The 72,089-nt window shown below is 44.2% G+C and overlaps 1 protein-coding gene across 1 annotated transcript; it reads left to right on the top strand.

Moving 5' to 3' along the window:
* The first annotated feature begins 45,853 nt into the window (after positions 1 to 45,853).
* PKDCC (protein kinase domain containing, cytoplasmic) lies at positions 45,854 to 59,953 on the top strand. The gene is given in 9 exon segments (XM_043989873.1): positions 45,854 to 46,176; positions 46,178 to 46,679; positions 52,441 to 52,563; positions 53,284 to 53,555; positions 54,717 to 54,796; positions 55,154 to 55,222; positions 55,225 to 55,260; positions 58,030 to 58,203; positions 59,039 to 59,953. Coding segments are annotated over 9 exon segments (1,470 nt in total). The 5' UTR covers positions 45,854 to 46,048; the 3' UTR covers positions 59,125 to 59,953.
* The last annotated feature ends 12,136 nt before the right edge of the window (positions 59,954 to 72,089 follow it).

The raw sequence follows: 72,089 nt of genomic DNA, 5'->3' as shown, positions 1-72,089 counted from the left end.
TTGAAGACATGATTCCAACTAGTAGACCAATAATACCATAATAGAGTAATCTTTAAAAGCACTTATTGGCTATGGCCATCAGGAAGAAACACATTATTCCATAGTACTTAAAAAAAATACAAAAACACATCAGGACATGCATACAGCATTATAGGCAACCACCATTGCCCTATTAGGAAGAAAAGTGGAACTATTAAATATTCCCCTATGGCAGATGTTAAACATCATCAAAGGCTTGACAAGAAAGAGGAACAAGGAGTCAAGATAGAAGTGCTTTCCCTCTAATAGTAGCTTCAATTTACTCTGTATATATCTTGTTTGTACATAATTTCCTCTATTTGTATAGTTTTCCTATGTCTCCCCCATTAGTATGTGAACATCTTGAGGTCAGGGACTCTTTTTTTCCTCTTTATCCTTAGCACTTAGCACAGTGTCTGCTTAATAAATGCATATTGACTGAAGGACTGGCAGAACCCCTAAAGAAGGAGGATGTTGAAAATTTCTGTTCATCTATATTGTTACAAGATGTCCAACACAATGGAAACACAAGTTGGGTCAAAAAAGAAAGAGAAATCTTGTGCACAGTGAGTATAATGAAAAACAGAACAGTTATATCAAGGAAGATCATTGAAACAATAGCCTTTCTCCAAAACTCGAAAGTGGCATGAATGAATAAGGTATAGGTTTACTCAAGTGGTTCACAGAGATATGTGAATTACAGGATAGGCACTTTACCAACTTTCTGTCAGAATAAAGTCTGATCCTGCCTTTCTTTATATCAGTTACTGAAGGATAAAAAGTAGTGACCACACCAAATATATAGTTTATACAAAGTATTTAAAGCTCATATCATTAATAAACTCTCTCACACACACACAATACAGAGACTAAGCAGAAAAAAATGAGGGGGAGGACACATGTCAAAAAATCACGGGGATATAAAAAGCAAATTATTACCTATTTAGTAATTACTGAACAAGCTACTCCAAATGCCATAACACATATACTACTTTTGTTACTACAAATTCTTTGCCTCAGTTCCATATTCACATCTTATTTATGTATTTCAAATATACAAAATAAACCCAAGAATAGTTTTTTAAAACTATTGTATTTAGGGGCAGCTAGATGGCACAGTGGGTAGAGCACCAGCCCTGGAGTCAGGAGTATCTGAGTTCAAATCCGGCCTCAGATACTTAACACTTACTAGCTGTGTGACCCTGGGCAAGTCACTTAGCCCCTATTGCATCACTAAACAAACAAACAAACAAACAAACAACAGTTAATAGAAAAATGACTATAAAAGAAAAATAGCAGACTAGCAACTTGTCATAGGATGATTCTATCTGAACCTCATCAAAAAAGATGCAAAGAATGAAAAAAACAACTACATTGGAAAAAATAAAAATACAAATACAAACAAAAAAAACTATTGTATTTGATGTCCATATGGAACATACTTCTCTATCTAAAACAATCTAACAGCACAATAATGTCCATTGAAAGACACATTTAACAGCTCCTTCATCTCATGAAATCTTTCTCCAATAATATCCAAATTCCATTTAGACATACTAAGTGTAAAATGTTTAATGTACACCAAGGAAAGATAGAGATGAAGGGCTTTGAGCTTTAATCTGAAGGTCACATCGAACCAATAAAAGTGATACTTATAAATACCTTGGCAATACAAATCAAGCATAAAGTCTTCAAGGATAAGACTGTGGCTGAATATGTTAAGAGACTTAGTAGCATCCTGAAATCAAAGCTAGAAGATCACATTTAAATCAATTAACATATATGTACTACTCAATGTATATTCTTGGAATTATAAAATGGATCAGAATAGATATGGAATGCACTCTAACAAAAATTCATATAATATTAACAAAATAGAAGCCCCAACACCCTAAAGAAACTATAGAATGTTATTCACACTTCCATGACAAAAAGAAGGAAGAATATTCTTAGACATTCTTTGAGCTTATGGCAAACAGGTCAAAAACTAACAGAAATATTTTTGGAATAAGTAGATATCATTTAATGAGCAATGGTAAAAGTTCATAACAGGTACACATTACTGAATTTGTTTAGAATTAACAAAAGTCACTTGCCTCTAAATGAAGTCTATGAAATAACTAAGACCTAAAAGTAGAAACAAAATGCTCTCCCATGGACATCCACATGAACTTAGCCAACAATGTGTCAACAGAAGTGTCAAACAAATGGCTCAGTCATGAAGATTTTTAATGGAAATGAAAGAATTTAACATTGGCAATTCAGACACAGGTCACTACCACCAAAAATTACATTGTACTTTTATCCTCAAGTTGCCTGGATTCTATGATCAATGTAGATTATGAAAGGAAATAGTGAAGAGTGTAATATATAACTGGAGCCCACAAAAATTTAGCAACAACCAAATATCTAGCAGCTCATAATTTGGTAGCTGGAGTTATACATCAAAAGTTTGTTATCTTTCATGGACAGACAGACAACAAATCCCCAGAACAACAAATAGAGGCCTTGAAATACCCTAGAGAATTCAACCAACAAACCAGAACATTATTGCAAATTCAACTATTTCCCACAATCACTTTGCCCTATAATTGTTTCATAAAAATTTATAAACATTTTAATAGATGTCACCACACCAAATACCAATAACTTCTAAGTCATATGGAATACACTTTTAAAGTATATAGACCTAGCTAAGGAGATCAAAATCATGCAGAAACAGATTAAGAATCAAGTCAGAACTGTTGCTCTGTCTACAACTGGAATCATACTGGAGATGGTTTCAGTGAGCCTACAGAAGATGAGCTTATAGCCTGATACTGTTATTCAATTGCAAAAAGCAGTTATTTTATCCACCTGTTCAATAGTTAATAGAGGGGCAGCTAGGTGGTACAGTGGATAGAGCACTGGCCCTGGAGTTAGGAGTACCTGAGTTCAAATCTGACCTCAGACACTTAACACTTACTAGCTGTGTGACCCTGGCCAAGTCACTTAACCCCAATTGCCTCACTAAAAAAACAAACAAACAATAGTTAATAGAAAAATGACTATAAAAGAAAAATAGCAGACTAGCAACTTGTCATAGGATGATTCTATCTGAACCTCATCAAAAAAGACGCAAAGAATGAAAAAAACAACTACATTGGAACCATAGCATTTTTATAAACACTATATGTCTATAATCACTCAGATATAACATTGATCCACAAAAATTTAAGAATATATTTTAATAGCTGTCACCCTACAAAAACTCACTGGAATGAAATTAATATAGAGAATGCTCTATATTTCAAAATATAGAGACAAGAGAAGAAATGAATGCCATTTTCTCTTATGTCACAGAGAGAGGTTGCAATCTGTGTCTGAGATACTGTGATACCACCGGGTGTAGGTATATTCAAGTAAGTAGATATTAAGAGTGATCTCAGAGCCAGACAGGGTCTGTAATAACTGAGAGTGGACCAAGGAACCCAGAAAAAAAGAACTGGGTTGCCAGAATAGTATTATAAGATCACAGATGTAACTGAATCCAGAAGAGCAGTCAATGCCAACACGAATAACTGGAAGCGGATGTGAGGATACCAAAGCCAGGCAGATCATCAGTAATGGTTGTCATGAACACCAACACTGGGTCAAAGGGTCGAGGGGGCAGTCAGAGATGCAGACCAGAGGAAAGGAAGAACTAGGATCAAAGTGGAAACCAGATACCAGGAAGCAAATAAGCTTTGAACAACCTTCAACAGGATAAGGGGAAAGTAACAGTCAGTGATTAAAGAGAGATTCCTTTAGCTCTTCCCCAAAGGAACATATTCTATTTTCCAGGTTGGTTACAAACATCTAGCACCATGTTTTATACAGACTAGACACTTAATAAATGCTTATTGAATATCTATTCATGAATGCATTGCCGCACAGGACTTTAGAAGCTGCATAGATTTGTTTCTTCTATCCTGTGTGTTCCCTAATAACCCTGGTCTTAGTTTGAGTGTACAGGATCAAGTCAATAAGCATTTATCACATGCTTACTATGTGCCAGGCACCATGCTAAGTGCTGGAGATACATAGAAAGGCAAAAAACATTCCCTGTTCTCAAGAAGTTCAGTCTAATGGAGGAGACAACATGCATGAATAAGATATAGACTGGATCAAGTGGAGATAATCTACAGAGGGAAGGCACTGGACTTAAGGAGAATTGAGAAAGGCTTCCTGAAGAAGATAGAACTTAGGTGGGACTTGAAGGAAGTTAGGGACACTGAAAATAAAGTGGGAGAGAATTACAGGGTCATTGGATCATAGATTCAGAGCTGGTTCTTTGAGGTCTTCCAATTTAACTGAGGCCTGGAGAGATAAAGTGACTTGTCCAGCACCACATCTATAGTGTCTGAGGCAGGATTCCAAGCCAGATCTTCTAGACTTATGTCCACCATTCTGTCCACTACAGCACATCGTATCTTTTAAGAGAAAAACTAATGTATCATCATCTCTCAGCGCCAAACTTCCTAGGAGATTTCTAACAAAAATTCCAAGACAGAAAAGACAAATGACTGGCCATAATGAGCTTCTTAGGGCTATGACCAGAACCCAGCCAAAGACCTGATGAGCAAATTTTATTCCTAGAGCTGCACAAACTAACGGAACAAGCAATTTGAAATGTGTTCTCCACCCAGAACACCATTTCCTAGGATGCCTCAAAGATGTTAAAGAGTATACCCTGAGACAAAGCCCCAGAAGGACAAGTGGGTCATGGAGGGCCTTCCAAGCCTAATTCTCCTTGCCAGGCCAGTACCAAGATCTGCTGTTTCTTCTTCAGAAGGAATCCAAGTGCTTTCAGAACCTTCTTCATTTGGTGCCCTGAGGGAAAGCCCTGATCTCTCACACACACACACACCCACCTAATTATTGCTTTGCACCCAGGCAAAGACATAGTCTTCACCACCCTGAGGCAGTTTCTTGATCCTACTTCCTCAATCATAAGTGGAGCAAGTAAATAGTAAAAGGCTCCAAAGCCAACCAGGCAGCAAATAAAAAGAGAACACAGGTAAATGAAAATTAGTCAAATAAAAAGAAGCAAGTGCTATCTTTCAATGACTGTGTGACTTTAGGCATGTCATTCTTCTTCTCTGGGCCTCAGTTTCCTTATCTGTAAAATAAGGGGGTTGGACTGTCCTCTAAAGTCCCTCTCAGATCCAGATTAATGAGCCAATGATATCCAGGGACTAGGAAACCCCAAAGTTCATTCTGAGTCAGGGTAGCTCAACCCAGCCAGGGGAAGGGCCTGAGCATAATTGAGCTATTATTTCCCCAAAGGCTGAGGAGCTCAAAGGAAGCCCAACTCTGATGAGGAGGTAGGTGGTAGAAAGGATAGGGGGAGAGGAGCCAAGTACCAGAGGAAATTGACATAGAATCCTATCCAGCCCCGTTGGGGAGCTGGGGAAAGATTTGGACCAGAGAGGAGGGGACTAGATTCAGAGGATAGATGGCATCCTTCATGAAAGGTACTGGGGAAAATTAAACTCTGGGTCTTCCCTCTGTCCCCATGATACTGACCTATAGTCTATGAAATAGCACACTCCATACAGGAATACAAAGAGTATTGATTGCCTGGGAGTGGAGGGGTTCAAGATTCATTTAATGGAGGGATCTGTTTTGTAAACCCAGGGTGTGTGTGTGTGTGTGTGTGTGTGTGTGTGTGTGTGTGTGTGTGTGTGTGTGTGTGTGTGTGTGTGGCGTGCGCGCTCTTTCGATCATGCCTAAGCGATTCTTTCCTCCCTCTCCCCCTGCTGGGTTATGTGTTGGTCCTGCCACCTCACACAAAACCTGGGAAGCCTACTCCCTTCTTTATGCTGAAATCAACCCACTTCGCCCACAGAGAAAACCTTCCCTTCCCCAGCAGACTGGCAAAGATTCGATTTTGTTTCTATTTTTAATGGGGAGGGGGTGCTTAGAGAGGGTTTTATAGGGAAGGATAAAAGCATCAGGGCGGTGGGGGAAAGATAGGTGAGGCACTTGGGCAAGACTGGGAGCCCCCTATTTCACACCCATTTCACCTCCTTTCCGCCTCCCCCCAACCCAATGGACTGGAGGCTCCAGAGGGAAACGTGACACCAAGGCTAGGGCTGGGGCCAGGGCGGAGGAGGAGTAAAAACGTCTTCCCGAGGCAGGAAGTGAGAGAGAGAGAGAGAGCGAGAGTGAGAGCAAGTGGGGGGTTGGGGGAGAGCTCTCTGTTTTCTTTGGCCTCTTGCAGCCCCGGGAGGAAAAGGAGAGAGAGGCTGAAGAGAAGGAATGGGGCTGGGCATGGAAGAGCCTGGCTCCCCCCTTTCCCCCAGGAGATGTGGACTAGAAGCATGGGGGATGGGGAGGTCTGGGCGTAGGCACAGTGGATCTAGATTTTGACGTCCGCTGGGAGACATGGGTATTTAGGGCTTGGGATCCCTGTTTGGAGGATTCAGGTGTTCAGATTAAGAAGACCAAAATTCAAGTGGATTAGGGGCTGACAGCTCAGAATCAATTCCTAGGGGTCTACCCCCAAATATTCTCAAGCCCAATCCTTTAGAGTGCCTTCTTTCTCCAGGGTCACATCAATAAAAATTTATTAAGTACCTACTGTATGCCAGGCACTATGTAAAGATGAACTGGAAAGCTTGAAGAGAACTGGATGGCCCCAAAGTGTCACTTGGGGGCATGACTGTTGTGGCTTTGGGTCATCTCCTTACCATCACAGCCAGTCCTTTTATTTTAACCCTAACCTAAACCTTAATTCCAATCCTTCATCCCTAGCCTCCTAAACTCAACCTCCGCTTTAGCCAAAATCCTGTATCTCATCCTTGCCTGAACCCAAAGCCTAGCCCACATCCTAAATCTGGCCCTAAACACCAGGGAGACAAAATGTAGATGTCACAAATGTCACAAATGTTTCCCCATAGACCTCAACACAATAGTTCCTCCCAGCAGGCACAGAACAAAGTGGAGGTTAGGAAAAGGTTTGAGGTGAGGGGAAATCAAAGGATTCCAAACTTGGGCCTCAGGTATCCCTGAATGGCTTCAGCTTTTGTGGACACTAAAATCTTTGCTTAGAGCTAATATGAATTGACCTCACAATCTTTGCCTTTACTACTTTTTAAACCTTCACTGTCAAACAATCAACAAGCATTAATTAAGCACTTTCTATGTACTAGGCACTGTGCTTAAACTCTGATGATACAAGGAAAAAGAAAAAAGAAAAACAGTCCCTGCCATGCTAGAGTGTCAAGTGTCTGAGGCTGGATTTGAACAATTCCCCCCAGGCCAGAGTATCTGGCCCCCACTAAGATCAGTCAGTCAACAAATATGTGTTAAGCACCTACTATGTGCCAGGCATATCGTAGTACTGGGGATACAAATACCAGTTTAAGAGTCCCTTTCCCCAAGAAGCTTACTATCTAATAGAGGAAGCTGAAAAGTGGAGGGAAGACATTAGAGGTACCTTGCTAGGGGGCATGATGGAAGGTCCAAGGAAATCCAAAAGCAGTGTAGCTGGTGGGGAATGGGGAGAAGACTGTGCTGAGTCCCTTTCCTAAATAGAAGCCCTGGAGCTCATGGCCCTACTCTTCAGCTGGAGGGTCCATTCAAAGGTCAGAGGCTGCGAAGTGGAGTTTTTTGTCCTAAAAAAACCTCTCGACTAATTCTGAAGATCTGCTCCCACAGACACTTGAGTTCATTGGCTCACTCTAGAATCAGGTTCTCTCAGCCAATCAGGATGCCTCTGGATTAAGTGGGATAACCACTTACAGAAGCACTTAGCCAATTAAATATTTCCCCCATCCCCCTCAAAGGAAAACAAGGAAATAAAACCAGTGCAGGCCTATGTTCCAGTACCCCCAAACCCAAAATGATTCAACTCAACACAGGCTACCCCTGCAGGTCATAACAGACCACTACTTTCCTTCTGCAAGGTCACCGTCTAGAGTGTGCTGAGGCCTGGGATGGGTTTCTACTACAGTGACAGCTACCATCAACAGCATCACTGAGGGTGAAGTTAGGGCTTGAGCTGAGATGTTTTCTGTCTGCACTGGGATGTCATGGCTGTTAGGGAAGCCAAACCAAACCCCTTCAGATGAGATCCATATGGATTTCTGTGCAGATCTTGGGTGAGAGCTCAGAAGTGGGCTCAAACTTCTCTGAAGTGTGTGGTATGGCTCCCTTCTGAGTGACACTAGGGTCAGAGTTTGAATGGGATGTGCTAGTTCCAGAAATATAAACCCAAGGCTTATTAACTCAGAGCTCCCCTAGACCACCCATGGGCTTATTGCCACCTCTGCCTAAGACCTCCTGACCAGAGGGGTCATGCCCATGTGAACCAATATGCCTACTCTTCCAGGTCAGAACCTGGAGCCCCTTTCTGCAGAGCACGGAAACTTTGGGAGAAATGACTGAGAGGCATCTCTTGAATGCAGAGACATAAGCTAAAATTGTGATTTTGTAGTCTGGTAACATGCAAATGGCAAGAAAATAAATGCGTTAATGGAAAACTTTCAATCAGAAGTCAGTCCTCCAAAGGCATATGAGTCAGACAGGACTCCTCATCAATTCCCTCCCCCCCAAGCCCTCCAAATTACCCAGGGAAATATATTTTTTAAAGCCCTGGAGCCACTGTAGGCAGTGAGATGAGCCAGGTCTGGGAGTGGTTACTGTCATGAAGAAGCTCATTCACTTTCCACAGTAATACAGACTATCATGCAAAGATACAGCAGTTAACCAGTTTTATCCTTCACTGCCCAGTGGGCTTAAAGCATTCAGGGTTTACAAAAACTTGCACACCAATACTTGCCTACACACCACACACACACACACACACACACACACACATTTATAACCTCCTTTGCTCCTTACTCCTAAAGCAGGAGTTCTTAAACCTTCAAGGGGTCCAAGGATAGATATTAAAGGATCCCTGATCATGGATGTGGGGCAGGGGGAAATTACATTTTCCTTTTCACTGGCCTCTAACTGAAATTTAGCCTTCCTTCAACTATTTAAAAACATTATTCTAAGAAGGGATCCAGAGGTTTCAGTTGACTGCTGAAGATATCCCTCACACCAAAATAGATTAAGAATCCCTATCCTAGGGGCAGCTAGATGGCACAGTGGTTAAAGCGCTGGCCCTGGATTCAGGAGGACCTGAGTTCAAATCCAGCCTCAGACACTTAACACTTACTAGCTGTGTGACCCTGGGCAAGTCACTCAACCCCCATTGCCCCGCAAAAAGAAAAAAAAAGAATCCCTATCCTAAAAAGTATGCTGGGACAGCTTCTCAAGGCCACGTTAATGGACTACACCTAAGTTCAGCTGCCATAGCTATATAGCATGCCACAGAACTGAGCCCTATCCTCTCCCCCAAAGAAAGGACATCACATAGAATAACTATCCTGAAACATACTGCCTGTTAGATGCTCCCTTCCCCCTCCCAATCCATTTTGGGTCATAGCCTGCAGCAGGGTCCTTGTGATCAGGACTTCTGCCCAGTCTTTCAATGGACCATAGCAGATGCCAGGAGACCAGAAGTCCTGGCCTTGTAGATCTCTTCTGAGTTTCCCAGTAACTGGAGAAAGAGTCCCCTGCTATGATGGATTGAAGGAGAGAGCCTGGTCAGAGATCAGCAAGAGCCCTTTAAATTCAGCAGTGGATAAAGCACGGGCCCTGGATTCAGGAGGACCTGAGTTCAAATCCAGCCTCAGACACTTGACACTTACTAGCTGAGTGACCCTGGGCAAGTCGCTTAACCCTCATTACTACCCCCCCCCCCCAAAAAAAAACAAAAAAAACCAGCAGACCTGGCCAGGTAGGACAGAATCAAGAAAGCTGGCCTGAGCTTCAGAGTGTTAGAAACAGCCAAAGCCCTTTAGGTTGTGACCTGAACAATGCTGCCAAGGACCTCTCCTTGCTGATAAGACCTGACCAGCAAGTTCCAAGGAGTCCTGCATTAACACTACAAGCCTGGTCCCTAGTGCTACCCAATGGACCTTCTGGTCAAACCATGGATGAGCCTGGAAGATTCTCCCCTACCACCTCAACTGTGCCTCAGCAGGACTGCCCTTCAACAGCCTCCGTCTCACTATCCCAGCCCCAATAGCTAACTGACCCTTTGCTGAACCATTTCAGACTCCAGGTAACAAGCCTACAAATGACTAAAATGCGTGTGGGAGGAGGGAGATGAGGAGCCTTAGGGTATTCCCAGCACAACTTGCGGGGATCCTGTCTTCAGGTCAGAAGTCGCAACCCCAAGCTGCAGAGCCCAGTGAAGTAGAAGGTTGTAGGTGAGAGAAAGAGGAAAGCTTAGAAAAGACCCAGGCACCGTCTCAGGGCTTGGCTTCTCCCTCAGTTCCTTTAGATCATCTGAGCTATTATTCGAAGGGCTCTGAATGCCATTGTCCTCTTACGCACAAGTGATGAGGAGCATCCCTTCTTCTCTGACATCCCCAACTGCCACACATCCTCAGTCCCCACATTGTTGAATAACCCCCAGAGCCAACGCCTACAAGGGAATCAATGGCTCCTGTGGCTGGGAATCTGCCATCCATAGATTCCGCCCCCCTGCCCCCCCCCCCTCCACAGATGCAGATAAAAGTCAGAATGAAAATAACCGGCTTTGGGTGGGGGAGGATGCAGATGTGGCTGTCAGGCCCCCAGATGTGCTGCTGCTGCTGGGATTAGGAATGTGGACACAGATGGGGAGAGAGGGTTTCTGGGTAATGGTTTCCTAGGATCCACCCTCTGATTCGGCTCCTTGTCCCAGCCTCAGCTCAGGGGATCAAGAGCCTGCATTCAGGGAGGCTCTTCCTTGTTGGTGGCCCAAGCAATTTCCAACCTAGGATCACCTCCGCTGGGGGCACCATGGAGATGGAGATGGAGATGGGGTTGTGAGGCTATACTTTTGCTTCAGGAAAACAGATGAAAATGTAATTCACAGCTGGGACCCTGGGCTCTACCCTAAGCCCCGATAATACCTGGCACTCAGGGATGCCGTAAAGATGAATGGGTTCGTGGCTGTGCTCAGGGGAACCCCGCACATAAACACCCCCAATGATAAAACACCAAGTGCCATAGCAAGTCCCACACACTTTTAACTTTGTTTGGAATTTTCGACTTGGGAAAAGTTTGCAAATCACTAACAGCAGGAACTTTCCAGAAGTTGCAGGATATAATCGGCACATTCTCAGCCTTGCCATGCTCAGAGAGGATTCCCCAGGGACCCGCATACCAGTGGGCTGAGGAGGCAGACAGAAAGTACAGTCGGAGGCTCCTGGGGTTGGAGGGAAACATGGAAGACAATCTCATCCATCCCCCTGCCTCCAAGCCAGCCTTCCTCATCACCCAGCCTCTGTTTAGAATAAGTTTTTAAAGACAAGGAGTCAGGAAGCTCTTCCTTAAATATAACCTCAATCCCTCCCACTGGAGCCTTAACCATTTCCTCCTATTTAGGCCTCAAGAGAGATGGAGAACAGCTGTTGGCCTCCTCTGTCCTCGTTCTCTGAGGAGGAACTGAGGACAGGTTTAATGTGACTATCAAGTCTCCAAACACCTCATCATCTCTTCGCTAGGCTAGATACTTCCACTGTGTGTGTGTGTGTGTGTGTGTGTGTGTGTGTGCGCGCACGCGCGCGCGCACATGCGGGTGCAAGGGCAGGGATATTGGAATCAGCAGGCCCTGGGATAAAGATTTCAGACCCATCCAAACCTTTGCATCCAAATCTTTGGGGATCGGCCAGGCTCTCAAAAGGGAATCTCTGAGTTAAGGCAGATTTCATTCCTGGAAGGGAAAAACACCCTCTGCTTTCTTTATTCCTCTTCTTTCTCCCAGGCTCTATTCTCCTCCCCACCCCTCCACTCCCATGGAGAAGCCTGGGCCGCGCTGGGCCAGGGAGTCCTGAGGTTCTCCTCCCTGGGCTGAGTAGAGCCTGTGGACAGACACAGCATGTAACTTCATCTCCCTGTCACTCCACACATCTCCTCATCCCCACTGAGTCTACAATGTTCATGCTCCAACTGCTTCACATCTGTTCGGCAAGGCAAATGCTTCACCATCTAGTGCTGGGAAGAGATACGTAGGGGAATCATGCCATTGGATGTACATGCTGGTACCAGGCAAGGAGGGGTTCCAAGTGGACAAGCAAGGCCACTAAATCCTTACAGATCCCAAGGGAGGAGAGACTAATTATCTCTGATCTCTGCTTCCATCTGGAACCACCTCTCCAGACCTTCTAAGCTATCTTTCTATCCTCTTATCTACTGTTCTCCATTTTTCAACCAACTCCTAAAATGGTACCACTTTTAGGAAGCCTGTCCAGGGAGGGCTTAGCCCTGCCTGAAGTATTTATTCTCATGACTGTTTCTTCAGGAAGGGAGAATGAGAGGATCGGGGGTATCAAGGCTAAATGGGATTAAATAGGGAAGGTTTCCTGAAGGAGGTGAGTCCTGAGCCAGGTTTTGGAAGAGGAAAGAACATGGAGGTAAAGATGATCAAGAAACCAGACAAAAGACCCAAGAGAGTCAAACCCATTGCATGAGGGGAAGAACAAGAGTGAAGCATCTGGGTTAGGATGTGACATTCACATAATGTTACAGACATGTGATACAGAAGTCACTAGCCTATCTGTGGGCCCCCAAACCAGAATCCTGAATCCCTGATGCCCAGGGGGAGCTGATGCAGACCCTGCTCCCAGACTCAGCTCCACATTCCACACATTCTTTACGCTCAATTAAGGAGAAATAATCAGGGGGACTAGGCAGAGTGCAGCAGGGCTGCCATGACCCGTATAACCGGGATCACGTGCTAAGGAAACTGTCTTGGTCAAAATGCACCAGGCCAGAGACTTCAGGGGCTAGGGGGAGCAAACTATAGGGACAAGCGCATTGAGGTACGACTCTGAAATTACAGAAAAGGCAAAGAAGCAGCACTGGTACATTGGGGCAGAGGGGGCCAAGGGCCTGCACACAGTCAGGACAGAGGGAAAGGAGGCGGTGCGGGGTGTGCACACGTGTGCCTGTGTGCATGTGTCTGTCTGTCTGTGTCTCTGTGTATCTGCGTACGTCTGTGTGTCTGTCCTCTTCATCGTCTTCATAAATATTTGCTGAGTCCCCATTACACTGTACATAAGATAGATGTTAGAACTTCCCCATCCTCTGATGTCAAACTAAACCTCAGAGAACTAGAGAAGGGAATCTTCTTTTCCTACCCACTCCACTGTCCAAGGCTGCCCTGCCCAACTGGGTCGGTATTAATTCACAGCCACGCAGTAAGAGGGGAAATGCCACCTACATCAGTGGATAGAACACTGGACATGGGGTCAGGAAGACTTGAGACTTCTAGAAAAGAAAAGGCAGAAGAGCAAGGGTGGGCTTCAAACTAGGCAGCAGGCCGCACTGGTACCTTCTCATTTCATTCTATGCCTAACCCAAATTCGAGCCTCTGTAGATTCTCTACCCAGACCAGGACCAAGAAGAATGGGAAGCCAGAGTAAGGTAAGGAGGGGAGTAGGTGGCCTATCATTAGGGGTGGTATCCCTGTCTATGGGAGCAGCCTGCTCCACCACTGGGGTGGGAAGGAGGAGGCCAAGGAGGTGAATAGCATCTATACAAGAGGCATTGTGGCATAATGGAAAGAAAGACAGTGCTGAGGCAGCTGGGATGGTACAGTCAACAGAATGCTAGACCTGGAGCCAGGAAGACCTGAGTTCAAATCCTACCTTAGACACTTCCATTGCTATGTGACCCATGGCAAGTCACTTGCCACCTAGCTTCTTCAGTTTCCTCAACTGTAAAAGAGGACGAATAATAGCACCTATATCCCAGGGTTGTTGTGAGGATAAAATGAAATAATATTTGTAAAAGCACTTTGCAAATTTTAAAGCTAAATATAAATGTTAGTTATTAGTACTAGTGCAAATAACTAGTGGCAGTAGGAGCAGCAGCAGCAACAGTAGTGATAGTAGTAGCAATAGCAGTAGTTGTAGTTGTTCGCTTTTCATTTTTAAAGGGAAATAATGACATAGGGTGATTTTTGAGTGAATTAGATTTAAGTAAGGCTGTAGTAAGGAGCTGTAGTAGCAGTAATAGTGGTGGTGGTGGTGGTGGTGGGAGAAAGAGGAGTGGTACTTGTGGTAGGAATTGGAGTTAGAATCAGAGGACCTGGATTCAAACCCCAGCTCAGTATCCAACATGTGTGACCTTGGATGAGTCATTTCACTTGTCTGGGCCTTAGTTTCTACTCTGTAAAATGAGGGGTCTTGAGGAGATGACCTTTAAGGTCCTCCCCATCTCCAGATCTAGAGTTCCATGATCCTTGACTAGATGTTGTCTAAGGACCCTCCCCAATTCTGACCCTACAATAACTAGGTATCTGAACATGAGACTTTGGAGTGGACTGTGAATACTTTTGTGGGAGTTTCTTCCAGATGATGCCATCATTTGTAGACCAACATGGCGCCTATCAGTGGGACATGGGTTCTGAGCTGTCACCAGTGGTGAAAATGGAGCCTGCAGAAGCATCCACTCTCTAACAAAGTCCCCATTGGTGAAATTGTTGGTTGGATCACAAATTGGCTTGTGGCCAGACTTAGGGGCTTGGTCAGTGGCAGGATTACAGAGGTCAATGTGCTAAGTTTAGGGGACAAGCTATAGCTTTGATTAGGGGCCCTGTGTGTGACTAGGGAACATGGGGGACTAACTGGCCCACACCGCTTAGCTGAACCAACAGAAGGCAGAACAAAGGATGGGTATTCCCTGCCAGATGGAGGAAATGGAAATGGTGGTGTCTGGGGGACTTGATACAGAGTCCCTGGGAATCTGAGCTTTACAGGGGAATGGGAAGGGAGGAAAGGAAGGGACATGTATTTGGGGTGAAAGGGTGGATAGTATGGCTATGTGTATTGTAGGCAAAGGAGAAGAGGGGGACACGTGGTCTCTGTTGTCTGTGCTGTATAATGCAGATATGTATTGTGTGTACAATGTATGCATGCACATTGTGTATATGGGTATGTGGCATGTATGGTATGCATGTTGTGTGTAACACATGCCAGGGAATTCCATGTACATGCTCTATGTGAGCTAGGTGGTGTGTCTGCATATGACCAATATGTAGAGTACAGTATATATGATGCGGGTGTCTTGTGTGGGTGTGTGAGCGCACACCTGTAATAACATTGGCTTCAGTCACTGGAAGAGAAGAAATTCCCTCGATTGTTTTATCAGAGCCGAAGTTACCAAATTACGTTGTTGTTTTAAATTTGAGCTTCTCTCCCGGCAAACAGGAGGCTCTCAGGTTCACGGACTTAATGCTTGGCTGGTCCTAGAGCATTGCTTCCCCAGCCCAGGGCTCTCTGGCTCCCAGGCTCCCAGGCTCCCAGGGCAGGGGGAACAAAAGTTCCCTCTCTCCGAGCTTTGAAGTGGAAACACTAACTGTTCCCTTTAATTAGAAAGAAACCCCCTATTGTTCCTGCTTTATTACTTATAGCTAAAGACATCAGGGGGGGAGGGGAAGGGGCTGAAGGGGTTGGGGCCCCAAGAGTCTCTCTATCCAAGAGACAATCTCTATTCAGTCTCTCTTCCCTCCCCTGGCTACTCCTATATCAGGCCTCATCCACCGATCAATCAATCAAAGTCTGTACTGAGCCCAGCCTCGTGCAGTGCCAAGCTGGATAGGAAGTGAGGGTGGGGTAGGGGGTAAGGAGTAGATCCAGTCTCTGCCTTCAGGGAGCTTACAGCCTGCCTGAGAAGACAAGATTAACACACACAAAATGGAGGGTAATTAATTAAATGTTGAACTGTGGAGTCCTGTCACTGCCTAGTGCCAGATTCTGAAGTCAGAAGGTTTAGGTGTGAGTCTGGGCACTGCCACTAACGAGCTAGGCATCTCTGACCAAGTCAAAGATATGACCAAGATTTGACCAAGTCAAAGTCAAATCTCACTGAGTCTCAGTTAATAATAATAATAGCTGACATTTGTATAATGCTTTACAATGATACATCGTCTCATTTGAGTCACAACAAACCCACAGAAGTACACACAACAACAACCCACAACAGAAGTATAAGAGGCATTATAATCCCCACTTTACAGATGAAGCAATGGAGGCTCAGTAAATGTAGGTGATTTATCCAAGGTCATACAGCTTAGTGTGAAAGGTAGAATTTGAACCTGTATCTCCATGACTGCAACCCTCTTACACTATCTACTATGCAACACCGCCTCATTTGTCCTCAAAAGAGGGGATTAGACTATCTAATCTCTAGGGTCTTTTTCCATTAATTCCTCTGGTTTTGACTTCTTTGGTAGCCATGAGAACAGAAAGAAAATAAATGACAGATATTTCAAAGGAAAGAAGACAGGATTTGTTGACATTTGAGAGAGACAAAAGAGAGGGAAGAATCAAAGACGTCTAATCCTGAGCCAGCAGGAGAATGTTGATAAAGAAATGGGATAGTTAGAAAAGGGAAGGGGTTTGTAAAGCAAACGATCTTTTGTTTTAGAGAGATCTATTTTGAAGGGAGGGTGGGACAGCTACATAGGATTCTCTGGGAAGTTAGAAATGGGGACAGCTCAGGGCCAGAGATAAAGATCTGTGAGTCATCCAATAGAGGTATAACCTTCAGAGTGTAATGACATCACCAAGTGAGAGACCTAAAACAGAGGGCCAGGAATGAACTTTGGAAAATAGTGTAGCATCACAGGAGTCAGGGGAGGAGAAAGTTTCTTTTTAAAAAGGGAGGGCCATTAACAATGTCACACAGGGTACAGAAGTGTCCAGGACAATTAGCTCTGAGGAGAAGCCATCAAATTTAGCAATTCAAAGGTCAATGGCAAACAAAGCATTTTGAGTAAAATCATGGGGAACAGAAGAAATTCCTGCATTTTGAAGAATTGGGATTGGGGAAAGAAATAGAAGCAGTGTGGAACAATAGAAAGGGTGTCCACTTTGCAGTTAGCAGATGTGAGTTCAAATCCTTCTTCTAACTACCTATGTGACCTTGGAAAAATTACTTACCTTCCCTAAGCCACAATTTCCTCATGTAAAAAAGAGGGGATTCGATTAGCTGGCCTCTGAGGTCTCTTCCAACTCAGCCACTATGATCCTAAGGACTGAACGTAAAAAATTCATACAAGAAGTTGGTGGTAAAGAGGAGGGAAGTCCTGGATGAATAGAAGACTATAACTTTTGACTTTGTTATGTTTTCCTATGAATATTTTATTTTACTTTCTTTTTCATTTGGAGGGAGAAAGAAAAGGTAGATTTTTAATTAATTCAAAACAAAACAAAATTTAAAAAGAGAGGATGATGATCTTATATTATCTATTTAACTGTTCTTATCACATATTTGTTCTCTGATTATTTAAGCCTCAAATTACTAGAGGAAGAATCTTTCCATTGGATTCAACTTAAAAAGGTTTAATTTTGTACCCAGACGAATGCTAGGGACTGTTGGGGAGACAAAAAAGAAAAAATGGTTCCTACCTACTTTAGATTAAATAAGCTTGGTCTAACCAGGTATCTAAGCCCATGAAACAGTTAAGTTGGTAACAACATCATGTAGCAGATAATTAAGTGACAAGTAGTGTAGCTCAAATAAAAAATGCCTCAGGAATTCAGAAAAGGGGGAAATTAGCTAGGCAGTCATGTTCAGAGAAGACTTCAAGGAGGAGAGAGAAGTTGAGTATGGGCTGGACGAATGCATATATTTGAATAGGTGGAGAGGAGAGAGAGAGGAAGAAAGAGAGGGGGGCAGTTTCTGAATGATGGAGCATTGAATGACAGTGGACAGAAAGGAGGTAACCCCAGGACCCGCATCTCTCAAGCTCTTCCTCCATGCCACCAAGAAAAGTCATGTTTTCCATTAGGATCCCAATCATAAATCAATCCTCTCTCTTCACCTCCTCCCCTCAATTCTCCTCTGTCTTAGCCTAGTCCTCTTATTTGATTCTTGTAACAAACCTGTGAGATAGGATAGAGCTTATGGTATTATCCTTATTATACAAGAGGGAAGGAAGGCTTATAGAGTTGTTGGACTTGCCCACAGTCTCATTGGCATACTGATAAAAAGCTTTTAGAAGTGTGGGGGGGGGAGCAGCTAGGTGGCGCAGTGGATAGAGCACTGGCCCTGGATTCAGGAGGACCTGAGTTCAAATCCAGCCTCAGACATTTGACACTTACTAGCTGTGTGACTCTGGGCAAGTCACTTAACCCTCATTGCCCTCACCAAAAAAAAAAAAAAAGTGAAATATTTAGAGCAGCAATTTTTTTGGTAGCAAAATAAATGGAAACTAAAGGATTCACATCAATTGAGGAATGGCTGAATAAATTATGGTATATGCATATGATGGGTACTATTGTGCTGCAAAAAAAGAAAGAAGTGGATGATTTCAAAAAGATATGGGAAGACATAGAAACAGATACAGCGGGAAATGAGCAGGACCAGAAGAACTATTCATACTTTAACATCAATATGATAAAAATAAAAAATCTTGAGGACGGGTTTGAAGAATGAAAATGAGCAAAACCAAGAGAATAACCAATATGATAACAACACTGTGAAAACAAACTTTGAAAGCTGTAAGAATTCTTAAAATGAATAGTGAGGATTTGTTATTCCAGAAGACTAATGGTGAAGCCTGCTAGCTACCTCCTCCTAAACCTAGGGTGAAGAGGTATATACATAAACATGTTTATGTGTGTGTGTGTGTGTGTGTGTATATATCTTTATTACAGATGTGTGTCCCACTCTCCACCCCACTTAAAAATAAATTCCTTGTAACAAATAGTCAAGCACAACAAATTTCCTCATTAGCTATGTTTAAAATATTTATAATAAATATACATTTTAACTTATATAAGATGTATGTGTATACACAACTATATTAAATATATTATATATAAATGCATATATTAAATATATAAAATACATGTTATGAATATAAATATATATATACATAGCCAAAGAAAAATTTTGTTGTGCTTGACTATGAATATCTGTTACAAGGAATTTATTTTTCAGTGGGGTATGGGGTGGGAGGAAAAGAAAATAGACTTCTACTAATTAAAAAAAATATTTTAAATGGAGGGATTAGGGTGGGGACTACAGGTATGGAATGATGCATACCCTTTCAGATGAGGTTCACTATATTATTAGTTTTGCCTAAATGTTTTACTTTGTTACAAGAGAGCTCTTACAGGGTAGGGGTAATCTAGAAATGTTTGTAATGTAAAAATAAAACATGTCAACAAAGCTTAAAAATACATAGCGGAAAAAGGGAGTGGACTGGAAACAGGTCTCCAGACTTGGGCCACAAAAAGGCTGTCTCCTACAGACCACACTGCCTGCTGGCAGAACCCAGGGAGGGAAGGAGGGGGTAGGGGTTGCCTTGTTCTCTAGTTGTTGGGAGCAGAGGGGAGGTCTGGGGCTCAGAGGAAGGGAGTTCTCCCCCCAAACCAGCACCCCCACCACACCCCCTCACATGCGTGTCAGGCGTAATGCAGGAGCACAAGGCTGAAACGCCAAGTCCAATCAGGCTTCACAAGCCTACAGATGGTTTGAATAAAAATGTTACCTTGATAGGAATAATGAGCCATCCTGAAGACAGTCTTAGCTGCCTCCATCTGAATAGGGAACTGTCTTTCCCAAGCTCATTTCTTCCTTTGTCCAGTTTCTCATCTCCAGATTTCCCACAAGTCCGTTGGCAAGGAGTCTGAGGGCCCCCACCTCTGCACACGGTTGGGGGTGGGGGGCAGAGGAGAAGGGAGAAGGAGGGGGTGACTGAATGGAAGGGCTTCCAAACCTCTACTTTGATTTTCTGATTCAGTCATTTCTGATCTTTGGTACCTTCCCTAAAGCAGAAAAACCTAGTCCTTGATGACTAATGGAAGGGATGGAGAGAAACTGGGAGTGAGCCAATGAGGTGGAAAAGGGTAAAGCAGATTTCCTGAGAGCAACTTTATAGAGAAAGAGAGTTTCTCAACATGCTATTCCCCTTACAGTAGGGCAAGAGTCCTTACATTAGGCAAATGGCTCAGGCAATGGTAGGAAGTTAATACCTCCATGAGGCTTAAGAAAACCCCCCTGGCAGCCTATTCTACCTGCCCTCTGACCACTCCTCATTATTCCTTGGAAACTCATCAGTCATGTTTTGGCCCTTAACTGTGAGTATCTCCAAGGCTCTATCTTGGGCATCCTACTATCACATCATTGGAGTCTCCAAGGAAAAGGTGAAGACATGCTCTCCTTCGTCTGGAAACTCACTGTCTAGCTGAGGCAATGGAGCTGACATACATGTAACAATTAGAAATCGAGCCCCTGGGTTGCAACAATAAGGAATATTCCCATTAGAATAAATATTCCTATTGATCTAGAGAAATATGGCAGTCACCTAGGGCTGAGAGAAGTCGTTAAAAGACAGACACTCCCCTAAGAACATAGAGACTAGAACTGAGTCCCCAAGTTACAGCCAGAGGGTTAGCTTTCAGGGACCTACTTTAATGACTGTCTCACATATAAAGATGAGATTTAGGGAAAAGGTTCCAACCTGAAGGAACCACACACTGCAAACATGGGGGGGGGGTGAAGGGGGGCCTTGCTTATATTCACAGACAAGTTTGATTTTTATCTTAAAAGAAACAATGAAAAAAGTTTTTTTAAAACTTTGAGTTAAATTAGATTTTTACAAACTTTATTTTTGTTTCTGATTAAAAACATATTTTGTTTCTTTCTTGTCTACAGAAGACCCCTGAGAAAAATTCACGAAAATTACCTGGGGAAAGAAGGAACTAGAGCCCCCACATTTTCCATTAGCACATTAGCAAAATTATGTTATGGAGTTAGTCGATTGTCACCCTGGAAGGCACAGGGAACAGGGTCCTGAGGGGGTTGAAATAGGAGAGTTAACTTTGGGACAGAAGGTATTTCTACAATGGGATACCGCAAAATAAACTATAGGTATCTATATATGGGATAGCACTAGAGCCTAGGGGGAAAGGATCCTGGGGTTGAGATAGGAGTAGGGGGATAAGGGGCATCATAACACTAAGGAATAATAGGGTACCCTGGACAAACTTAGCCAGAATCATAGTCTGATCCAATCAGGCTACTCTCCTGTCATTGGGGTCTCCAAGAAAAAAGCCAAGACATAGAGGAGGGGGTGGAAAAGCATGGCACATGTAAGAGACAATGAGAGAGCAGACTGACTAGAAATGAGTATCCATGTAGACAAATAACAAATAGGACATAGAGTTGGATGAAAAGTTTGAAGCCAAATTGTGAAAGATTTTGAATACTGGATTAAATTTATCATTCAAGCCTTAGAGAGCTCTGAATGTTTCTTAGGTAGGAGAATGACAAGATCATTGAATCATAAAATCTCAGTTGAATGATACTTGGGAGGTCAACTAGTCCAATAGGATCCCCTGTAACAACATCCCTGACCGATGGTCATCTAGCCTATGTTTGATGATCACCAGGAATGGAAAGTGCCAGCCTATTCTACTTCCTCTCTGACCACTCTTCATTATTCCTTGGCGAATCATCTAACCACGAGTGTCTCACAAGGCTCTATCTCTGGCTCCCTTCTCATTATTCTATGCATTCTCCCACTAGGTGACCTCATCAGCTCCCATGGGTTCAATTGTCAGCTCTATGCAAATGACCCCTGAATTTTATATCCAGTTCTACTCTATTTCCTGAGCTCCAATCCTTCATTACGACCTGCCTATTGGACATTTCAAACAAGACATTCTGTAGGCATCTCAAAAGAAAGGCAACAACTTTGGTATCATCCTCAACTCCTCATATATTTACCCCTAGTTGTCAAATCTTGTCTTTTATAGCTCCACGACATTTCTCACATATAACCTTTCCTCTCCAATCACCACCTTGGATCAGGTCTTCATCACCTTTCATGTGAACTATGACAATAGTTTTCTATTTGATCTCCCTACCTTAAGCCTCTTCCCACTCTAATGCATCCTCCCTATAGGCATCAAAGTAATTTTCCCTAAAGCACAGGTCTGATCACATCCACTCCCACTACTCAATAAATTCCAGCAGCCCCTATTGTCTCTAGGATCAAAGACATAACCTCTACTTGACATTTGAATCGCTTCACAACCTAATCCCTTCCTACCTTTCTGGTCTTCTTAAATATTACCCTCCTCCACACACTCTACAATATAGCTATATTGACCTCTTACTCACTGTTCCATATTCAAGATGCTTTAACTCCTTTCTCTCTGCCTTTACACTGACTGTTGCCCATGCCAAGGAATTCTTCCCTCCTCACCTCAGTCTTTGTGTCCTTCAGGACTCAGCTCAGGTATCAATTTCTAAATGAAGTGTTTCCTTATTCTCCCAGATGCTAGTGCACTACCTCCCAAAAACTACCTTGTATTCATTTTGTCCAAATTATATACTTATGTAACTCTGTGACAATAATTAGCTTGTTTGAAGCCTAAAGGCAATATGATGACCTCTGTTTTCCCTGTAGATCCTTCCCCTACACTTTTAGAGGGGTTAAGATGAAAAATTATGAGCACATTCATAATTGTTCTGAGCCTCCAGTTAGGAAAACTCCTAACACTTGGGCAGAGTTTTGGCTATTTGCCTGATTTTACATTATATGCATGGGTTTATGTATCTATTTGTAATATATACATATTCATACATATGTATACATATACACATATGTGTATTATGTGTTTGTGTGTGTGTGGTTAACCCCTGGCCTCTTTGTGATTGAAGCAAGATTCAGGTTGCTGGAAACATCTGGAAAATGAAACAGCAGACTGCAGTACAGTGTCTGTGGATAGACACGCACCAGGATAGGAAGTTGGGGAAAGACTTATTCAGGTTTGGAGTTTTATTAGGGGGAATGGGGAGGGTTGGAACCTCTCTCGGTCCTTCAGTTAGGTGGATATGACTGGTGACATTAATCTGAGTCTCTACTCCAAGATGCCTATAGGGTTAATGGCCTTCCTACATATCTCCCTTCTCTGTCATAACTCAGCTCTATCTTCTCTTTCTCTTTTACTGGTTGACTCTAGAGCTGATGGTTCTTTTTGTTTCATCTCTGTATGATCCTAATCCTTCCATTCTGCATCTCAGTCTGGTTCTGAGATAGTTCCTCCTATTTATTCCAATGCCTCAGGACATGACCCAGTATCTCACATAATGGATTTGATTGATTCAAGGAATTGTACAAGCCCAGTTCATATTCTGTTCTATTTGATGGACTCAATCAAAAAGTGTTCTGATTTAACAAAGGTCATAACTTTTAAGTGCAGTGAGAGAATCAAGTATCCCTGCCCACCAGTAGACAAGTCTTCTTTTCTATTAGAAAGTAAGCTCCTTGAGGATAGCAAATATTTCACTTTTGTCACTGAACACAGCATAATGCCTAGCACATATAAATTATTTAATAGATACTTGTTGATTAATTGATTGGTTGATTAGGCAGCTCTAATTGTTAAGGAGTTTTATATCATGTAACCTATACCAAGTGGGCCACAGCCCCATGATGGATTCACGTATATCTTTAGGAAGTGGGAGAAGACCACTGGGTCAAAGATGAAAAAGTAGTCTGGAGAGTTAGGAGCTGAGATGGGTGAGAAGTGATCATGATGACTAATTCTTTAATTGGAGGTGCCAAGGAGATAGTTACCAGTCAGAGAGGGGGGCTGAAAGAGTGAAAGCATCTCTTGTATGAGAAGATCCTTTGGGTAGAGGTGGGAAAGTAGCCTGAGAAGTCAGGAACTAAGCCAAGTTAGAAGTATACATATTTGATATATACTTATATTTATACACATTGTCTCCAACAACGAAATGTAATGATGATGATGACAATGGCAATAATAATAATAACAACTAGCTATTTACTGGAGTGGGTGTTGGAGGATACATATTATACATTTTTAAGCTGAATATTCGTTATTAACATTTTCTCCATTACCTTAAGTGTAGATAATCAATAGAACAATGATTTAAGTCCTGATTTGTATTTGTTGACTTCTGTGGTATAAATGCTCACACTGAAAATGTAACAATAAGTTCTCACAGACCTGTTCAAACTGGTTCCAGCATATCCCTAGGCATAAGGTTTGTATGACACTTTACAAATATTATCCTATACAAATATTTTATCCTCACAACAATCTTGAGAGGTAGGTGCTATTATTACCCCCACTGTACAGTTAAGAAAACTGAGGCAGAGATAAGTGATTTGCCTAGGGTCATACCACTAGTAAGCATTGGAGGCTGGAATTGAACTCAGCTCTTCCTGACCCCACCTCAATTTCTCTGTTAACTTTGTAGTCTTATATATTTTCTTTGAGGAAAGAGATTGTTTTGTCTTTGTATTTCCAATGCTTGGTGAATAGCAGGTATTCAATAAATTCTTTAGTGATTGATTGATTGATTGAAAAAAAAATCACTAGTTCATCCCTCTACCCAGTGAAATAATAACATCAATTGGCTCATTTTGCTTCCCTAATAAAGGGCCCTTAGCATCCCTTCAAGCCATCAGATGTATGAGATTGACCAAAAGACAGGTTTTATTTAACCCCCCTCACACACACTCACACCAAAAAAATTACTAAATAAACTTGAACCCCAGCCCTTCAACAATCCAGAAAACTCCCTTCCCTTTCCACAAGAACTAAAATAGTCTTTCTGACCTAGGGCACTGAGTGGCCCAAAATCAATGGAGATGACCTTTCTCCAGAGACTTATCTAGTTGACATGACTCAAAGTAACCAAGGAGGAACAGTTCCTCATTACATGTGTTTCCCTGCTGAACCAAAGTTTCTGGTCTTCACAAGGGCCAGGTCCACAGGTCTATTCCTCCCCATTGTGACTCTGTTACCATTTCAGCAACTCTATCTGTCCCAGGCTCCTTGGGGCTCATGGTTCCCTCTAGGGGTTGCATGAATGTTCAGTTCTTTCTCCCATGCAGCCCAACACCCATGTCTCCTCTTTTCACAGATCTTATTTTCACTTATATCTACAAGCAGATGCCACCTGGGGCACTTGCTCTATAAGTGACCCAATAAATAAGGAGGGAGTGGACTTATTGCATTCCTGCCACATCAAGCAGAAACTTCCAATCATTGATTGATCCTAATTCTTCCATGCCCAGGTAAACAAAACAGGTCTAATCTCTCTTCCACAAGGCAGTCCATTGGTATTTGAGAATATCACAAAGTATGGGTAATAAGGAAGGTAAACTAAAGATCCTAAAAGGAAGGGAAATTTGAGTTCATAGATGTCAACAAGACTATAATATAGACCCCTAAAGTATTTCAAAAAATATGTCTTTAATTTCAATATCACCTAAATGAAATTTTGGCATTTCCTTCCATTTATTTTATGCATTTAAAACACTGTTCTGAGAAGGGGTCCATAGGCTTTACCAGAATGCCAGAGAGGTTCATGATACACAGAAGGGTAAGAACTCCTAATCTAGAAGGATATGTTGTTGCTGTTGAATAATTTTCCAGTCGATTCTGACTCTTCATGACCCCATTTGGACTTTTCTTGGCAAAGATACTGGAATGGTTTACTACTTCCTTCTCCAGTTCATGTGACAGATGAGGAAACTGAGGCAATTAAGTGACTTACCCAGTGTCACACAGCTAGTGAGTGTCTGAGGTTGGATTTGAACTCAGGTCTTCCTGATTACAGGCTCAGCACTCTATCCACTGCATTACCCACCTAGCTGCCTCCTAGAAGATTATACTTTATTCAAAAGAAACAGGATGGGGATGGAGGAAGGGACATAGCAGCATTGCATATCAAGAAGATAATTAAATGAGAAAATAAAGGAATTAGAAAAGGAAGGGAGAGAGCAGATAGGTGAAAATCAATGGATGCAAAAATAGAAATAATATTATCATTACAAGCCATCTGGACCAAAGAAAGAGATATGGAATATAAAAAACTTATCACAGTCCTAACATAGAAAGGCATTTCATAGTAGTGATTGGAGGTGTAAATTATCCAGAAATCTACTAAAGACAACATGCTCTCAGCCAAAAGCAGAAAAGCAAAATATTTATTGATTCACTTTAATAATTTAATCCTTCATAGGGTAAAGGAACCAAGAAGAAGAAATGCTGATTCTTATGAACAAGGAAGACCTAATTTCTGGAGTGAAAATTTCAAAAACTTTAGGTAGGAGTAATATCTGTATCTTAAAATGTATGATATAGGAAAAGAAAACTGGGGATCATCTGACATGTGTCCTATCTGGGATCTGGGAAGAACAAATTTCAAAACATTCAGAAAAAGGATAAGAAGTATCCCCTGGACTAGAATTCTATGGAGGAAAGAAAGCCTGTCAAGAGAAGTGGAAAACAGGCAGAAATAAAATATGTACTCAAACAAAATGACACAATAAGAAATCATTTTGATGCAAAAAAGAGAAAAATCGCTTTTATACATCACTTAATTCATGCTAGACACTGTGTTAAGAGCTTTATAAATATTATCTCATTTGATCTAATGAGACCAATGTGGATGCATAGAGGACTCAACAGCCAATTTAGGTTATAAAACAATATATACCTGAGATGGAAGCAATGGCAGGGAACAAAAGATAGCTACAAAATCACAGCTGCTGCTGTAAGAATCGTGTTTACAATGCAAAAACCTGGAATGAACTGAGGCTGGCAAGGAAAGTGTGGATAACAAGTGGGAAGAGGTGGTTAAGCTGTATTGGGGGGGAAAGAGGAGGATAAAAGAAGAGATGGGATCTTTGCTCAGGATGGACTGAATAAAGGAAAGAAGAAAGAAGGCAGGGCTGCTTACTGTCATTTTCATTCTCATTGGTTTATTCGTTAGTTTGTTTTCTGCCTAGAATAATATTCTTTAGATTGGAAAGGACATCTCAAAAAGGGCTCATAAAGATTTGATAACCAGAATAAGGGAGAGAGCCAGAGAACACACCTAGCTGCCTTCAATGAATTCAGATCACGTAGCAAAAAGTGGGTACTGAAAGAAGTTGCATGATTTTAGAAAATATTATTGAAGGAATGGACAGTGGACATTTAGAAACGGAAGTTATGAACACTGAGAGGCAGCACAACTTCATCCTAAATAGGTTCTGCCAGGTGGGCTTCCAGTCTTTTTTTGACAGAATTAATGACTAGACTGGTAGATCCGTGTAACGTTATAGATACAATTACTTAGAGTTTAGTGAAGTATTTGACAAAACCTAGACTCTTCTTCTTGCAGAAAAATGAAAACAGGGTGATGGTACAATTGGATGATTTGGATTGGGGAAATGGCCAGGCCCAAAGAGTGCTCACGCATGTCAGTTCAAAAGGAGGTCTCTAGTGAAGGAAGTATTCTTAGGCCAACATTGCTAAGCATCTTCCTCCTTAACTTGGATTAAGTTATTGATGGAAAGCTTATCACATTTATAGATGACACAAGTCTGGGATAGCCAACATGATGGAGGATAGAATGAAGATTCCAAAAGCTCTTGGGCTAGAATGTTGGGTAAAATTGAATCAATCAATCAGTAAGGTGCAGTGGATAGAGCACTGGGCCTGAAGTCAGAAAGACCTGAATCGAAATCCAGCCTCAGATATGCGATAGCTGTGTGACCCTGGGCAAGTCACTTAACCCTATTTGTCTCCGTTTCCTCATGTGTAAAAGGAGCTAAAGAAGGAAATGGCAAATTACTGCAGTGCCTTTGCCAAGAAAACCCCAAATGGGGTCACAAATTATCAAACTCAACTGAAAAAATGACTCAACAACAAATATTCCAAGTAGTGTTATGTACTAGGGACACAAATATAAAGAATTTTTTAAATCCCCACTCCCAAAAAGCTTATATCCTAATGAGGGAGACAAATGCACATGTAACTATAAAAAGTATAACCATATAGTGAATAAGTACAAATAAGTACAAAATAATTAAATACAAAGTACTTGGGGAGGAAAGGCAGTAGCAAATGGAAAAATCAAGAAAGGCTTCAAGAAGAAAACAGTGCTTGAACTGTGTCTTAAAGGAATAAACTATGAGATGGAAGTAAGGTGTAAATTTGGGAGGTCATTGCAAAAGCATAGTCATAGGTGATGGAGTGTCACTTGGGAGGAAGAGAGAGGCCAGTTTGACTGGATCACAGAGTTTGGGAAGGAGAATTGTGTCCAATGAGGCTGGAAAGATAACTTCAAGCCATGTGGTATACAGCTTTAAAAATTAAACAGAGGAGTTTATATTATATCCTAGAGGCAATGAGAAACCATTGGAATTTACTGAGTAGAGGAATCACATGGTCAGATCAGCGCTTATAAGGGAAATTACTTTGGCAGCACAGTGTACTGAGACTCGAGGCAAGGAGACCTGTGGGGAGGCTGTTGCAGTAATCTAGGTGAGAGGTGATGAGGGAGGCCCTGAACCAAGGTGGTAGCTGTGTGTGGAGAGAAGTCAAATGAGAAATGTTGTGGCAGAAGAAACAGCAAAATTTGACAACTGATTGGATGTGTAGACGGAGGGAGAGAGAGAAGAGTTTCAGACAATGCCAAGATTGCAAATATGTGAGATTGGAAAGATAGCAGTACCTTTAAGAGAAATCAGGAAATCAGGAAAGGGGGAGTGTTTGGAGAGAAAGCTATTGAATTAAGTTTTAGAAATATTAAGTTGGAGATGTCTTTGGGACATAAAGTATGAAAGATCCAATGGGGAATTGCTAATACCTAGACTGAAATTCAAGAAAGAGACTGAGGTTCTGTGTGTGTGTGTGTGTGTGTGTGTGTGTGTGTGTGTGTGTGTTTAAACCTGCATATAGCCCATTATACATATAGATGGCATCTTCTTAGAGGTGACAAGTAAATCCATAAAGACTGAAGAAGTTACTGAGAGAGTATAGAGGGTGAAGAGAAGGCCTACAAGTAAACTTTGGGGAATACTCATAGTTATGTGAACTCATGTTCATCATTATCATTATGGATAATATCACTGCCAGAAAAGGAGACTAAAAGGGATTAGTCTGACAAGTAGGAGGAGAACCAGCAGAGAATGGTGTCACAAAAGCCCAAAGAGAACAGAGTGTTCAGGAATAAAGGGTGGTCAATAGTGTCAGGTGCAGCAGATTGGTGGGAAAGGATGAAGACTGAGAAAAGACCACGAGATTTGTCGATTAAGAGATCACTGGGGCAGCTAGGTGGTGCAATGGATAAAGCACTGGCCCTAGATTCAGGAGTACCTGAGTTCAAATCCAGCCTCAGACACTTGACACTTACTAGCTGTGTGACCCTGGGCAGGTCACTTAACCCTCATTGCCCTGCAAAAAGAGAGAGAGAGAGAGAGAGAGAGAGAGAGAGAGAGAGAGAGAGAGAGAGAGATCATTGGTGATTTGGGAACTACCAGTTTGGGTTGAATATGTGATTAGGAAACATACTACAAAGGAATGAAGGGTTGGGGAGAGGAATTAGAGGCAATAATAGATGAATTTTTTTCAAGGAGGTTGGCTGAGAAAGGAAGGAGAGATAGAGGATGATAGCTTGAAGGGATTGTGTAACAGAATATAGTGATTTTTAAGGATAAGAGAGAGTTAGGAATGCTTATAGGCAGTGGGGACAGAACCAGGAGATAGGGAGAGGTTGAAAATTTGAGAAAGATGATATGATTTATGATGCAATCTATCTTTCCCCCTAAACCTTTTACCTTTCCTAACTACCCTACTGCTATCAAGATTATCACCATGCTCCCAGTCCCCAAGGTTCACAACCTGGGTGTCATCCTCAGCTCTTCACCCCCCTCCCCATATCCAATCTATTGCCAAAGCCTGTCGATTTCACCTTTGCAATATCTTTCCAATATACCCCCTTTTCCCTCTAATACTGCTACCACCCTGGTGCAGGCCTTTATCACCTCATGAGGGACTACTGCAATCATCATGAGGCAGGTGGGTCTTCTTGACTCAGATCTCACCCCACTCCAATCCATCCTCCATTGAATCACCAAAGTGATTTTCCTAAAGTGTAGGTCCAACCATGTCACACACACACACACACACACACACACACACACACCCTACTAAATAAACACCACTAACTCCCTATTACCTCCAAATACAACATCCTCTGCTTATCATTCAAAGCCCTTCGTAACTTAGTCCCCTCCTATCCTTCCAGTCTTCTTATACCTTACTCCCTGAAATCTATATTCTGAACCAGTAATGGTGGCTTCCTTACTCTTCCAGGAATAAGACATTCTATCTCACACTCCATCTGGGCATTATTTCTGCTCCTCCCCTATGCCTAGAATGATCTCCCTCCTCATTTCTACTGCCCGACTTCCCTGTTTGTTTTTTTCAAGTCCCTTCTCATACAGGAAGCTTTTCCCAATCCCTCTTCATTCTAGTGCCTTCCCTCTTTTAATTCCATCCTATTTATCCTGTATATATTTTGTTTGTACATGGTTTTTACATAGCATCTTCTCCATTAGTTAGGAAGCTCCTTAAGGACAGGGAGTGTCTTTTGCCTCTTTTTGCATCCCCATTTCTTAGCACAATGCTTGGCTCATAAAAGGTATTTAGGGAGCAGCTAGGTGGTGCAGTGGATAAAGCACTGGCCCTAGATTCAGGAGGACCTGAGTTCAAATCCGACCTCAGACACCTGATGCTTACTAGCTGTGTGACCCTGAGCAAGTCACTTAACCCTCATTGCCCCACCCCCCAAAAAAGGTATTTAACAGAAGTTTATTGACTGGGTTGATAAGACTTACTGGGTGAAGAAGAATTAGTAGAAGGCAAGCTCAATATGAGCCAAAAATGTGATATGACTTCATTATATTGTGACATTAGAACACAGCCTGGAGCATTGTGCTCAGTTCTAGGCACCACATTTTTGAAGTCTACAGCTTCCTAAAACTGGTGAATATCCAGAGAAGATAAACCAGAATGGCAATAGGTCTCCAGTTTAGGCCACATGACAGACTGAAGGAACCAAGAGATGTTTATCCAGAAGAAGAAAATATTGGAGAGGAATGTGGGGGAAGGGGAGATATGAGAGCTGCCCTCAAGTGTTTTAAAGGACTATCTATAATGCAGAAGATAGATTAGATATGTGTTCATTGCCCCCAGAGGCCAGAACTAGAAATAACAAGTAGAAGTTGCAAAGAGGTCAATTTAGACTTGATATAAAGAAAAACATGGAATGGACTGTCCTTCCCCTCCCCCCCCCCCCCCCCCCCGTGGAGGTCTTCAAGCAGAGGCTGAGTGACCACTTGTCAGGTATACTGTGAAGGGGATAGTGCATTAGTTAAGTCAGGTAAGATAGCCTCTGAGGCCCCTCCCATCTCTGCCATTCGGTGATTCAGCTACTTGGGATGATTCCAGAGAAGAGAGTGAGGTTGGTGACTTTGCACAGCCCTCCCTCGCTTAAATCCAATTCACTGTAAGTCATGACAACACTTCCCCCATGTCATGGTCCTCTCTGAGAACAAAGACAAACAACAACAGCTACCCCTACCTAATTGATCTTCAGTAGTATTTCATATAACATGATTTTGAGGCCCCTCACTATCCTATGGTCTTCCTCTTCTGGATTTGCAATGATGTCCTCCCTAAAATGTGGTACCTGGGACTAAATACAATATTCCAAGTGTGATCTAACCAGGCCAGAGCGTAACAATAACAACATACTTTAAGTTTTACAAAGTGCTTAACAAAAATGGTTTTATTTTAAGCTCAAAACAACTGTTAGAGGTAGGTGCTAATATTATTCCCATTTTAACAGATGAGAAAACTCAGGCAGACAGAGGATAAGAGACTTGCACAGCATCACACAGTTAAAAAGTTTCTGAAGCTAGAATTGAAGTCAGGTCTTCCTGATTCCAAGTAAAGTGCTTTAGCCGCTGTGCTGCCTAACTGCCTCTATACTTCTATGTCACAGGACTATCACTTCCCTTGTTCTAAACACTAGGTATTAATTTTCCTTCTATGTTCATATTATCGTATTGATACATACTGAGCTTATGGTCCACTAGGATCCCCACATCTTTTACACATGAATTTTCTTTCTTTTTCACTTAATAGTATTTTATTTCTTCCCAATTACATATAAAGATTTTTCAACATTCACTTTTATAAGCAAATGTTTCTTCCTCCCTCTCCCCAACACAACAAGCAATCTGATATAGACTATATGGTACAATTATGTTAAACTTATTTCCACATTAGTCATACACACAAACTTTCTAACCTGTTTCCCCATGCAGTCTTGCAAGTAGAGCTGATGTTTTCAACCCAAGAACAAGATTTTTCTACCCTAGTAGAGAAGCAGTATTACTTGGTACAGAGAGGCTCATCCTCAGTAGACTAGCTACTTATTGATGAATTCTTGAGCGATGGCAACCAATGAAATGAAGAAGACCCTCAGTCCTATGTGATCCTCTTCTGAGTTTACAATGGCAGTGGTATAATCTACACATGCATCAAGGTTGTCCTTGTTGAAAGTTGAAGAAGGAAATAGGCAATCTTTGACAAATGACATCCTAAATCTATTAATCAGCAAGCATTTATTAAATATCTACTGTAGATATGGTATGTATACATATATATATATACATACACATATATACATATATAATCACATACATACAAATATAATGTATGTGGGTATATAAGCAGATATTTAATAATTATAACAATTATATATTACATATGCATGTATATGAAATAGAACAGATAAGAAGAGGACTCTCAGAGGCAGTGCTTGAGCTTAGTTTGAAGAAAACTAGGGCTTCTAGGGGCAGGGGTGTGCTGGAGCCAGGTCCAATAGACTTTGAGAGCTGATTGTTTTGGGTTTTTGGTTTTTGTGAGGCAATGAGGGTTAAGTGACTTGCCCAGGGTCACACAGCTAAGTAAGTGTCAAGTGTCTGTTTCTGAATTTGAACTCAGGTTCTCCTGAATCCAGGGCCATTGCCCAAGAAAGCTGATTGTTAAAATTTCAATGTGAGCATTTATACCTCAGAAATCAGCAAAACCTACAAAACAGGGTTTTATTTACTCTTTTATTGATTGTCTAGATTTCAGAAAGCAATGGAGGAAATGTCAACAGCACAATGTTTGCCAGTCATTCTTTTTCCCCCCAGATAAACAGCACATTTCCCAGCAGACCTCTGGGTAGGGGTGCATTCCTGACATGAGAGAGAGCCTTTGCAAAAGCACAGAGACAGGCTCTAGACTGTCATATGTGAGAAATAGCAAGAAGGTCAGTTTGGCTGGATTCTAGGGCAGTGATGCCAAACTCAAATAGAAACAGCAGCAGCCAACCATAAATGAAGGCCACATTGTGACTTAGAAAACAACACATTAATATTATCTATGTTCTATTGTATTTTTATTTATTTTGTTAAATATTTCTCAATTACATCTTAATCTGGTTGCGGTCCCAACTGGGGAAGTGCTACTGTGATTTGACCCCTCTGCTCTAGAGTGTTTAAAGGTTATTAATGTAAACAAATCTGGAAAAGTAGTTGGGATCTAGGTTATGAAAGGCACTTAATGCCAAAGAGAAGATTTGATATGTGATCTAGGAGGACAAAGGAAGCTTTTTTGAGCAGATGAATGAAATGGCCACTTTTGTGTTTTAAAAATCATTGCTTTTGCAACTATATAGAGGATTGGCATGGAAAGGAGAGAGACTTGAGGCAGGGAGACCAATTAGGAGGGTGTTACAATAGCCCAGGTGAGAAGGCCTGAATCACTCAGGTGGTGGTCATGTGAATAAAGATAAGCGCACATACATGAAAGATGTTATAGAGATAGAATGAACAAGACTTGGCAATTGATTGAATATGAGGACAACTTCAAGGTTGTAAACTTAGGAGACACTGAAAAGATAGTAGTAACCTCTACAGAAACAGGAAAGTCTGAAAGAAGGGTTGATTTAGGGAAAATATAATGAATACTATCTTATAAATGTTGATTTCAAGATACCCATGGGACATTAAGTTCAAAATATCCATTAGCCAGTTCAAGAATCAGGACTGAAACTCAGAAAAGACTAGGACAGGATATTTAGATCTCTGAGATATCTAAATATAGAGAACCCAGGGAAGGTGATGAGATCACCAAAAATATAGAGAAAAGTGTCCAGGGTAGGCCTTGAGTGTACATCTACATTCATGGAGCATAAGATCACAACTTTACTGCCCAAAAATTGACTAAAAGATTTCTAAAATACAAGTTTCAACCACTCAATTCAGTCAAGCAATATGCCATTTTAAAGACTTCTCAGGTAGAATAGTTGTGTGACTCTGGATAAATCACCTAACTGCTCTCTACCTCAGTTTCCTCAACTGTAAAATAGGATAATAACAGCATCTACCTCACAGTTGTTGTGAGAATCAAATGAGATAATATTTGTAAAGCACTTAGCACAGTACCTGGCATAGCAGGCATTTAATTGATGCTTGTCCTCTTCCCTTTCCCCTGATGAGGTGTCTCCCATATGTGAAAAAAGTATACAGTTTATAAAAGTATATGGGATTATATTCCATGAAAGATGTAATAACTGAGATGACTTTGTTAAATGATTTTTTGGTTGTTAATATCAAGTGAAGCACAAAACAGAATACTTTGTTAAAAGTGTTTGCCCCGTCATAGAGGATATCCAACAGACTCCAACCGGAAGAGGGATTCCCTATAGGTAGTAAGGTCCTCCAGAAATTCTTGTTTGTGGATGAAATTTCAGGGATTTCTAAAGGAAATCCAAAACCACTCAAAAGAATTAAACATAACTATACACACAGGAAAAACTAAGTGGATGAAGAATGCCTATTATCAAAAGTATGAGATATGTAGTTGGGTGGATAACTGATGGAGCTATTCATCCAATACTGACAGATAATAAGCATGGACAATGGGTTGGACACAGAATTGAACAGGAATTAGAGAGCAGGCTGGATTGCTTTTGGGAAATTGCAAAGTGCTTTTAATTACTTGAAACAAAGGCCAATCTTTTTAACATCAATATTCTTCCATTAATTCTGTATGGCTGTGAATCAAGGAATAACACAATCTCCAAAGAATAAAAGTTGGTGGTTCCCCCAGAGGAAAATGAAAAGGTGCTTGAAGGGCATGAGTAGACCATGTGCCATCTTACCAAGAAAGAATAAATATGCAGGAGAAGTATCATAGGCAAGATCATCAGAGAGATATGAATAGAAAGTAAGTGTGTAAGTGATACAATAAAAGCAAGGGTTAGCCAGTGGAATACCTACATGCTGGGGTATATAAAATGTTCAGGAAGGACTAGCACCTCGGTTGGGAGGACTGGATGAGCCCTTTTCAGGCTGCTCATCTACAGTTGGCATCTACCTCTCACCCAGCTCTCACCTGTGACTCCAAGAAACTGTAGCATGCTCAATGGCCAGTAAAACCATCTGGGCAAACAAGCCAAACTAGGTTGAGCGTAACTGACAAGCCTCAAGTCTGTTGGTGAGTTAAAGGAGATGTCTACCCCCAAGCATGTGAAGACTTCTCTGGTATAACGGGCAGATGAGAACAATTTATTTCAACAGCCATGAAGGCGGCGGAAGCAGGAGTTATGGAGCACCTAGAGCTTGGTCAGACATTGAAGACACCAAAGTCATTCACTGCATCCTGGGCCATCACCAGTCATCCTGACTTTTATCTTATCACTGAACTTCAAGGACTTTGGAAGACAAAGTGAAGCTGATGACTTTGTGCAACTCTGCCTCACTTAAATCCAGTTCACATGCAAGTCAAGACATTACCCCATGATGTCATTAGTCCTCTTTGAAAGGAAGGACACACAACATCTACATGATCCACTAGTGTCCACTCAGGTCAAAACATCTAGAAGAAACCTGTAGAACATTAAGACCATCTAACCCCTTTGGAGGGCTATGGGATGACATTGTAAAAGAATCATAAAGAATATGGAGGTATGGATGGATTTGTTTCTCTACCATTTCAGGGCAATCACACATTAAAGAGATTACATCACCAATGAAGTTCTAAAGCACAAATATAATCATTTACATTTATTCCTATGAAATCTAATCTTCTTGGATTCAGATAAATTCTAGAATATTGAGATCTTTTTGGATTAAAATTTTGTCATCCAATATTTTAGCTATCCCTCCCAATTTCATGACACCTACAAGTTGTAAGAAAATAATGAGATTTGGCAGATACTCAAAGGCCCCACCTGGAGATGAATCTAAACTGATTGAATTAAGTGAGAGTGATTGACTTTGCTGATTAGCCTACTTAAAGTTAATTAGATTGTAACCACACCTGGCCTGACCTTAAGAAGGTATTGTTTTCAGAAGCTAAGGACTTTGAACTCAACAGGAGACTACCTTCAAGTCCAATGAACCAATGGATTTGGATGATGCTAACCAATCAGCTTGAAGCAGTGTGTAAGGACCACCTCTGCTCCAGTCCTATAAAAAGCTTCCACATGTAGTTTGCTGGGGGAGTTCGTGGTTGAAGCAGGCTGAAGGTGGTGGACTTGAGGAAGAACCAGACCAGGCTGGAACTCTAGGCTAGATAGGCCTTTTCTTAACTTTCTGAACTCTACATGTTCTCTTTTTACTAACACCTAGTATGTTTTAATAAATGTTTAATGCCCAAAGACTGATGCTAAAGCTTCTAATTTAAGGTGACCACACATTTAGATTTTAAACATCACAAAGTTTAATAAGTTATTTATGGCTCCATTCATATCAGTGATAAAAATGTTGATAAGAACAGAGTGAATAGGGGCAGCTAGGTGGTGCAGTGGATAAACCAACGGCTCTGGATTCAGGAGGACCTGAGTTCAAATCTGGCCTCAGACACTTGACACTTACTAGCTGTGTGACCCTGGGCAAGTCACTTAATCCTCACTGCCCCACCAAAAAAAGAAAGAAAAAAAAAGATCACAGTGAATAGAAAAGCTTTGTGGTACTCCACTAGAGACCTTCCCTCAGGTTGATATTTGACCATTAATTGGCATTTTTTAAATCTTATTCAACCAGTTCTGAACCTGCTGTGGCATCTAATAGATCATTTTACATCCTGTCCAATGGTAAAAGTAGAACCTGAGGCTAATTAACCTGGAAATGCTGTGCAACATGATTGGGGAGGGGCAGACAATCTCAGAATGGTGAGGAGGTTATACATTAGAGTGATATGCAGAGGAAGGGCAAATGGAAGAGCTATTTCAGAGGAAGAAATAATAAGACTTAGTGGAGAGCTGGAAAAGCCAAAGAGAAGCCAAGGATTTGGTATTAAGAAAATCAAAGAATAGCAGCATGGTAGGAAAAAGATTGGATTTGGTCTTGGAGTCCATCTGCTTGTGTCTGAATCCCAATTTTTCCTAGCTGTATGACCGGGAACAAGTTACTTAGCCTGAGTTTACTCCATTTTCATATTTCATGGAACTGATAATTTAATAATAAAATAATTTAACCAACTAATATACTACCTGCTTCACAGGGTTTGGTGAGGAAAGTGCTTAGGAGACAATTAAAGGGCCATAAAAATGTGAGCGGCTATAGAAAACAGGCTAATTAGTACAAAGAATCTATTTGTAGAGATGCTGCCATTTTAGACATGTGATCTTTTCGATGTTGATTAAAATCACTTACTCTGACAGAGAAACTCAGAGTTGTGCTGACCCTTTGAATCTCATCACTCCTGAGGGTCAGTGGGGCTTTAAGGGCCTGAGAGGACAGAGGATTGGCTGGATTGTGTGTCCAACCCACAGGGCAAAGGTTGTCTCCCTTTCCACTGAATCTAGATACAAACACAGATGCCCTCTCATCCTCCTTCCCAGAGTCAGGTTTAGGTGACCAGAATTTTGCCCCAGGCACCAAGCAGGCACAAAAACCCAACCTTTGCCTTTCTTCAGCAGAGTAGAAGGGATAGTAAGGTATGAAAGGTCAGATACTTTCCAAGAAGATGTCAAGACAGGGTTCTGGATTGCTGTGGGGAATAAGAGACTTATTTCCTCCTTCCATTCCAATAAAGAAATTGGATTCTATCACTTCAGCAGGTTCTGCTATCTTTTGCCCTCCAGCCCAAAACAGTGAAATTTACTTCCCTCCCTGGTGCTCTGTGGAAAGGTGGAAGCCTCTCTGTTGGATTACCAGAGGTCCCCAAAATGACCTCTGAGATCCTTTAGTCTCTCTAATAATAGATCCCCCCCCCTTTCAACTAAATCTGTCTTAATTACTTCTTTTATTTTGCACATCATAAATTCAAAAGGTGATCTGAAAGCTGCATTTTGAGTCACTAGGTCATCTTCAATAAGGTTATGACAAATCATGGCTCCATTTTCTCCTGGAGAAGAACCCATCTCTATACTTCTTCAAAGGCTCATAGGTTTGAGTTGGTGGGTCACTCCCTTTCTCAGTATGCACTAGTCTCATAGCTGATAAAATGGAAAAGAGCAAAGGGCAGGTCTGTAAGACCTCTGGAGTTGCCCCCCACTCCGCCCCACCACACCTCAGAAAGAAAGTAATCCAAACAGTTTTTCTGAGTCGTGTTTGTTCTGATTTCCTGTTGGAAAAAGAGAAATCGAGGCAATGACCTATCCTGGCTGACACAGTTAAAAAGATCTTTGCTTTTCCATGACTAGGACTTTCTTTTTCTTCCCAAACCAACCTCTTCAATAGTGTGGGGAACCACTCCCTTGCAGTAAACTTGGACAAGCCTGGTCCTCTACCTCTTCTTAATTGCATATAGGCAGAATGGGGGAGGAGACAGCTCTGAGTCCCTGAAGGAAAAAAGAGGATCTGGGTTTGGGATTAGGAGGTGGAAGGGAGGAAGAAGAGAGGAGACAATGGGTTCCTTGGAGTGGGGGAGCTGGAAGCAAGACAGCTTATCCCCACTAGCCCACTCTCTATTACTCCCAGGTAGGAAATAAAGCTGATGTCCCAAATAGAAAAAACAGATGATGAAGGTCGGGTTTCCTAAGCAAGGGCGAGAGCCCCAGAGTCCCCGGGAAATTCTCAGCTGTAGAGAGAGATGAAAACCAAGAAGAAAATGAGAGAGACTCAGGGACACGGGCACAGAGACAGAGTTGGACTCTCATAAACAGCTAGAAGAATAGGGCCCCATACTAACATAAAAGACTAAATCCAACAGACAGGACCAGTTACAGAGACTGAGACATACAGAGACACAGAGACAGGGAGGGAGAAATTCCACCAGTTACTGGAAAAGAGCTTAGTTACTCTCCGTGGGGTCTCAGGTTGGGAACATGAGATATTTCTTTCCCAAATGGGCTATCAGAGGGTGAGGCCTTCCCAGAGCCTAGGAACTTTGGGGATTCACCAAATCTCGGAGCTCATTCTGTTTTTGTCACTTTGTCTCTCACTCTCTGTGCTCTCTCCGTGGCCCCATCTCCACCTTTCACATCACACACACACACACACACACACACACACACACACACACACATACACACACACACACACACGCGCACACACACTCCCCACTCTCCCTCCTCCTTTCATCAATGTTCACATACCAATACAGATACATTCTTTTACATTGTCTCTCTTTCTCAACCCATTCCCGGTTCCCTGAGATGTGTCCCTCTCCCTCTTTCCCTTTCTCCCCCTTAACTGTATCCTTTGACAAAGGAGGATCCTTTGGAACTGGTAAATCTAGGTCTATTGACCCACAAAGGGGGGAAGCATCTGTTTAAGAGAGTTGATGAGAGAATGGACTCAGGTTCCCCAGGAAAGTAGATGGAAGTCTGGGTGGGGGGGAGCCTGCGTATTAGTCTCTTTTCACTGGGGACTGTAGGAGGGGCCTGAGCCCCTAGGCACATAGTTAGGGGAGGAGCCTGCCTAGCTTTAGCTCTGGGGGTTCAAGGAGAGCCCTTCACCCCTACTAAGGTGCAAATTAAGGCCCTAGGGTTTCTGGATTAGTAATTTGACCTCCAACCCACCCCACCCCCAGTCTTCAGTGTTCCAGAGAGATCTATCTCCTGCATACCCCAACACTTGATTTAAAACTCCGAAGGATATCTCCTTCCTGATAAGACTGGGGGCTAGAGATCCCTAGGACTGGACAGAAAGATGGACAGATGGATGGATAGAGTCACTGGGATGGAGCTCAGAGGATTCAGCAGAGCCAATGGGGCTCCTGATATCACAGAGACCTTTGGCCTGGAAAGAAGGGGGTGGGGGGAATGAATATAGATAACACATCAGAACTCATCCAAAGTGGACTGGACAACTTCTCTTCCAGTCAAAGGTCAGGAATGAAGAATTAGCTCTCTGTGAACAGCCTGCAGGCTAAAGTTTCAAAAGTGGAGAAGAAAAGAAAGAAGGAATCAAAGCAAGGAGCTGACTGATAGAGCTTGGTTTGTGCCCCTTGTTGGTGGAGGGGAGGGGGAGTTACCCTTTCTTTCTCCTCTACTAGGTCAAACATTTATTAAGCACCTACTATGCTAAATGCTGGAGATAGAAAGAAATGTAAAAAGTCCCTGCTCTCAAGGAATTCCCCTAATGTCATTCATAGAACTGAACACAGAAGTGGGCATATTGGGGAATTTGAGGTAGACTTTCTGCATTGACTAGCAGTCTGCCACCCAGCCCCCAATTACTTTGCATTTTACTTTGCATAAATTTGCACTATGCATCTCTCCTAATGGAATGTAAACTCTCCGAGGACAGTGACCACTTTAACTTCAGCTTTGTAACCTCAGGATTTAGCCAAGTGCCCAGCACACAGTAAGTGCTTTAATAAAAACTTGTTGATTGGTAAAGCTGAGGATGACACAGGAAAAATGGAAGACTGAGGCTTACAGTCATGCTAGGAAGATTCATGCACAACCAACAGCAATAGGAAAATTGTGTGATGAGTACTTTAGTAGGTAGCTCCATGAAGGGACAGAGAGGGAGGGGAGCGTCTAGTCACAGAAGGCTTCATCAATGGGACTGGTCTTCAATTTAATTCAAAGCAAAGGCTTGTTCATCTGGAATCTCGAAGGTCCCATTGGATCTTTCTGCACTCCCACCCTAGGCATCCCTTTGCTCAGCTCCAAAGCTGAAAGTCACTTCTTGCTGAGATGACATGTTGCAGATGTCCTGTGCTAGCTTATCAACAGCTCTAAATGGCATGACTTCAGCAAGCTCAATAAAATATTAAGTGTCTACTAGTCCGTCAGTATTAATTCAATAAACTTGTACTATTAAGCACCTACTGAATGCCAGGGGAGATAAAGAGAGAAATGACAGCCTGAAAGGGCAGATAGAAAATGGCTATGATACAAATTAGAATAAGATGCAAGGTGGCCTGCCCTAGTGGATAAAATGCTTGGCTTGGAGTTAGAAAAATCCAGGCTCATATTCCACCTCTGGTACTTCTTACCAGTGAGACCCTGGGCAAGTCAATTCACTTCTTCCTTGCAGCAAGTGATTCTCTGGAATTTATGTGTTAAATCACAGATCTCATCAGAGACAGGGATGAGTACAGCATTCTGAAATAATTAGAGTACAGGGTACACACCAACTGGGACATAAAAGTAGGAGAATTAATTTGGAACCAGATGGAATGCCAAAATGTCTTTCTTACTCAAAATAGGAAAACAGTGAAGGCTTTTGATAGTGCAATGACAATCAAAGTGGCTTTTTCATAAGATTAAACTATCTGGACAACAGATTGCATTGAGGCCCAGCAAGCCCAGAGACCAAGGAAACCAGTTAGAAAGCTGTTGTAATCAGTGATTGAGGTCATGGGTTGGTGGGGGGGGGGACCTGAATTAAGACTACAGCAGTTGAATCAGGAGGTAAATGAGAAACTTTTTTTAATCAATCAGTAAACATTTATAAAACACCTACTATGTACTAGGCATCGTGTTAAGCATTAGGGAGACAAAAAGAGGCAAAAGACAGTCTCTCCCCTCAAGGGGCTTATAATTTAATGGTAGAAACAACATACAAGCACATACATACAAAGCAAGCCATATACAAGATAAGAAATAACAGAGAGGTACAGCACTAGAATTACAAAATTGGAGACATTAAGGGAAAAGAAGAAAATGATAGCATACGGCTCTTCTTCTCTCCCTTTCTATGGGGACACTCTCAGCCCTTTCCCATAAGGCTTTCTCAGTAACAGGTCATGGCAAAGCATAGAACTTCACTTTGAGCAAAGTGCAGGATCTCATTAACCCTTTCCTCTCACAGTTTGCAGCTCATGGAACCCCTGACCCAGTCTGCCTTCATATTATTTAAAGATGTTCTGACCTGAGAGCTTCTGGTCTGAGGATTCTAATTCCAATCCATTCCATTCAGTTCAACAAATAGTTATTAAGCGCCTACTATGTGCAGGGTATTATGCTAGCTCTGATAACAAAGTAAGCCATTTCAAAATAACACACTGTACCATCGGAGAAGCAATGTTCTCTTGGAGCTAGATACAGTTATACAGGTAAGTGTTCAACTATTATGGGGGAAAAATAAAAAATCCTGAGGACTTTAGGTTGGAGGGTTTCTGTCTAAAGATTCCCTATTGAAAAGATGTGTGCCTGCAAACTTTCAATTCCCTCAGTTCTTTGAAATGTCTTTCTCCCTGGGTGGCAAGAGCAAGCAAGCTAAATTCAGTTGAGCTCAGTCACCAATTCAGAGCCTCTAAATTGTTCAAATTTGGTTCAACCCTCTGCTTTCTGAGCCCAAAGATCTTTTTGTCATTTCATGTGTGCGTGTGCACACACTTAACATTATCTTCATGCCTAAGTGCTTGTGTGTCTTCGAAGACAAAATCTGAGTGTGGGGAGGAGGTGTATAATGTGTCTGTTGGCCTGTATAGGTATGCATATACATGTGTCTGTGCCTCAGTGTGCACTGAAGTTTCATAACCATAACAGAAACACTGTATCTTGGCAAAGATATCATAGGAATAATTATCTAATTTTGGAACATGTTATTATAATACCTACATGATGTGTAAGGAACATAACAATGTTCAAGTTGTGCTCAGTCTTGGAGCTGGAGACCCACAAAATCAGGAAAGAAAAGTCCCAGTATTTATTTCAAAGGCAACCCCCAAAGCTCTGGGGCTGAGCTGACCCTTGGGACAATTCTTCACTCACACTTGGTACAACTTCTCCCAGGAGTAAGAGTTTTAGGCAGATTTGTGGAAATGGCTGAAGACTGAAAGGTAAGCAGTATACCCTCTTTCTCTCCCCCCACCCCATCCCCAGGTTAGATGGGACAGTGGGAGCTAAAGAGGGGGAAAAAAAAGACCCAGGTTCTAATTCCCCTTCCTCCATCAACTAGCCAACCAACTTTGGCCAAATCACTTTAGGTCTCTGGGTCCTCGTCTATCAAAAGAATGGGAAGGGAGGAGGAGGTGGAGCAGATCTCTAAGAATAATCATACTTCAAATTCTAACATTTTGTGATTCTAATTGATTGCAGAGAAAGGGGGTGTCAGGATTTTGCTGGCCCTGCATAATCCACTGGATATGATCCATAGACTTTGGGAGCTGTGGTGGTACCAAACAGTTTCCCACTCTGCCCCCACCCCCACCCCAGCAAAGCCAATTCACACTGAATTGGACTGAGGCCTGAGTGTGAGGGGTGTATTTGCTGTTTGCTGCTGCTCGGTGTTGACTTTAGCCAGTAGCTCTGTTTACAAACCCAGGTTGGTTTTCCCAGCACAGTTAATTAGACAGACCAAAGACATCTGGTATGAGGGCCAGGGAGGGCATCTGCTCCTTCCCCTCTTTCTCTTCACTACCCACCCCACCCCCATTCCCCTACCCCCACTGCAGCCAAGGGCTCAGACTGGACAGAACAGTCCTAATCAGGACCAGACCCCAACCCCAACCAGACCCTAGGCCTCCACTAGAAGCCTGCTTCTCCAATCCTGTCACTTCCTATCCTCCAAAAATGGGAATCTAAAGGCTAGGCTAGAGTTCTTAGGATCGAGGGAGTATGGGTACTTGGGTTTTCTCTGAATCTAGGAAGTCTTAGGGAATCAGTGCTGTGAATGGCATTTTGAGGATCACATGCTGCAAGAGCAATGAGAGAGAATCTGACACAGCTTTTTCCTTTCCTCTCCCATCCCCACTTCACCCACCCCCAACCCAAGAGTGCAAAAGAAATAGGAAATCTTGTTCCATATTCCCATAGGCAGGAGCAATGACTGTGCAGTTATACCAGTTTCCAACACCCCGAAGGGAGTGTGTAGAAAAACTCAAATCCACCCCCCAACCCCCTAGGCACTCCAACAAATAGACCTTTGGGGGCAAAAAATTCCTCCCCAACATCATCACCAAAAAGGGCCCCTCATTCTTCTACCTTAAACTCCATTACCCCACCCTCTCTGTGGTGGAGGCCAGTACCTGTCACCTTTGGGGGGGAGAGGGGGGAGGGAATTGCGGCTGAGAAAGGAGGTTAGCCAGACAAAGCTCAGGAGGGAGGCAGGAAGGTGACCAGAAAGATGATGGGGGCTGGGTGGACAGACCCAGGGTGGTCGGGAAGTGGAGTGCGGGAGCGGAGTAGGGGGAGGGGTAACGGCTTATCTCTCTCAGGAGGGGGGAAGCTCACTCCAAACAGCTAATGCACTGGGGTGTGAAAGCTCCTCAATTAGCACTAATGATGCAATCAGGGAGGGAGGGGAGGGACTGGGCATCTCAGTAGAGTTAGCTCTCAGGCAGACACACACACACACACACACACAGAGTGTTAAACACAAACTCATATACATTGACACCCAGAAAAGCCTCGAACTATCACAGAAAAACTACTCTAAATAATATGCGCGCGCACACCTGTAGCAGTTGCATATACATACACCAAGCCACTCACACAAGTACACTGTGTGTTCTTGTGCACCACAACCAACAGATGTGCACACAGAGCTCGTGTTCCGCTCCCTGAGTCTTCCAGATAGCCAGAAGATAGATCCCGTTACGTAGAAGCGATCACAGTGGGGATGCCTTAAAAGAGGCGCCTCCCTTACTCTGGTGAGTATAGAGGGCCAAGGAAAGACCTTGTATTAGGAAAATGGGTCGAAAGCTTTAAGTCCCCAGGGTTTCCTGGGACCCAGCCTCAAACGCAAGAACACACACCTGAACAATCCGCACCCCCTCTTCTCCCCAACCTCACACACAGGTGCTTGGGCCCCTGTCCTGAGATCGCTCGTGTCTTCACCGAGGGCCCCAGTACTCTCTCCAACACCCCCCCCCCACACACACACACACACAAACACAGGCGGGAGGATGGATAGAATGCTGAGTTAACAGCGCTGAGTATTGTCTGGGGCCTTCCTCTCCAGAAAAGGAACTCCGGCTTCCGGACCTATAACTTTAAAGTCTCCCACTTTCACCTCTATCCAAGCTAACTCGCCACCCTCGGCACCTTTACGTGACCTTTCCCTGTTATCCGCATCTCGCCCCCCCTCCCCCACTCCCAGCCCCGTTACCCGCCTCCGGCCCTGGTCCCGTTATCCGCCCGCCTCCGCTCCGTTATCCACCCTCCAGCTCTACTCCACAGACCCTGCTCGCTGCCCGGTCAGAGAGTCATACGCCGCCCTTCTGTCCCTCTCCCCCAAGCCCTCCGCCAGGTCCCCCGCGTCCCCGGGCCACAGAGCTGGGAAGGGCCAGAGCTGCCTCCGCTCAGCTTCCCAGGCCGGGGAAGGGGAGAGGGGGGGGCGGAGGTCCCGCTGTCAGTCAGCGGGAGAAGGCCGGGCCGGGCGGCCGGAGGGGGCGGTGCCGGGAAGCGGACTCGGGCCCCAGGAGGAAGGAGGCGGGGGCGGGGGCGGGGTGGAGGCGGGGGCAGCTCCGGGCCTTATAAGCAGCTGGGGGGAGCAGGGGGGGAGCAAGAGGGAGGCAAGTGTCATGCTGAATGCGCCGCCTGCGAGGGGCTGGGAGCTGGACCGGGACGGCTGGGCCATGCGCGCGGGCTGGGCGGGGGTCCGGCAGGGCGCGAGCGCAGCCGCCTCGGAGCCTGAGCGAGCCGCGAACGGGGCCGGGGGGAGAGCGGGGGCTGAGCAGAGCCGCGCCCGGAGGAGAGGGGGGCGGGAGCGGTGATGCGGCGCCGGCGGGCCGCCGTGGCCGCGGGCTTCTGCGCCTCCTTCCTGCTTGGCTCTGTCCTCAATGTGCTCTTCGTGCCGGGATCGGAGCCGCCTCGGCCAGGCCAGCCCCCCGGCCCCTCCCCACTCCGGCCCCGGGCGGACGGTGGGGGCCGACGGGGAGCTGGCGCGCCAGATCCGGGCGCGCTACGAAGAGGTGCAGCGCTACACTCGGGGGGGACCCGGGCCCGGCGCGGGCCGGCCAGAACGGCGGCGCCTCATGGACCTGGCCCGAGGCGGCCCGGGCCTGCAGCGTCCCCGGCCCCCTAGAGTTCCCCGGGCCCGAACCCCGCCCGACGGCACCCTGGTCTGGCCCCCAGCCCCTGATCCCCCGCGCCTGGGCTGTGCCGCGCTCCGCAACGTGTCCGGGGCGCAGTACGTGGGCTCGGGCTACACCAAGGCTGTGTATCGGGTCCGCCTGCCTGGCGGCGTCGCCGTGGCGCTCAAGGCCGTGGACTTTAGCGGCCACGACCTGGGCAGCTGCGTCCGAGAATTCGGGGCTCGGCGGGGTTGTTACCGGCTGGCAGCGCACAAGCTGCTCAAGGAGATGGTGCTGCTGGAGAGGCTGCGACACCCCAACGTGCTACAGGTATTGGGTCTCAGGGGGCAGGGCACCCTAGTGGACGGTGGGTACTGGAGGGGCACCTACCCAATGGACTTGGGGTTGGGGACACCCCAGCGTGCTTCGGACAGGACACCCCTAACGAGCCGTGAGCACTGGACGGTACATATGCCCAATAGACTTCCGACAAGAGATACAGCCTTTACTAACGAGGAACATACCCCAACGTACCGCAGGTAGCCAGGCGTGGGCCTGGCAGAGCTAGAATCTGGAGGAGGGGTGTAGGGTTTGCTCTGCCATGCTCCTACCTGGGGGCTGTTCCTTGGTTGCTATGTGCCCCCTCTCTGTCTGGAGCCATTAGCTTCTTGGGCTCTGATCTACCAACTCCTTGCCAGCTCTGAGATCCTTGGTAGAGGAAGTACCAGGCTACACCAGGTTTCCAGGGACTTAAGGGTTTAAGGCTATGTGCCCCACCCCCCCCAAGCAGGGTCAAAGAGCCTTGAGCTCAGGGAATGACCTGTAAACAAAGAAAATCTCAAAGAAAGCTCAATCATGATGAGGGTGCCAGCTCCCTTAATGGGGATAGCATTTGGGGGAAGAGCATGGCCTTCTTGGGACCTGAGTCCTCATCCCTCTGCCAGTGACCTTGTCAAGGCCATAAAAGTAGTCAGGTGTCAGCAGCTGGGATTGACTCTGGAAGAGCTGGGGGGGGGGGGCAATGCCACAGAAGTGACCTCAGATCACTTTCAGTTTCTACCTAAGGAGCCAAATTCCCCCCAGATTTCTGGTCCTTGTGTGGATCTGTGGGGCCCCTAAGATTTAAGGGAATTTGGGAGGGCTGAGAGAGGAAGAAATCGTGTAGCTCGGAGACTACAGGGAATTGGGGAGGGTTTATTAGAGACTTTTAGAAGCCTGCCTATGTCTGACTGGGACAGAAGCAGCAACACTGAGGGTCTTGTGTCAAGAGCTCAGGGTGCTTTGAGAGCTGAGCTTTGAGAACTCCGAGAGTACAAACAAACACCCCCAGCTCCTGTCTCCTCCCAGGGCCTGAATCAGGGTCCTTCAGGATGGGGGCGAGGAGACAGCCTGGGGTTCCAAGGATAACTGGCTGTATGTCCAAGTGGTCAGAAGAAAGGGACCCGGTCTGAGTCCTTAGCTTTGTCTTTTGTGTGCCTACCCCCAGTCAGGGGCAAGGAATAGGGGAGAGAGACCGGGAACTGGGTAAGAAACGGGGGCAAGACAGGACTGCCTTGTCTCTGACGATTAAAGGCTTTCATCCAGTCTCTCATAACCTCCGTTAGGCCCCCCTATACCATCCACTCCTCCCCGCAGGGCGTGCATCCCCCTAAAAGTCCAACCAACCTTCCCTTGTCCTCCTGCCTACCCATGGACAGAGTATAAGCTTAATAAGTGCTTATTGAATTAAATCGAGGGAACTATTTATCTCTGGCTCCTGGGGTGTTTAGGGTTGGAACAGATTCCCCAGCTGAGAAATCCCCACCCTGGGTGATTGCACAGCTCCCTGGGACACACGTGATTGCCCTTCCAAAAGGACCTGTTTTCCCCTACCTCTTCGACAGGGCTCCAGGTCGAGTCTGAGAGGGGAGCACTTGGCCCCTGAGGTTCTACCAATCCAGTTTTCCACTTAAGACACTGGAGTCTCCTCACATACACTGGAGGAAACTGAAAGGGGGGGGGAACGAGAGCCCAACTAGGATGTGGGGGAGGAAAGTAAGAGATTGATGGTATGGTTTAACTCTTGATAGGTTAGCTTTTACATGTCCCCAGAAAGCTCATCCAAAATCTCCCTTTGTCCACCTTGAGGTGTGGCCAGTTGATCGTCCACGGAATGGGGGGCTAGGTTGTTGGGTTGTTGCTGGCATTCAAGTCTGCTGCATGGCCTCTTTCATCTGGTGTGTCCCACTCCCTTAACTTCTAGGGAATCTTTTTGTAAACCCTCAGGTACAACTGGCTGGACACCGTGGCACAGGGTGTTGGTGGCAGTGTTGTTGTTCCCACATAGTTTTAGTTGAAGGAACTCTTGTTTTGAGCTTTGATCTATTTTCCTGTTACAAAGATGGATTGGGGAGAAGGGGAAAGATCAGGACATTTTTTTCTTTTCCTTTTTCTAAGAAACTTCTCTCCAACCCACCCCCACCCCACGCAAGATGACAAGAAGCTGAGTTAACCCTCTGCTCCCTTAATTTCTCTATCGTTCTTCCTTCACTTTTGGTGTTAAACTATGGGACATTTTCCCAACCCGCCTCTTAGGAAGGGGTTCTTAAACTGGGACTTTCAGGGCATCCTTGGTTAGATTTCAGGGGAGGTCTGTGAACTTCAGTGAGGGGGGAATCCCATTGTTATTTTCACTAACTTTGGGGTTCCTTTGTAATTTTATGTATTTTATGCACCTAGAAATATTCCTCTGAGAAGGGGTTCAAAGACTTTACTAGACTGCCCAAGGGATCCAAGACACAAAAAGGGTTAAGAACCCCTACTCTAAGAGGTCTAGAGGTCATAAAAGTTCAATCCAAGAACCTCCTGTCTCCATCCTCAGAGTTGACCTTTACTCCCTCTCCGTTTGGGGTTTTTCCCAAGTCTCCCATGGGGTCATACTTTTCGGCAGTTTGATTGTTCATAGGATAAAGTGATGAAGCAGGAATGGCCTATTCTAAAAGGAGATTCTACTTAGGCAGGCTGGGGGTTTGGGGTTTTTTTTTTAAACCTTTAAATTAAATTAAATCCTTAAATTATTTAATTTTAATAATTTGAAACTAAACCAAACTTTAATTGCTGACACCCCCCCCCCCCCAGGGGCTGGGAAATAAGAAAAACTCAACTATCTATAGCATATTATGGTTTACAAACCAGATCTATTGTAAAACCTATGAGGTAGTTAATAGTTATTTATTGGATGCTTACCATGTACTCTGCACTGTGCTAATCACCGGAGATACAAAGCACAGCAAAAACATAGTAAGTATTATGATCCCCGTTTTACAAAGGAGCCCACCAAAACTGAGGTGAAGTGACTTATCCAGGGTCATACTACAGGTGTGTGTTAGAGCAGAACCCAGACTGATTCCTTAAAACTGAAAAAGATTGGGAATGGAAGGTCCAATGACCAAGGGATTCCCCACCTTTCTCCCTCCCCCCTTCTCCCTTTCCCCCCACTCACTAGTTTAGCTCCGATCAGCTCTCATCTCTCTTGGGCCACACTTGCTGAAGAAGGCTAGAAGGGGGAGGAGGGGCTCCTACCACGTGACAGATGCTGCTTCAGCCCAGGGTCAGAGGGCAAAAGGCTGTCTCTCTCTCTCCCTCTCTCTCTCTCTCTCCCTCCTCCCCGGTGCCCCTGGGGCCTCAGCCCCCTGCTCCGGGTCTGTCTATGCTCTGTATCGACTCTTGCCCCTTGTCTGTGTGCCTGCCTGCCTGCTGGTCCTGGGTCTCTCCCTTTTTGGAAAGGAACAAAAGATGTGACTTAACTGGCCAGCTTCATGCTTCCTGGGGGGGAGTTTGGGGGTGGGGGGAGAAGGTTAATAGCATCTTTTTATTTTTTTCCTGAGGGGTGTTGATTAATACCTCGTTAACAGCACATTTAACGACCTCCGGGTGTTTAATAACCTTCAGAAGTTTCCCCACAAAGACTCAGATGCTGGGCAGGAAAATGAGAACCAGGCCCAGGCTGTTCACCCAACTCAAATCCCCCCTTCCCAGTGCTGTGTCTTCCCTGGCTGATTTGGGGGAGGGGGGGGGAAAGGGGGAGGGGGAACTGGTAGCTGGCCCAAGCTTCTCAGTGAAGTAGGCTCAGCTTTTCCCTTCAGGCCCAAGTGGACTCAAGATATCTAGATCTGGGGGAAAGAGGGACACAGTGATGAGAGGAACCTTGGGTTGGGCCAGAAAACTCTGGACTAGAAATAAGGAAACATGGTAGCTAATAACTGGGACTTGAGCCTAACTAGGATAGCCTCATGAGGTATGTGAGGGACTGGGGCTCTGTGCAATTGTATAACCCAGAGGATGTGTGACTGTGGTTGTGGGATTGTCGAGGAGAACCATGTATGGGATTGTGTAATGCAGCTCTGTGTGTGTGTGTGTGTGTGTGTGTGTGTGTGTGTGTGTGTGTGTGTGTGTTTTAATGCTACTAGCTATTCGATGAGGCAAGTCTGTGACTTGGGCGGGCTGTCCCACTGAGGGGGGTGCTTGTAATGGAAAGAACTCCCGGATTTGGAGTATAAGAATTACAGAACCTCAGTTGGAAAGGGACCTCAGAAGCCTTCTAGTCCAACCACCTTAAAAAAGGGTTCCCTCCAAAGCCGTTGCTTAAAGCTCTCCAGTGTTCAGGAACCAACTCCCTCTGAGGCAGTCCATTTCCTTGGGGATATCCTAAGTAGTAGGACATTTTTCTTTGTCCCAACTCCAAATCTGCCTCTTCCTATTCTATCCATGTTATTCCATTTTGCCCTCTGAAGCCAAACAAAAAAAGCTACTGAGGTGGTAGCTCCTTGTTCTTGAACACTAGATTTGAACCCTTGCTTTGTCACTTTTTATCTGATCTAAAGAACTTTGGGCAGGACACCTGTTGACCTCAGTTCCTTAACCTAGAACGTGGAGGAGGCTAAAGTGGATATCTCAGAAGTCTCTTCCCCTCTCAGATCTGCTATTGTCATGCTAAGGAACCTGAATGTTCTGCCTTTGTATTTATATTCCACAGATTCTAACGCCATTAACTAGCCACTTCAGACTCCTTGATCTGTCTGAGCCAGGCCTAATGGCCAAGTGTCTTAAGGAAGGATCCTTGCTTCCTGGGACTTGCTGGTTCCGTCATAAGAACATAAAATTTAGAGCTAGAAGGGACCTTAGAGAAGTACAGCCTCCAGGTTTTGCGGAGGAGAAAACTGAGGCCAGAGACCCAGAGATTTTCTTCCTAAATGTCCCTAATATTTCAAGGAGGCTGAATCTCAAACCTAATGTGAAATGACTATTCACTATTCAGCTCTGAAGCTGAAGTCCCCAGGGATCCAAGTGAGGATGTCCTTAACTCATCATCTCCTCCTCCTCCTGCATTTGTAGTGATCGCTACTTGGAAATATTTTGTCTCCATCACACATTCCCCTTCCCACTTCCATTAGATTCCAAAACCATTTATTAGTTCCCTACTCTGTGTTAGATCAGAGACTGTCCCTCACTCTTTTGGTCACAGGCCCTTTTGGTTCTTCTCAGAGTAATATTTTAAGATGTATAAAACAATGAATTACAAAGGAAATCAATTATATTGAAATAATTATCAAAACATATTTTTTAAAGGTCACCAACTGGAGGTAAAGAACTCTAGGGGAGGAATGGAACCCAGCAAGATGTTGGGAATAGGCGCAGGGATGTAACAAGGAGTTAGGCCGTGGGCTATAAAAGCCCTGGAATGGGGAAGACAGGGCTTTGAGTGGAAGGGTTCACTTGAGGGAAATGTGGGTGAATAGAAAAACTCATCATTCCTGCCAGGTGAGTTTAGGTTGGGTCCTTAGGTCTAGCACTGAGGATTAGAACCTCAAGGTCCAGCCTGCATGGGGGGAGGAGGGTTTAGCACCTGCTTTAAGCATCTGGCCTGGAGAAAAGATGGGAAGTCATAGAACTATTCTCCCCAAGCTGCTCAGGAAACTAAAGCCACCTGATACTCTGCTCTGACCGGTCACCCATGTCTTTCTCAGGGTTGAGGCTTTGGCATGACAGCTGGAGGGATCTGTGCAACCAGTGTTTGCTCCCTCGTGACCCCAACTCACTGTTTCTCCTCTAGCTCTATGGATATTGTTACCAGGACAGTGAGGACATCCCAGACACACTGACCACCATCACAGAGCTCGGCTCACCTGTAGAGATGATCCAGTTGCTGCAGACCTCCTGGGAGGACCGATTCCGAGTGAGTGGGCGTGAAAAAGGGGGGCCGTTAGCTACTCCCCCAGATGATTTTCCCTTAGAAGGCAGTTCTCTAGGGATAGTCTTGGCACTTTCAGCCAGAATAGGGAAAGAAGATGTTCCCTGCTGCTGGTGGCCAAAGAGATTTTTTGGTTTGGTTTGGTTTTGTGGTGTGTGTGTGTGTGTGTGTGTGCGCGCGCGCGCGCGCGCGTGTGTGTGTGTGTGTGTGTGTGTGTGTGTGTTTTGGTGGGCAATGGGCGTTAAGTGACTTGCCCAGGGTCACGCAGCTAGTAAGTGTCTGTCAAGTGTATGAGGCCAGATTGAACTCAGGTACTCCTGAATCCAGGGCTGGTGCTTTATCCACTCTGCCACCTAATTGCCTCCTGGTTTTGTTTTCTTAAAGGTAACAAAGAAAGTCTCCTGACCTCTCTACTAAATACACTCATTCTGGGCCAAAGAGGGCTGGCATCCTAGAGATAGAAGAGATCTTAAAACCATCCTCTCTTCACTTCCTTGACATACAACACTGAGGCCATTCCTATTAGGGAAAACTTCCAGAAAGTCATTTGTCCCCTCATGCTCCTGTTTCCTACCTTTCTTTCCCTCCCAACTCTACCCAATCCCCATGCCTACCTTTGGTGCGGCTAGAGCAGAGACGGAAGAGTAAGCACAGAGTGAATGGAAAGTCTGTGGTCCTTGAAGACCCTCTCCTGTGTCTCCTCAGATCTGCCTGAGCCTTGGCCGCCTGCTCCACCATCTTGCCCATTCTCCCCTGGGCTCGGTGACCCTGCTAGACTTCCGGCCTAGACAGTTTGTGCTTGTGGATGGAGAGTTGAAGGTGACTGACCTGGATGATGCCCGTGTAGATGAGACACCATGCGAAAGTTCTGGGGATTGTGTTCTCGAGTTTCCAGCCAGGAACTTCACCCTGCCCTGCTCAGCCCAAGGCTGGTGCCAGGGTATGAATGAGAAGCGGAACCTATACAATGCCTACAGGTGAGGCCCCCTGACTCCCTCACTGCTCCTCACATCCACAGTCGGCCTCTCCTCCAGAATCTGCCTCCCTGGCCCACCAAAGCTGCTTGTCAGTTACTTAGAAGCATGAAGTGGGGTGGGGAGAGGGGGGACCTATTCAGTAACTATAGGTGACTTCCTCACCCACACTGTTTTTGTTTTTGTTTTTGTTTTTTGTTTTTATGGGCAATGAGGGTTAAGTGACTTGCCTAGGATCACACAGCTAGTAAGTGTCAAGTATCTGAAGCCGGATTTGAACTCAGGTCCTCCTGAATCCAGGGTTGGTGCTTTATCCACTGCGCCACCTAGCTGTCCCCTCCTCACCCACTCTTATTCCTTGATAACCTTTTTTCTTCTTTATAGAAGTTGCTAAACTTTGCTCATTTTAAGGGTTAGAAATTTTAGGCTCTAGGGGTCCTCAAATCTATACAGATATGACCTGACACCCCAGGGCGAGGAGCACAGATATAGGTAGAGTTCCTATGAATTTAAATGAGAGAGAAAAATAATGGGAGTTTGGGGAACAGAAAGTAAAAATCAGTGCGGGTGTCAGGGATGGAAAGGAAGGAGGGGCATATCTCTGAGCAGGGCTGTGGTGGGATGGGGCTGGGGTCATGCCTCCTTTCATATCAGGGAACTGTTCCAGCCCCTGGACAGTGAGGCTAAAAATAGATCCTTGAGTTCCAAGAAAGATCATCTGATCGGAGGAGAAGCCAGACTGGAGACTTCTTAAAATAGTCTCCAGATTTGAGGGGGGCGAAGGAAGGGGAGGAAAGCAACATTGGGGAGCAGTGCCAGCATCAACACTCCCCACCAGCAGGGCCACCGTTCTCCTGGGCTCTGTGGATTTTGGCCTCAGATATTTGCCCCTTGGAAGCCACAAGCCTGGCCTAGCTCATAGAGCCTCCCTGAGTCTGGCGATTATTCTCAGGCAAGAGAGAACCAAAATCCCTCAGAGGGGACACAGTGGGGAGAATTTGGCACGAGGCATATGTCTGAACGGATTCTGTGATTTACTTCGACCCTAGTCCTGAAGGGCTGGCTTCCTCTGCAGAGGTGACTCAGTCCTTGAGTCTCCCAGGAGGAAGTCCCGGTCCCCGAAGGCCAGATTACTGACCAGCGTGCTGGTTTCTCTTTTGGCAGGTTTTTCTTCACATATCTCCTACCCCACAGTGCCCCCCCTTCCCTTCGACCACTGCTGGACAGCATCGTCAATGCCACAGGTGATGCCTTAGGAATTTCTGCCCCCTAGCTCTTCTGGGAAATCTGCCTCTTCCCTGGTGACCTCTGACTACTCCCTCCTCCGGTGTTGGATCAGTAGCACAAGTGATCCCAGATAAAATTGATGATCCCCAACAGCACTCCTAGAATTGGTAGGGTTCTTTTGTTAGAAACCTAGCCAGCCTGCCATCTCCTCCCTCCTAAATCATGCCCCAGTCTTAGTGATGAATTACTAAGGGCATGATCTCAGAAGGAGCTGTCACCTGAGGGGAAGTAAGGAGGTATGTACCCTTAGCTGTCCCTCTCTGTATTAAGAGCTTCCACTAGCCACCATCTCAAGGCGACATTCTGCCCCACAGGAGAGCTCACCTGGGGAGTCGAGCGAAACAACGGCCCAGCTAGAGAAGTTCTGCATCTCTATCGGAGTGGCGATACCTGCAGAACTCGCCTACATCCCCTAGAGCTGGTGAGTTACTACCTGTGTTAGGAGTTGGTCCAGGGCTGAGGGGAGGGTACAACATCAGAGGGGTTTGTAGAAAAGTAATTTTCAGGGACTTAATCAAAAAGCATGGCGTTGGCAGGGAGGAGTTGGTAAGGCTGGGGGTCAGAATTGGAGGGAAATGTAGATGACCACATTGTGCCTATGGAAGGGAAGCGAGAGGCACGTGCAAGGCTCTGTCGGAGGGCATAATGAGCATTGGCCTATCCAATGGCTGTTTACTGGGTTGACTTTTGATATCCATATGTCTGCCACTGGCCAGAGTAGGGAACAAGACTCCTTCTCTGCAGCAACCAGATAGACTCATTAGTAGGGGAAGTCCCTTATCCCCCAAGTCTTAGTCTCTGGAGCTAAAACCCTGGGCTAGCAGGGAGTGAACCCTCTTAGATGAGAATCAATGAAGATCCAAGTGCCTCCACAGGTGAAAAAAAAAAAAATCTAAGCACTGTAACCTTGGACCTGTAATCACACCTGGTCAAAGGCTCAGCTAGACCTGTCTCTCACCACTCCCTTCCCCACACCCTCCAAGAAATCAGGCTTGGGGTCTATTTGGAAGGACAGATTGGGTCATGGGCCTCAGCTGCAGGCCCAGGTACTGGTTCCCCCCCAAATCCCCTGAATGTTTGGCCAGGGCTACATGGAACAGGGAGCAACATTCTGGGACCCCTGGCCCTGTCTAAGGATGGCAGAGGGGGGAGGGGCTCATTAGCCCTGTAAATAAACTTTAACGGAGGTGAACAATAGCTAGCTCCTGTCCCCGGGGGACCTCAGTTTATGGGGCTGTAAATCACAGAAAAGAACCCTGGACTTTGGTCGCGTCCCCTCCCTGGAGGAAGGAGAGTTAGGCCAAGAAAGAGAGAAAAGGGAGGAGTTAAGAAGTTTCTAACTCACAGATTCCAGAAATGGGATCCGCCTAGCCAAGATCCCTTCCAGCTCTGAGAGAGAGGAAAAATCTCCCTGCATTATTAGTATCATCATAGAGCTTTCTGAAGACAAACCTAGAGGCAGCTGAGGAGATGAGCATCTCTGAGCCTCAGTTTTTCTTTGCACCAAGATTCTAACACATGCACCTTTGTCAAATGCCCATACTGTTATTTCAAAAATAAATGAGGGGACAGCTAGGTGGCACGGTGGATAGAGCCCCAGCCCTGGAGTCAGGAATACCTGAGTTCAAATCCAGCCTCAGACACTTAACACTTACTAGCTGTGTGACCCTGGGCAAGTCACTTAACCCCAATTGCCTCACTTAAAAAAAAATAATAAATGTGGATGAGCCTGTTTTGCCCATTATTTATATGTTTCCTGATTTCGAAATTCTTGGCCATCCTCCTGATCTTTTGGACCATCCTGGAACCACCTCCCTGGTTACTTTACTGATAATCTGGCCTGGAGCCCAAAGTTCAGGCCGCCCCAGAAAGTTGTGGGGTGGGAGGAGAGAGGGCAGGCCCCAAACATCCTAAATAATTTACCCTCAGCCACAAATCCATCAGCCCTCAGGACAGAGTGGGGACCTGTATCCAGCTGACTCAGCTTGTGTATGGATGTCCCTTCATGTGTGTGTGTGTGTGTGTGTGAGCCATCTTGTGTTACTGTGACTGTGCTGTCAACCCCGAGGGTGTGGGGGACTGCAGCCATTGATTGCTTTGTTTATTGGTTCCCAACATCCCAAGTCTGGACATTGAAGGAGTTTTGACCTTTCTGTGACTTGACTTTATGGCTAAACCCCCAGCCTGGATTCAACAGAGATTCAGATGCTGTCATCCCTGCCCTGGGGAGAAGGCTGTAGTTTGGCCTCAGTTTTCCAGCCTGGACACAAGTTTTTTCCCCTTCTTTCTTCATCTTAAGTGCAGGGAAACAGACTGTGCCCTTGGCTTTTGGGCTTATTCATGCCCAAGAATTGACATGGTGTTAGATAGGAGCAGTGAAGGGAGCAGGTGGACCTCTTCTCCAGAGTGATGAGCCTCCTGAGTGCTTCCTCTTTCTTCTCCTCCCCTTTCTCTTCCCCCTCCTTCCCCCCTCCCTTCTGCCTCCTCCTCTATAGGTCTTCTTTCCTTATGTCTTTCTAAGGCTTCTATCATTCTTCCCTGGGACAGGGTTGTATAGTGGAAAGAGCATGAGATTTGGAGTCAGGGGACATAGGTTCTAAACTTGCCTCTCACTTCCTATAGGTATGACTGACAAAATTAGTTTTTCCCAGACCCCAGTTTGTACATCTTTAAAACAAAGATCTTAAACTATATGATACATAAGATCTTGCCACCTCTAAATCCTATGATCCTAATTCAACTCAATAAACATTTATTAAGTGATGGGCCAGGAGTTGTGCTAAGCTCCCGGGATATAAATAAGAAGCTAGTCCCTGTCCTCAAGGAGCTTACAATCTAAAGAGGGAAGAGAGCACACAAAAGGGAAGTTGAAGGGGGTGTTACACACCAGAGGGGGGTTTAATATCCCACAGATAAGAAGCCAGGTTTGGATGGTGCTGGGAAATGGAGTTACTGGGAAGGTTGTGAGCCTTCTATAAATGAAGGCTTTGGATGGAGGTTCATGCTCCAATCCATGAGCCCTCCAAACAGAGGGGAGAGGAAGCTAAAGGGGAGTTGAGAAGGTGTTGGGTATCTTCAGGTGATGAGCTTATCCTGAGTGAGGGAGGTGATGGGGGATGCAGCATAGAATTCCATGGAGCTGAAGCCAAGCAGACCTGCTGATGGGAATGCTTATAAATGCTTATCCTAGAGTACCGGCGGGTCCCCGACACGACAATCCCACAAGAGAATTACCATTGCTGGCCTTCATATCACCATGGCGGTTGTCTCCTCTCTGTGTTCAGCCTGTCTGAGGCCATGGATGTCTGTGAAAGTCATTCCCAGTGCCGGGCCTTTGTGCTCACCAACCAGACTACCTGGACAGGTAAGGCTGGCAGCAAATTCAGTTCAATTCTGCAAACGCTTATTAAGCACCAACTATATACAAAGGACTGTGTGAGGCACTAGGGAGATGACAAAAATGGTGGTCCGTGTCTTTGTGAAGTTTATTCTGCTGGGGTTTGGGGAAAGGGAGGGGATATAACGTAAGACACAGAAAAGGCAATGTAGGACAGTGAGGAAAAACGTGGTCCTGGAGTCTGGGGACCTAGGTTCAAATCCTACTTTTGATACTTATTGTGACTATAGGCAACTCACTTAACGTCTCTACACCTCTTTTCCCTCTTCTGTACAATGAATGAAGTTCCTTTGAGCTCTAGATCTATGATCCTAGGAGTAAATATACAGTAAATTGAGAAGGAACAGAGTACTAACAACTGGGAGAATCAGGGAAGGCTTTTCAAAGGAGACACCTGAGTGGAACCTTGGAGGAATCAGAGAATTCTGGGAGGTAGAGATGAAGAGGGAATGTATCCCCCCCCTCCCCCCAACTCCTGCAGATGCAAAGGGGAAGATTGTTAAGTTTGGCCTCTTTTTCTGGGGTGGGGGTGGGGGGGCCAGTCAACAAGCTTTTATTAAGCACCTATTATGTGCAAGGTCCTGTGTTAAGAACCAGGATACCAAAGAAAGGCAAAAACCAATCCCTATCCTCCCAGAGCTCAAACCATAGGCAAACAACTGTGTACAGACAAGCTATGAAAGACATTATGGGAAAGGTATTTCCCTCCCTCTTCCTCCCCTCCCCCAGTCCGATGGAAATATAGAACTTCCCTCCCTCTTTCTCAGTCTGTCTCATCCCCATTTCTGCCCTTGCCCTTCAGGTCGACAGCTTGTCTTCTTCAAAACTGGTTGGAGCCAGATAGTCTCAGATCCTAACAAGATCACCTACGTGAGGGCGTCTGCTTGACCTGCCTGAGGGCTTAACTGACCTTGGCCATCAGCCCCAGAGCTGACAGTGGGTGGGGAGGACATCATGGAGCAGACCTAAACGACCAGGACACACGTGCAATAAATCAAAATGTAAAAATGTGAGTTGAACAGGCTGGCGGCGATCTCTGCCAGGAACCCTGTGCACAGACTGTCGGGGGGTGGGGAGAGAGACCCAGGCAATCCTGGACCGACCCTTTGGGGCCGAAATCATGGGGATAGGCTGGCCGGCTAGGACCTTGGGAGAGAGCCTTCTCCCTTTGCTGAGACAATCCGCTGGGTGGCTCTGTTCCCCCAATGTTGCCATGGTGTCACAGTCACTGCCTTTATAACCCAAGAATGTAGGTGGAGGCCATGCTGCTTCCCCCCACTACCCTCCCCCACCCTCCAACTGGTTGCCCCACAGCGGGGTTGTGTGTGGACAATCAGCCACCTCACTTGCTCTCTGTGAATTGAGATTTGGCCTTGAGAGGTGGGCCATAACTAAATATGTATGTGAGCTATTTCCTAAGGGGATGCTGTGGGAGCCCTCTATGACCTCATGAGGTTAGGGATGGGGGAGACATACCAGTATGAGCCGAAATGTGGGGGGGGGTTGGGGAACAGGGAACGGGGAACGGGGTTGCAGCATGAGCCACAAGCCAGGATGTGGGACCAGAGCCTGCCTCATTTTGCTTTCAGTGAAAGTAGCAGGGCAGCAATGCCCAGGCTCTCCCTGTCTTGGAGTTTGTACATCCAGAAGCTTTTGTACTTCTTGTTAATTAAATTGTTTATTTTTGTAAGAAAAAAAAAATAAAAATAAAACAAGATGATGTAGGTGTTTCTTTGGAAGTTGTGATCTTCCCCCACCTACTTTTCTCCATTCTGTCTTCAAGGGGGGGAAGAGGGCAAAACATCACTGACGAAACCTGCCCTGGGCAAATCTGCAGACCATCCACATTTCATCTCCAGCTTCCCCTTTCAGTGCCTGGCACCTCCTATACTGCTAGGCATGGGGACGCAAAGATTTAAAAAAAAAAACAGTCCTTGATCTCAGGGAGCCCATATTCCATTGGGAGAGACAGCGTATACACATCTAAGTATGGACAGATGAAATACAGAGTAATTAAATGCAAGGCATTTTGAGAGGGCGCTAACAGTTGTACGAATCAAGCAAAGGCTCTTTGGAGAAGGTGCTACTTGAGCTGTGTCTTGAAGGATGGGATATAGTTTGTGACCAGAAGGTCAGGAGGAAATGCATTCTAGGCACGAGAGACAGGCGATTCTAAGGACTAGGAGATTGTCTGATGTGAGAAGAGGGAGAACAGCTTGGCTAGATAGAAGAGTATAGAAGGGAGACCAGTGTACAATGAGGCTGTAAAGATGATTAAAGACAGGTTGTGAATGACTTTGAAAACCAGACAGTGGACAGAACACTCAAGAGTCAGGAAGGTAAAGAAAGTTCAGATCCTACCTCGGACAAGCAGTCAATAAACATTAAACATCTACTATGTGGCAGGTACTATGCTGGGGGTACAAAGAAAGGCAAAAGACTTTCCCTGCTTTTAGGGAGCTCATAGACTACTGGGGAAGATGACATGCAAACTGCTATAAAAAACAAGCCCATGGAAGGTAACAAGTTCACCAAGTGGTTTCCCAGTCTGTTTTCTCATTTGTGAAATAGAAATAATAACGGCACCTACCTCCCAGGGTTGTCATGAGAATCCAATCAGAGTATATGTAAAGTGCTTTGTAAACTCTAACGCATCAGAGAAATACTAGCTAATTTTTTTCCCCTAGAGGCTATAGGGAACCCCTAGAGTTTATTGAGTAGGGGAATAATATATACTGAGGCCTGCAGTTAAGGAAATCCATTCTTCTAGTTGTGTGCAGATAGGCAAGGCAGAGAGATCAGTTAGGGAGCTATTGAAATAGTCTACTTGTGGGGCAGCTAGGTGGCGCAGTGGTTAAAGCACAGGCCCTGGAGTCAGGAGGACCTGAGTTCAAATTCAGCATTAGACACTTGACACTTACTAGCTGTGTGACCCTGGGCAAGTCACTTAACCCCCGTTGCCTGCAAAAAAACAAAAACAAAACAAACCAAAAAGAAATAGTCTACTTGTGGAGAGGTGGGGAGCACCTGACCTGGGGTGCTGGTCATATAAGTAGAGAAAAAAATGTTGAATGTGTAAGAGATGTTAAGAAAAATAAAGATTTGGGGGCAGCTAGGTGGCGCAGTGGATAAAGTACCAGCCCTGGATTTAGAAGGACCTGATTTAAAATCAGACACTTGACCTTTACTAACTGTGTGACCCTGGGCAAGTCACTTAATCCTCATGCACCACCCCACCCCCCAAAAAAGATTTGACAGTTAATGGGATATATGGTTGAGAGGGTGGGAGGAGTCAAGGTTAATTCCAAGGGGTCAAACCTGGGTGGCTGGGAAGACAGTGGTTCCAACAACAGAAACTGCGAAGGTCAGAAAAGGGTTGGGTTTGGGCAGAACTGGAGCAGTAGGGATACAGGCAAGACCTAAAGGTATCTTCCTTATGGTGAGACACTGGAAGGAAGACCTAAGGTGGGTATGTGGTAGAAGAACAAGACTTTTCCTTCAAACAAATCCTCATGGAGTGACTTCACTCAGGTACTTTTTTAAATGCTGAGGATGTACAAGATTAATCCCTCACTGCCCTCTCCAGCAGACAATTCACACCTCAGACCCCCCTTCCAGAGACTGAAAAAGGTTCAGTTTTTTACCCCTGAAAAGTCTTGAATTTTCTAAATTTTTCCCTTGTCTCCCAGGGAGGGGATCCAAGATATACAGAGAAGGGAAACACCGCCATGGGAAACTTAGCTCTATGGGAGGGGAAAAGTGGGATAAGGGGAATTGGAGGATGTACAATTATTCTTTTCAAAATCAACCATTTATAGCCCCCACAGTCAGGATCAAGGGCTTCTAGGGACAACATGCTGTTCCAGTGTGAGCCTCCTCCCTGACCCCACCCCCACCCCAATGACAAAGACTTGGAGGGAAGGGCCCTTGTTTTGGGTTCTGTCTCTGGTGTTAATGTGTGATGCTGGACAAGTGACTCCATCTTTTTGAGAGTAGTTTCTTCATCTGTGAAAGGGAGACAATGGGTAGTGACACCTACCTTACAGATGTTAGTGGTCAATCTTGCTAGCTTAAGAAAGGGGGAGGGGACTCAATGAAGCAGGGGCACCAGGGAGCAGAGGGCCACGTTCTAGGCAATGGAGAGGAAAGAGGGAGGGTACCCATCCCTGATCCCTGACCACTGATGAGAGCTAGAGCAGGACTGGACCTGTCAGGAGCCTTTCCCCAAGAGCACTTGGTATAGACTGAAGGAAAATGAGGATCTGCTGAAAGTCATCTAAGAAAGGGAACAGGAAGTCTAGAATACAAATCTGCTATTACAGAGGGTTTGCAATCAGCATTGTCAGAAGGAGTAACACCACCAAGGAAATCACAGGTCCTTGACATTAGCATCCTTAACATATTATATATCATCACAAAAAAAGGAGGTGGAACTCGGTTAGAGAACAGGAGTAAGGGGTAATAAGGGGACAATCTGGATGTTGCCCAGCTATGAAGCCACAGGAAAGCCCTCCCCATCGCAGTATGATTTACTGGAAAAGATAGCCCTGCTCCTTCTTACCTGTGGGACTTTGAACAAGTCACTCATTGTCTCTGGGATTTGGTTTTCTCATCTGATAAAATGGTGGTTTGGGGCTAGATAAATTAATCATACAGTTAGAGCTAGAAAGCACCTTAAAACTGACTTAATCCAATATTTTAAATTTATATATGAAGAAAGTAAGGCCCAGAGAAGTTGTGACTTGCCCAAGGTCACACAGGTATTAAGTGACAAAGTTGAAACTGAATCCAAAGCCCGCACTTTTCCCACGCAGCCCTGCTACAGGTTCTAAGTGGCAAAGGTGAAGACAGAGAATTCCAGGAATGTGCAACGGTCTGGAGGTGGGAAATAGAACTAGAAATAGACAAGTTTGACTGAAGCCAAAATATGTGATGGGAGTAAAGTATAATCACTCTGCTCCAAGAGTTTAGCCAGTTTATGAAGAGATTTACATTTTTCAACCAAAAACGTTGTATTTTATCTTAGAGATGGTAGGAAACCAGTGAAACTTCTTCAGCAGAAGAGTAACATGATTAGACTTATACTTTAGGAATGAATGAATAAATGAATGCGAATTCTATTACTTAGCTATATAGAACTGTATAATCCTCTTTAAACATATATATAATATATATGATATATATCTATATCTATAGATATATATACCCTGAGCAAATCTAGTAGGGTTTTTTTTTGGGGGGGCAGGGCAATGGGGGTTAAGTGACTTGCCCAGGGTCATACAGCTAGTAAGTGTTAAGTGTCTGAGGCCAGATTTGAACTCAGGTCCTTCTGAATCCAGGACTGGTGCTTTATCCACTGTGCCTTTTAGCTGCCTCCAATCTAGTAGTTTTTTGACTGGTCTTTTTGATACTGTTGATCCAGTATTGTACTTCTCAAAGGCAACATGGTAGGTTTGAAATTTGGCTCCTGTGTGTTCTTGGGAAACTCATGTAATCTTCCTGGGCCTTGATTTCCTTACCTGGATAATGAGGAGTTGGGCTAGATGATCTGTAAGACAGTTTTCATCGCTATGTTCTATGAAAAGTCTCTCGGGGCTAAAAAAAGAGCCTGCCCCAGACAGCAGCCAAGGATCCTTCCTTAGCTTGGATTCCTAGACTTACTCCTTTCTTGGGTAATCTTTACTGGAGTTGCCTATTGTGCATAAATCAGAGGTTCCCCCCAAACCAAAGACTGCCACTAATTTCTAGCACAGTACCAGGCACACAGTAGACACAATAAATGTTTATTGATTGATTGATCAACTCGTCTTTCCTTAGGGAAATGAGAAATCCCTCAACGTCCCTTTTTTATATCAGTCATTTGGAAACAAGATAGGTTCAAGGGAACTCTTGGCTAATTTCAGGTCAGGCCTACAGGAAGCAGGAAACAGAAATAAAATAAACTCTGAACAAAACAAAATGTTCAGAGCTCAGGGACAGGCCTGGCGACATTAGCAACATCCCAAGGCGTTGTGCTGTCTCTCTCCTCCCACCTCCTTCAACCACTGGTGCCAAAAGCTCAGTCAGTCTTTCTCTTCATAAGCTGACAAGTTTAAGAGATAGACAGGTCCCCAGCCCCTACTCCCTTTCAATTCAAATATCACTTCCCCCCAAAACCTTCCCTGAGCCTCTCCATAGACATTAATAACCTTTCTCCTCTCGAACATCATATCATTGAACTTTGTATGCACTGCTCTAACCTCCTTATGGATTATTGTCTATATTACAGTTTTAAGTGTTTGTGTCACATACTCTGACTAGATTATAAATTCCATGAAGAAAAAGATTATGTTGTGTCTCCCATACTGAGGCAACTAGGTGGCTTAGTGGATAGAGCACTGGACCTTGAGTCAGGAAGACCTGAATTCAAATTCAACCTCAGATACTTATTAGCTATGTGAACCAGGACAAGTCACCTAACTTCTGTCTACCTCAGTTTCTTCAACTATAAAATGGGGATAATAATAGCACCTACCTCCCAGGGTTGTTGTATAAAGATCAAATAAGATAATATTTTTTAAGTACTTAGCTCAGTGCCCAGGACTCAGTAGATGCTTAAATAAACGCTGATTTCCTTTGTTCCCCAGTGTCTAAGCATTTATAAAGTAGATGCTTACTAAATGTTTATTGATTGATGTATAGTGGTTGATATGCCTTTAACTTTTAGCCTTACATATGGTCATACATGGCCTTTGAAGCTTGCACTGACCAGCCCTTTGGATCAATTCATAGGATCACATATTTAGAGCTGGAAAGGACTTCAGAAGCCAACTAATCCAACCCTCTCATTTTACTGATGAGGAAACTGAGTCGCAAAGAGGGAAAGTGAATTGACCAAGGTCACATGGGTACTAAATGACAGAGTTGGTAGATGGCTTCTAAGGTCTCTTCCAGTTCTAAATATATGATGCTATGAACTCAAGTCCTTTGACTCCAAATCCAGGGTTCTTTCTGCCATACCATTGCTTCCAATTCAATTCAGTGAACATTTATATACAGTGCCACTCTTGGAGTCAGGAAGATGTGAGTTCAAATCTGGCCTCAGACACTTACCAGCTGCGTACCCCTGGGCAAGTCACTTTACCCTTTCTTCATCTATAAAATAAGCTAGAGAAAGAAATGGCAAACTCTTCCAGTACCCTTGCCAAGAAAACCCCAAATGGGGTCACAGAGAGTCAGACACAACTGAACAACAATAAATGTTCGTGAAAGGTCCTGGTGAGACAAAGACCAAAAGAAGAGGCCCAGTCTTCAAGGAGCTGACATGCTCCTGGAAATTACTGTTTTTCCCTCCTTTTTTCTCCAACTCAGAGCAAAAAGACATTAGAAACAGAATGTGTTCTACCAACAGTATTAGAGATCCTTTTCCTTGAAGGATGTAACCATCAGCAATAACCCCTTTAGCCACAGGCTCTCCAGGAATCTACTAAGATGAAGGGAGGTCCTTCCGTGTGATGCTCCTGCTAAAAGACTAATTTTGTTAATATTCACGAATAGATTAGATAATGGATCAATAAACCAAATGGGTAATCAAGTGTTTTCATCACTCAGCAGGATCTGTTTCTAGACAACATTATCTACTGTTCCTATCTGTACTCATTTGTTTAAGGTAAACACAATATGTCTGGAACAGTGGTTCCATCCACTATTATTTTCTCCTGGCTGCCAAAAAAAGCTAATGCTATCGTGGTTTTTAAATCTCTGATTGTCTGATGGATTAAGTGCCAGCTTCTCATAGGAGTTTCCCATGAATGTTGCTCCCTCTGATAATCCCTCCAATTTATCTATTTTTTTTTTTTGGTGAGGCAATTGGGGTTATATGACTTGCCCAGGGTCACACAGCCAGTAAGTGTTAAGTGTCTGAGGTCAGATTTGAACTCAGGTCCTCCTGAATCCAGGGCCGGTGCTCTATCCACTGCGCCATCTAGCTGCCCCCAATTTATCTATTTATTTACATCTTGTTCCTATGTTGTTCTTTACATATTGTCTTCCCCATTAGACTGTGAGCTCCTTGAGAAAACGGACCATCTTTTGCCTTTCTTAGCAGTGCCTGACACATAGTAGGCACTAATGCTTGTTCTTGTTCTTAACTGTTGAAGAGAACACTTAGATCATGATAACAGGACAGTCACGTGGAAAAGCAATTAGACTCATTCTACTTCACTTAGGACCAGAGGGTGGAAGTTAGGCAACTAGGCAGCACAGTAGAGAAAAGTGCAAGGCCTGGATTCAGGCCTAGACCTGGGTTCAACTTCTGCCTCAGACACTTACTGACAGTGTGACCCAAACCAGTCATTTAATCTCTGTCTGTCTCGGTTTCCTTATCTGTGAAATTGGAACAATAAGAGCATCTCCCTCAAGATTGTTGTGTGAGAATCAAATGAGAGACCATTTGTAAAGTACTTTTCAAACCTTAAATATAAATTATATAAATTTTAGCTATTTTTCTTATTAAGTTGCAGAAAGACAAATATCAGGGGCAGCTAGGTGGCACAATGGATTAAGCTGGCCCTGGATTCAGGAGGACCTGAGGTCAAATCTGGCCTCAGACACTTGATACTTGCTAGCTGTGTTACCCTGGACAAGTCACTTAACCCTCATTGCCCTGCAAAAAAAAGAAAAAAGACAAATATCACCTAGAAATAACTTTAATGCTGGTGGTTGTGAGTGTGGTGTGTGCATTTGGTGGCTAATATTCATCACTGCCCTTTCCTCCTTAAAAGCCTCCTCTCAGACTTTAATCAGATCCTGTTACAACAATTAGCTCTGGTTTTTAGGCTGGGGTGATATAATGGCTCCTCAGGTTCACATGGTGCCTCCCTCTGCTGGAGGATGTCCATTCAGATGGAGATAGTCACTGGTCATGGTGGCACACACCTATTATCTCTGTTACGGGGGAGGCTGAGGCTGGTGGATTGCTTTAGCTCAGGAGTTCTGAGCTGCGTTAAGGCTAAAACTAACTGGGTGTCTATTAAGTCTGAGACTAATACAGTGAGCCACACAGAGCGGGAGACCACCAGGCTGTCTAAGGAGGGGTGACTTGGCACAGGTAAGAACCAGAATGTGTCAATCAACAATGGGATCAGAACATGTGTGGCCAATGTACTTTCATCCTAGGCAAGAAAAGGAGACCCAGTGCCAATAAATATATACATATATTTTTTTTTAAAGATGGAGACAGTCCCAGCTCTCTCCCAAAGCTAAGAAGGGGAACAGTTGTCCCTCTGAGCTACCCAAATGCCAGTCTGTTCACAAACCCCAATAACATTCAACAGAGCTTTATAACCATTAGAAATGTTTAAAATTAGAATGAGTTAGCTCAGGACATAGTGAGAGCCTTTGAGTGGACCGGGAAGACAACTTTCCAGATTTAGGAGGGATTCTTGGTCAAGGAGAGGTTGAATTGGTTGGACATTTTAGTCCTTTCCAACTTTTAGTTTCTATAATTCAAAATAACTTTTAGTGGCTTCAAGAAAGCAATGTTTACAACAAAGTGCTTACTTTGTAATCCTGCAAACCACGTTACCTGAAACTACCCTCCCCCAGTTGTTAGCTCTTTCCTACTGAGCCTTGTACTATTTTAAACTCTTTGATGAGAGCAATGAAATGAATTGTTCTTCCAAATTTTGAAGGCTTGGGGATTTACATCTGGTTGGAAGCATTTCTGTTCCAAGAATGTCAAAGCTAGTGACCTTTTTTATGTGAATATGTTTCTCCATCTGTCCCATACATTTAGTGTAGGTCAGACGCACAGGATGTTAGAGTCGGAAAGGACCCTAGAGATCGCTCAGTCCAAACCCTCATTTTATAGGTGAGAACACTGAGGCCCAGAGAGGTTGGGTCTCTTGCCTAAGGTCACAAAGCTAGTCAGGGACAGAATAGAATTCAAATCCAAGCTTCTTAAGATCGAGTCCAGTGTTCCTTTCACTCCCCCCTCAGCTGCCACCTGGGTGGAAGGCTATGTAAATATTCACAGTTCCATTCTGGAATTCCTTCATAGCTCTCAGATGGTGCCAAGCTATCCCAAGGTTTATTTATATTTCATTTATCAACAAGGTCCAGGATGTACTGTTTGGTCACGGTGCTGACTTGTCTCAGCTTTAGAGGATGCTTTAAAAATCTCTCTGACTTGCTGAAGAGGAAGGCAATAATTTGTTCTAGGCCAACGGCCTCTTTCTTGTTTCCTAGCATTTCCTTGGCACCATAACCAGTGTTCTCAATGGTTTTCTCCTTCCCCTTATTTACTTAAGTATGTGCTTCCAATTTAATTTGACAAGCATTTATTGAACATCTACTACGTGCCCCAAAAGAATCCCTGATCTCAGAGAACTTCCTAGGGGAAGGTATATAATATGCACCCAGATGGTTATATGCAAAATACATGCACAGATGCAGAGGGATTTGGGGGAAGGAGAGGTAGAAAACAGGAAAGGCTTCCTGTAAAAGTTATCCCCTTTACTGTGCTTTGAAGAAAGCCAAGGATTCTATAAGATGGAATTGAGAAAGTGAGGAAGGAGTGTTCTGGGCATAAGGGACTGGAGTGGAACCCAAAGGTTATTTCATCTAGTACCTTTGTTTTATAGATGAAGAAAATGAGGTCCTAGAGGTTGTGACTTGATGGTCACACAGAGAATAATTACTGGAGGTAGGATCTGGATTAAGGTCCCTTAACTTGAGAGCCATCATTCCTTCCTTTGCTTCGTCCATGGTTTCATCAAAAAAGAGGGCATGCCAGACTAACCTTTTTTCTTTTTAACAGCACAGTCATTAGCATGGTAATTCAGGGCAATACAGTAGATTATGTAGATTTTAGCAAAGCATGTTATAAAACTTTTCATAATATGCTTGGGAATTATCACATTCATTATTCACGTGGACTAGATGGTAATATATTCAGGTGGGCTTAGATCTAGTTAAATGGCCAGCCATGGTGGTTCTTCTATGTGGAGACTGAGTCTGGTGGATCACTTGAACTTTGGAGTTCTGAGCAACAGTAAAACTAAAGCTGATTGGTCCCTGTTATAAGTCCAGTTTCAATATAGCCAGGTTCCAGAAGCTGAGGCCCATCAGTCTGCATGAGAGGCAAAGTGGCCAAGTCAGAAACAGAACAGGTCAAAAGTTTCTATGCCAGTTAGCAGTGGGATTGGACCTGGAAGGGGCCACTACACTTCCAGTCAGAATAACAAAGGGAGATTAGGTCTCAAAATCAAAACAAAACAAAAACAAAAGTAGTTCATAGTCAACAAGTATTCTTTGTTTTTGTTTTGTTTTGGTTTGGTTTTTTTAGTGAGGCAATTGGGGTTAAGTGACTTGCCCAGGGTCACACAGCTAGTAAGTGTTAAGTGTCTGAGGCCGGATTTGAACTCAGGTATTCCTGACTCCAGGGCCGGTGCTCTATCCACTGCGCCACCTAGCTGCCCCAAGTATTCTTTATATAATAACAAATAATAAATAATAGAGAGGTTTTGCAGAGTTTCCTTGGGAATCTGTGTTTAACCCTGTCATTAACATCATTACCAATGACTCAAATAAAAACATAAATAAAAATTTTCTCAGCAGTGCAAGATGGCACAAAGTTGGGAGAATCAGCTGAGGTACAGGGTAACAAATAATATTATCAGGCTAGATTATTGAGCTGAATATAAGAAAACAGAAAAATGATAGGACTCAATTGGAAGTCTCCCAATTGGGTTCCAAAACCCCAAAACAGGATGGGAATCACATTTTAGGAAAATGTTCCCCTGCTGGGAACCAAGAAGTAGGCTTGGGGGGATGGTGGCCCAGGTGGGGGAGGGAAGAAAGCTCGTCTGAGCAAGTTGGCCAGGGAAGTGAAGAACCTGCACTTCCTTAAATCCTTAAACCCCTTGAAGCTTGGGACAGTACATCCTGGAAGTAGTGTCCCATTTTAAGAAGGAGTTAAAAGTCAAGTAAAAGACTATCAAGATGAGCATACAGGGGGTGGAGCCAAGATGGCGGAGAGGAATCAGCAAGCTGCCTGAGCTCTCCTTCTGTTCCCTCAAAAAGAACATTAAATCAAGCCTCTGGACGGATTCTGAAACTATAGAACCTTCAAAGAGACAGAGAGACACAGTCTTCCAACCAGAGATAATTTAGAAGACTTCACGAAAGGTTGGTCTCACTCAGACAAAAGGGAGGCACAGCACAGGGCAGCAGCCCAGTGCCGAGGGGGTCGGGGCAAGTCAGCAGGAAACTGTGGGCCACAGCCGAACAACTGAGGCCCCTGGATTCTGGCTCAAAAATCTGGTGCCCCAGCAGGATAGTGGAAAAACCTACCTGCACCAGCCAAGAGGGCAAGTTGCCAGCTAGAGGGCCACGAACAGGATAGGAGCGACTAGGCCCACTGATCTAGCATGCTCAGACAGGAAGTGCAGGGGGGCGAACTGCACACACTATAAAGGCCTCAGTGTAAAAAGCCGGTCACACAGCACCTATACCCCTGCACAAGAAGCCCAAAACAGGGACCCTGATGCCCCCAGAGAAGACCTCAACTTAAAAAATAAATAAATAGGCTGCAATAATGAGTAAGAAGCAAAAAAGAGCCCTCTCCATTGAGAGCTTCTGTATCAACAGGGAAGAGGCAAACACAAACTCAGATGAGGACAATACCCTCAAATTGCCTACATGTGAAGCCTCAAGAGGGAAGGTAAATTGGACTCAAGAACAAAAAGCCTTCCTGGAAGAGCTCAAAAAGGATTTTAAAAATCAGTTGAGAGAGGTAGAAGAAAAAATGGGGAGAGAAATGAAAGCAAAACAAGAAAACGATGAAAAAAGAATCAGCGGCTTGGAAAGAGAAGCACAAAGATTGACTGCAGAAAACAATTCCTTAAAAAATGCATCTGGCCAAATAGAAAAAAGGTGATTAATTTCACTGAAGAAAACAATGCCTTAAAAAATTCATTTGGGGGGTGGCTAGGTGGCACAGTGGATAAAGCACCGGCCCTGGACTCATGAGTACCTGAGTTCAAATCCAGCCTCAGACACTTGACAGTTACTGGCTGTGTGACCCTGGGCAAGTCACTTAACCCCCATTGCCCTGCAAAAAAAAATTAATTTGGCCAAATGGAAAGAAAGGTGCATAATCTCATGGAAGAAAACAATGCCTTAAAAATTAGAATTGAACAGTTGGAAGATAAGGAATCCATGAGACACCAGGAATCAGTCAAGCAGAATCAAAAGAATGAAAAAATAGAAGAAAATGTGAAATACCTCATTGGAAAGACAACTGATCTGGAAAACAGATCCAGGAGAGACAATTTGAGAATCACTGGGCTGCCTGAAAGCCATGAACAGAAAAAGGATCTAGACACCATATTCCAGGAAATTATTAAGGAGAATTGCCCTGATATTATAGAATCAGAGGATAAAATCATTGAAAGAATCCACCGATCACCTCCTGAAAGAGACCTCAAAAGGAAAACCCCAAGGAATATTGTAGCCAAATTCCAGAATTATCAGGTGAAGGAGAAAATACTCCAAGCAGCCAGAAAGAAGCAATTTAAATATCATGGAGCCACAGGCAGGATTGCTCAGGACCTGGCAGCTTCAACATTAAAGGACCTCAAGGCTTAGAATATGATATTCTGGAAGGCAAAGGAGCTTGGATTGCAGCCAAGAATCTATTGCCCATCAAAAATGTGCATTCTCTTTCAGGGGAAAAGATGGACATCCAATGACATTGGGGACTTTCAACGTTTCCTGATGAAAAGACCAGAACTGAATAGAAAATTTGATCTTAACATACAAGACTCAAGAGAAGTTTAAAAAGGTAAACAGAGGGAAAAAAAGTTACTCAA

This window comes from Dromiciops gliroides, chromosome 2 (assembly GCF_019393635.1).
Source record: "Dromiciops gliroides isolate mDroGli1 chromosome 2, mDroGli1.pri, whole genome shotgun sequence".
Lineage (NCBI taxonomy): Eukaryota > Metazoa > Chordata > Mammalia > Microbiotheria > Microbiotheriidae > Dromiciops > Dromiciops gliroides.
The sequence above is the reverse complement of the archived record's forward strand: the minus strand, read 5'-3'. Positions and strand labels throughout refer to the sequence as shown.